Here is a 72,089-nt window from a genome sequence, read left to right on the forward strand (position 1 = left end):
ATTTTGTAATACTTTCAATTTTTACCTGCATCGCCAAAGATGAAAGCAGGTCTGGTAACCGCTCTACTCCATCCAGCCGTCTGTTTAATAGTTCAAAGGAAAATGTTCATCAATCTTTTCTTGGCTGGTAACTGAAAGGAATAATTCTTTGTTTTGATTTTGTTCAGTCAGTAATTAATTATGCAGCCACTTGCTGTTTGCCCATATTTACACTCATTAATTTGTATAAGGAAAATTTTCATTTTTTTTATGTCTTTAATGAAAGGGAATGATCTGTTATATGCTTCAGTATACATGTTACCGCAATCAATTGCTGGAGCGACACAGGTCCAGACCCAGTATTGGTCTTGTTCTAGAAAAGGAAGGAGGAAGATACAAAAGGGATATTCAAACTCCTAAGTCAATGAAAAACTGACTATTCCAAGACCTAAAAAGAATAACGACCAAAAGACAAACAACAATATACAAAATACATCATAGAAAACTAAAGACGGTGCAACACCAACTCAACCAAAAACCTGAGGAGTGATCTCAGGTACTCTGGAAGGGTTTTAAATTTTTTGTTATCTTTCATTAATCTTCAAATGCTTAGCTAGGCCATACTGGTCAGTCTGTTTCTATAACATTTGCTAAATTACTTTAAAACTAGTGTCTGTGTCAATCATCTGCATCTTCAACAATGGATACTTTTTTAGTAAAAATCATCATTAAAGGGGAATAACTCAAATAAGAGTGAACTGACAATTTAAGTCATGCTCACAAATTTGTAGATCTTATCCTGCTGATAATTTTTATGGCCCTGCAATAAAGTTGTCAGTGCCATATAGTTTTACCCTTGTCTGTCATTCCGTCATTCCGCAACAAACCATTATATGCAATTTTTTTCTAAAGGCCTATCACGTTTATGAGTAACAGATTAAGTTTAAGTTTAGTTCCGCTCTGCTAATTTTTGCAGAAATTAAGGACTTTGGACTTTGATAAATTGTTGAAAATCAGTTATACAGACTTTTTTTCTATACGCCTTCAGATATTGGGCTGATTTTAGGTATGTGAGTAAACTATGATGAGTAACATATCAATTTAAAGTTTCGTTCCGCTCTGCTAATTTTTGCCGAAATTACGGACTATGGACTTTGAAAATTGTTGAAAATCACAGTTATACAGACTTTTTTCTATACGCCTTCAGATTTTGCGAGTCTACCATGATGAGTTACAGATCAAGTTTATGTTTCATTCTGCTATGCTGATTTTCATGTCGTTTCAACACATCTTGTTAGATCTGCAGTACATCCACTTCTTGTTTGCTGATAGTTTGAAATTTAACTTCTCATTGATCAAGGAAATTTTTCATCAAACTAGTATTGGTCTTGAGAGCTCAGATACTACCCATGCATGTTTGTGTCCACATGTGTTGTTGAAATTGCAGATTTTTCAACTTTTTGAGACTGGGCCATTTGTGTTGTTCCGACATATCTAGTTTTTTTTTTCTATTTGTCTATTATAGTTTTTTTAAGATAATTGGCAAAAAATGCCAAAAAATGTTAAAAATGATCATTAAAGAGCAATAACTCCAATAACGAGTCGACTGAAGATTTCGGCAATAATGGCTTATTTGTAGATCTTGTCTTGCTGATCATTTTTTAACAGTTTTGACGTTAATGGACAATATGTAGAGCTCAACATTTTTTAAGATAAGATTTTTGTAAAAGTTAACAGACGATGACAACAGACGCCAAGTAATATGAGAGCTCACTCAGCCTTTAAGCCAGGTGAGCTAAAAACTTTTCTATCAATTTCAAATTCATCTAGTTCAGAAGTTCCAAAACATTTTTTGCACATGTCAGATTTTCTCTATTTGTAGAGGTTTTCAAAATAATAGGCAAAACTTGCATTGTTCTAGCTATAGCCATGTCGGCCATCTTAGTTGGCAGGCGATCATTGGACACATTCTAAAACTAGATACCCCAATGATGATTGTGGCCAAGTTTGGTAAAATTTTAATAGCCATGTAATTTGAGAGATTTTTGTAAAAGTTAACGGACAACGACAACCGATAACCGACAACAGATGCCAAGTGATGAGAAAAGCTCACTTAGCCTTTTGGCCAGGTGAGCTAAAAACTTAACTATCGTATTCAAATTCATCTAGTTCAGCAGTTCCAAAAAAGTAGAGTAACAACAGCCTTTTTGTGAGGAAAATGGGATTTATAGTAATTCTTGGTACAACAACTATCAAGTGTGTGTTAATTTTTGAAGTTTTTGATGAAGCTTGAGCTAAGTGACGGCAATAATCAAAGTTCTGGTGATAATAAAATTATTTAAGGGTTTGTCAGCTAAAATAGCAACATTAGACATTAAGCAATGTCGGATCATCATATATCATAATTGTGCAAATTAGCAGTTGTGTCTTTGTATGTATAGCCATGTGTTTTGTCTTAGCCTGGATTTTGATGAAGATGTCTAAGGTTGCTGTCTTATTGAAACTCCACACCTACATTTATTCAGATGCATCATGTGTGCACTATAAAAGAGTTAAAACATGCAATACATGTAAATTAGAAATTGGGAAATTCAAAATAAGAACCAATTGTTTTTTTTACCAATTCATAAATTCTAGAATACTTTTGGCAGAGATGGTAAGATTTGTGAAATAAGTTATATTCTGGGTTTCTATAAATTTGCAAATACAATGTACACATATATATAAAAAATCAAGTTTATTTCTAATATTCCATAATACATTTTAAATTAAGACAATGAAAATTCACAATGATTAAATAAATATTTTAACAAATGAACAACACAAAATACATGCATAAATATTGACCGTCAACTAATGGTTGGAAATTGAAAAATGATATGAAAAGTATGTCTTCTTACTAAAATATAAATAAACAAAAGATTATATGAACAACATAAAAAAGATAAATAATACATAGTCATATAATTTAATTTTGGATGTAACGCGTCTTCTGATTGGCTGACGTTGTTTTGTTTATCAGCTCATAGACATAATTTTGTCATGTGACCGTGACGTCATCAACGTTTTTTCATGGTTTACTCCGGTTTAAAATGGAATTTAGAATTAAATTATAAGAAATGACTGTAATATTTTTTCTGTCTATTCGAAATAACATAAAAAATGTGGTGCACACTTTAAAATAACCCGCTACGCGAGTTATTCAGTGTGCACCACATTTTTTATGTTATTTCGAATAGACTTATAGAATAACTAATCGAAGAATTCAAATAGAGAAAAATATTCAACGAGTGACCGAACAACACATTAATTCACGAATGCGCGTAGCGCATGAGTTAATTATCAGTGTTGTTCGGTCACGAGTTGAATATTTTTCTATATTTGAATTCTTTGATTAGTTATTCTTTTTATTACATTGGCAAATGTTTTTTTTTAATGAAATTAATGAAGAAAATGTAAGGAACTATATCTTTTTTCTACGCATTCACAATTTGTTTTGATCCGACGTTATCGACGTCTTGACAACGCCTATTGTTGTATGACGTCAGAGAGTGAAATAACCACGTTTATTTCACATGTGAAATTATCGGTTTTTATTTGACTGGGAAATCAATGTAATTCATTGCTACCAATGTAATAAAGAAAAAATATTACAGTCATTCCTTAAGTAAACAAAAAATACAAACAAGAGGAAAAAAGCAAATTCTTGGATCTCTTCACTAAAATATATTGTATATCAAGTTACATTGTACACGTTACTATCCCCATCAGCTTTGTGCACAGTTTGACTGTTGAGTCCTCAGATGGACCAGTTCAGTATTTCACCGTGTTCATTATTCCCATTCCAATGCCTTGTATAATTCATTGAAATGATTAGTAAATTTTGTGGTGAAATGCCTACTGTGAAAATTTGATGATACATGTAGTACTATATGGTATATGAGGCCTAGGGTAACTATTTAAAAGAGATACAGTTAATATCAATAAAATATAAAAAATAAATACAATAAAACAACCAAAAAAAAAAACAATACTATTTGCTTAACAGTGTTTAAGACTTTTCATATATTCATAACTTTCACTCAAACCAGTTTTATGTCTAATGGAAACCTTAATGCCCCTTATGATGAAAGATTATTTTCATTATGTTTGCCAGTGATAAATGTAAACATGCGATACTATTGCCTCCCCTGCGATATATATTGGAACTTCTAAAGATAGTTCTTGAAAATAATGAATTTATAACTTTACCTTCCATCGTTTGTCATGCTGTGTACAAATAGGAGGAAATACCTCATTTGAAATGAAATATATTTTAAATTATCTTTCCCCTGGCGAACTACACAGGAGATCAATTATATGATTTATTTTTATTCTTGGGGTATTTATGGCAAGCCGTTTTACTACTTATTCTAACTTCAAGATATCTAATATAATCAAGTTTTTATAAGATATCTTATAAACTTTATAAGATATCTTATAAATATTTTTTATATAAGATATCTCATATATTTTATAAGATATCTTATATATTTTATAAGATATCTCATATATTTTATAAGATATCTCATATAGTTTATAAGATATATTATATAATTTATAAGATATCTTATAAAGATAACAATATGAGATATCTTATAAAGTTTATTAGATATCTTGAAGTTACAATAAGTAGCCGTTTTACTATTTTTGATTTTGTGGGTCAAAGTTAACCAGAAATTAAGTGTTCAACTAAGTAAAAATTTCCTAAACATTTTTACACAAAAATTTTCAAAATCATGAATTAAGGAGGTACATAACACTATAGGGAGATAACTCTGTAAAAATCAGCTGAACGTTTTAATCATGTTCTATTGTTAAGGAAATATTAAGCTTCTCAATGATCAAAATAAGTGTTTGTCAAACTGCTATATATCCAATGAAATTTATCCGATAAAGTGTGTGGTTCAAGTTTTTTAAAATTTTTATTTTTTTGTCAAAGAGTCAAAGTAAATATTTTGTCAAAATTTTATGAAAATTAAACGAGCAAAATCAATTTTAGTCAAGGTGTTTGGTACCACCTCAAGTATTCACAAACTACAATTTTTCCTTAATCCACGAAAGCAGGTACCCAAAATATAAGAAATCCACACTTTACTTTGACCATGGATATTTTCAACTCGTGCTAGCCACAATCTCATGCACCACTCCTGAATTGTGAAATCACTCCATTTAGTATTTAGGGGGTTAGCATCTTTTGGTCCTCTCATATTTTGGAGAATTCAAGCTGCTGGTATAGGTAGAGATGTTAATATTTACATAAAAGAAATTAATGCGCTATACATCTGTCAGATAAAAAAATGTATTGGGCAAAAAAATCTACTCTATGATTAAAAATGAAAAAAAAAAATTAATTTTGTTTTTAATTCTAATGTTACCTTCTTCTTTTGCTTTGGCAACAAAGCCATGTTCTAATTTGAATAGAACATGGGCTGCATGTGATTGATATCACAATTGAAATTGCAACATCAGTTGTTTTTTTAACAATGCTGGAGATCAAAATTGTGTTGGTGTTGCTCTATAGGAAATCAAATAAAATCGTTCTAAAAGTAAGTTTACTCGATCTGTTCATTTTTTATTCTGAAACAGTTGATTTTACATATCGTTTCAGCTTCATCAAATCAAAATGGCTTCCTTTTGAATGTGTAAATAAGTCCACTTGGAAGTACAAAGGTTCTAAATTTTCCTATTTGAATCAAGATAATTCTATCATGCCATGCTATATGCTCATTTTAACATGGGTAGGCATTATATTTACACCTCGCTAATGCTCAATATAAAGATATTAACAAATATAATGCATAACGATGTTAAAATGGGCATAGAGCATGGCATGAAAGAATTATTTCTTAATTGAAAAACATTAATTTTGTTAGCATATCATGTGCTATATGTTATGTCTGGTTGACCACAATGACCCTAATGCCAGTAGCAAAGGGCAGACAATTTATTAATTTTTTTCAAATTCGGATGAAAATCAGATGCAATATTTATTAAAAATTTTTTTATTCAAGGTTGGGGTAGGAAATGCCAAAAACAATAACCACCATGGAATTGATTTGAATGTAAGAAAAAAAAAAAAAAAATAAAACTAATATGAAGAAGTCAGAGGATACCCAAGGGGCAGTCAACACTGCAAAAAAAATACATACAATACTGTGGTAAAAAATGAAAAGACTAGATATGTTCGGACTACATCTCAACATGAATGGCCCCATCTACAAAATGACAGAAAGGTGAAGTAATTTTGTGAAAATAAGACAGGACAAAATAAAAGACAAAAAAAATAATAATCTGGTGTACAGTAAAGGTATACAATTAAACAGACAATAAAAACAACAGAACCAGAAATGAAATTCAGAGAGCACTTTTCATTTAACCAAATCATCCATAAAATTAAACAACCTTTTTAACTTTATCATCACAACTGGTTAATTATTACCTGGCAAATTTCAAATAAAGTGCCATGATTTTAAACAACCATATAATTTCCAAATGTTTTGGATTTGTTTGGGTATTATTACAAAAAAATATATACATAGTATATAAATATATAAATAAATGTTAATCAAAATACATTTAAACACAAGAGATTCTGAAGATTTAAAAACTAAAATATTTAGAAAAAAGATTCCATTGTCTATCACTAACATTTTATAGTATTTGCAAGCATGAATTTGAAATGTTCTTCAAATATCTATAATGTGTTTTTAGGATAATTGTTTCACAACAAATACTGAAAGAGCATGTATTTTCCCAGGATCCAACTTTTAAGGTGTTGTCTAATAATGAACAAATATGTGATAATTACTATAATAATTGCACTTTCAAGAATTGTTGCTTCCAAATAATGCCATCAAAATTTAAGTTTGAAACCTATACTGTTGCAATTTTCAAAATTATTAAAGACATCGGAAAATTTCTGCATTTACAGTACAATGTATATATAAGACCATACAAAATAGTTCTTTAGCTTCAATTCTCTAAGCAATTAAAAAAAAATCCAAAAGGAAATGCATTATTTTTAAGATATTTTGAGATCACAAGAAAACACATTCAATGTTCTCAGTTTGTAAATAATTTACCACAGACATCAATTGATAAATAAGAGTATAATCTTTGGTGGTCTTGAGTAAAGTCATTTAGAGCCATTCTTGTATTGCACTCAGGTTTTATATGTTCCATATATATGTAGTACAAATGCAATTTTGTGAAAACAGATCTGCAAAAAAAAATAATAAATAATGAATAAGATAGTATACAATACTTAAAAAAATACCAAGGATTGGTGTAAAGATATAATGACAAATTTATAACCTACATAATAAAAATAAATGGGGAATGTGTCCATGGGACACAGATGATGCCCCTGCTTGCATATCATATAAAGTTATAAAGGGACATAACTGAAGAACAGTAAAAGTGACACTACCCAAATTTGTACTTGATCTCAGTTTGTGGTAATAAGTATTGTGTATAAGTTTCATAACATTTGGTTGAGGCAAACATAAGTCAGAGAACGGAAATGAAAAATTCAGCAATTTTTCCATTTGTAAAGGGGCATAACTCTAGAACGGTTAAAGTGACGCAACCAAAATTCAAACTTGATCTGTTTTTTGTGGTAATAAGCATTGTGTATAAGTTTCATAACATTTGGTTGAGGCAAACTAAAGTTAGAGAAAGGAAACCAACTTTGGGACGTACGGACATAGGGACAGACAAGGGTAAAACTTAATGCCCCCTCCGCTACGGCGGGGGCTTAAAAAAAGAGCAAAGAGCATAACATGAAATAAGTATTTCTTAAATAGGGCTTGATATAACATCTGTGAAAATAAACTTGTTGAATCATCCCATAAAATTGATATACAGTTGAACCTCATTGTGTCGAAGTCGAAGGGACCAGACCAAAGTATTCGACTTATTCGAGGTTCGACTCATCCGAGGTTGAGTGTGCCCCCATAAATTTGGAATGCATGATTTATGGTATGAGACTTGTGTAAACTAGATACTTTGAACAGTGTGCCTTTTTTCGATATGACACTTTATGATTGTGTAGTCAATCTCCATTTCTGGTCCTTCATAATAACTAAACACACAAGTACAGATACAAATCATGCACAAACAAAATCAATAGTCTACATAAATATTTATAAAGATCAGTCACTATAAATCATGAAATCACTCGTGGAACGAAATATGTTCTGAACAGTCTCTGATGAGGTTGTCTGCTTTACATTAAATTATCATGAATTTATCATAATTGTCTTAATCCTTTTATTTATTGTAATTAATAAATATAAAGTTTTACGAATCATTTAATTAATCTCGGCTTGGGTCATTTAAATTCGTTTTGTTTTTATCGTGTTTGTTTAACACATTAACGTTCCGCTTGAAGGATCAACAAAGGTGTTAATTACCGGTCACCACAAACATATAATTTTAACTGTTATACAAACAAGTATGTTTACTCATCTTTAATCTCTATTGAAAATTATTAGGTTACATAAAAAATACATCCGATTTGAATTTTTATCATTAGGTCTGCTGCATCTTTCGAAAATTCTTACTTTCCAACTTCGAGACACGGGGGTCAATTTACATTAATATTACATCGACAGGACTATAACATTTACTGGACTTAACTGAGTATTCAAATCAACCGAATTTCGATTCATCAGAGGTAATTATGCATTGATCAAACAGAAATTTTTCCTGGGACTGAGAAATTACATCGACTCATCCGAGTTTTTCGACACAACCGAGTTCGACACAACAAGGTTCGACTGTATACTCCATGTACTCTGATGCCATAAATATGGATTTTTTTTTTTTTGCTTATCTATATAAAAAGAATTGATTGTTGAACTATGGAAAAAATGATTTATTATTTGGATTTCAAGAAATGCTGCATACAAGTAATGCTGTCAACATTTATTGCGAACCAAATGAAAGTCTTCCACAGAGTCGTCTGCCTCTTGACCAGGGTATTTAAACTTTTGTCTATTCTCTTGTCCTATTGAATAAATACAATACTTATTGTTCTCTGTGTAGTTTTTCACTGGGACCTTTAAATTTCTTCTAGGAGAAATCTATCACTCATTGATTAATTTACCTGACCAAAAAATTATCTTCTTTTTTGGGGGAAATAGTTGTATAAACTCGCATAAACTGCATGCAATATTGTATTTAATCAATATCAATAATATATTTTCAATCTGTTCAATATAAACACTGATTCAACAAGAAATGATTGTAACAGGATGCTGTTACGAAGTCTCCCAAACGAAGCTCCCATAATTCGTAATTCCCAGTGTCGCCTGACATTGGACAAAGACCAGTGAAAATTGGTTTGGTCCAGTAAAGTATATGCATTAGTGATGCCTGGGGACTAACCCTGTATATCATTTAAATCATCTTGGCATGACAAACCAGAATATATATGGTTTAGGGGTGGGGATCTCGACCATTTACAAGATACAAGAACATTGGGGGTGGGGGGAACCCCTGGGGACTGACCCTATACATCATTCAAATGCTAGAGACACAACGAACAGGAATATATATGGTTAAGGGGTGGGGATCTCAACCATTTACAAGATATTAGAACATTGAGGGTGGGGGGAACCCCTGGGGACTGACCGTATACGTCATTCAAATGTTCGAGACATGATGAACAGGAATATATATGGTTTAGGGGTGGGGATCTCGACCATTTACAAGATATTAGAACTTTCTCAAATGGCAGGGGATTGGGGTGACCCCTGGGGACTAACCCTGTATATCATTCACACCATCTTGGTATGACAAACCAGAATATATATGGTTAAGGGTTGGGGATCTTGGCCACTTACAAATTATTAGAACTTTCTTAAATAGCAGGGCGTGGGGGTGACCCCTGGGGACTAACCCTGTATATCATTCAAACCATCTTCGCATGACAAACCAGAATATATATGGTTTAGGGGTGGGGATCTTGACCACTTACAAGATATTAGAACTTTCTTAAATGGCAGGGGGTGGGTGTGACTCCTGGGGACTAAACCTGTATTTCATTTGATGTGCTTTATCATGACAAACCAGAATATATATGGTTTAGGGGTGGGGATCTTGACCATTTACAAGATATTAGAACTTTCTCAAATGGCAGGGGGTGGGGAGGCCCCCTGGGGACTAACCCTGTATATCATTCAAACCATCTTAGCATGACAAACCAAAATATATATGGTTTAGGGGTGGGGATCTCGACCATTTACAAGATATTAGAACTTTCTCAAATGGCAGAGGGTCGGGATGACCCCTGGGGACTAACCCTGTATATCATTCAAACCATCTTAGCTTGACAAACCAGAATATATATGGTTTAGGGGTGGGGATCTCGACCATTTAAAAGATATTAGAACTTTCTTAAATGGCAGGGGGTGGGGGTGACCCCTGGGGACTAACCCTGTATTTCATTTAATGTGCTTTATCATTTAGAACATTTTCAATTAAAAAGATTGTGTCTATCACAAACGGTTTTCAATTTATAATCATTTGAAAATTTAAAAAAATAAAATCCCATAGGGTTCTATAGTAAAACCCTCCTTTCTTTTTGCCCCTCAAAGTACCCATTTATAAACCCCAATGCACAAACAAAACCCTGATTGCACCACTAGACATGTTAGTCTAGCATATTGTGAAACCCTAAGTTAATCTGACAAGCGGTTTTGGAGAACGGGTGCGGACAAGTTCAAATTTAAAAGCGGCAGAAGAAGAAGAAGAAGAATAATAATAATAAGAACTGAGCAAAACCAATAAGTCTTCCCAAACTTCGTTTGGGAGACTTAATTATAAAAAGTTTATTTCTGACAAAATTTTTAGTATTGTTCCAATGAATTTGCATGTTTTTGTTGTTGTTCAGTTATAGAATACATTTATCAAGACCTTAATTTAAACACAATAATTTTCAAGTTTTTATTTGTCAAACACACAAAAAAAGCAAATTTTAATAGGGAAAATATAAAAAAAAATTTCAGAAATCAACTTTTAATTTTTGAATCAGTGTTTATATTGAAACTATTAAAAATGAATTATTGATATTGAATTAATACAACACCACATGCAGTTTTTTTTGAAGTATTTGTACATGTATTTTCATTTTTGACAGTTCAATTTTTGTTCAGGTAAATTAATCAGTGAGTGATAGATTTCTCTTGGAAGAAATTTAAAGGTCCCATCAAATAAACTACACAGAGAACAACAGCTATTGTATTTATTAGATGGGACAAAAGAACTTACAAAAGTTTAAATCGACAGGTAACTTGCAGGTGAATCTGTGGAAAAGTATCATTGGGTTCGCAATAAAACGTGATTTTTTTTGGTGCAAAACCCTATCTCATTTTAAATTTTTGAAATAATAAAAAATACACAAAATATTTGTATCTTACAATAATGAACTCTCAGTGGTATTTTTAAACTCTGAGTTTATTGGAACATTCTTTTGCCAAAAAGTTGTCTTTTAGTAAATGGTATTTATTTACCTATATTTAGTGGCAAAAAATTGACTCAAATAAAATAAGAATGTGTCTGAGGACACGAATCATCATCTGCGTCCCCTACTCAAGCTTTCTTATAATATTTGAAAGTACTTTTGGGACGGAAGGTAGGAGGGATGGATGGAAGGACAGACAGACAGAAAGACGGACGGACGGTCAAGGGTAACACTTAATGCCCCCTTTGCCTTGCAGCTGGGGAATAAAAACTGCAAAAACATACTAAAGCAAGCTTGTTCTGACGTTTTCTTTATAATTTTAACGGACAAACATTAATTTAGCTTAATAATATATATTATCTTAAAATAAACATACCATGTCTAATATTTTCTAAACGCATTTCATCCATGCCATTCTGAGTTTATTGCATCCCAAGCACACCTTATCTCCTCAACATTATTTTGATCCTACAACATAAAATGAACAGATGGTAACTTTGATTTGAAAATATTGTATGTTTATAGAAGTTTTGTCATTAGTTAAAAAATAATTGAACTTCAAGTTTATAGCTCCTAATATAACATTTCAAATAGATGTTAGTACATGTATATATACCATTTGAGTGTAATTATGATGAGTGAAAAAAGAAGGTATATGGTGTATCATCTCATATATATATGGAGGACTGTGAGATGCGATGGAGACGCTGGAGTTCGATGTCACGCTGAAGTGAGATGGTCTGCGCCAAAGTGCAATGAACTGTTTGCTGATGTGCAATGGTCTATATGACGTGTGTTGGCTAGTTAAAATCTGCCAATGGGCAATTTTTATGAGAAGATTTTTTGAATAGTTAGTATATAAATTTGCATTTGTTATTGTCTACGTATGTCATTAGTTACAGTTGCTAAGGGATCATAGATTTATTCTTGCGAGGAAGCTCCAAGCATGCTTGGAGGATGCTTGGAGCTTTTAAAGTAGGTTCTTCTCAGAAGTTTATGTGACAATAATTATCATGATCCATTAAGATGTCAATCTAATCTTTAGCTCTTATATTAAAAGGAAAGTAAATCATTATAGAGGAAGCTCAATTAACACCTGTGCAAACATCTGGTCTATTCAAATACATCTTGCATGAAATTTGACAAAAACTATAAAATAGATAAGAAATTCTTCAATAGTACTGTGTAATGCTTGGAAAGAAAGTAAAACTTGACCATCCATGTTGTGAACGTAGTAGACCCGTCAAAAGGAAAAACGAGGATATCTTCTTCATCCTTTGGCAGGCAATCTCGCTTTTGATATCCATAAAGACGAATATTTTATTCAATCTATAAACAAGAACATTCCAAATTGTTTGTGGATATTTGTTACTTTTCAATTCACGTCTTTCTCGTTTGGACGGGTCCATTGTCCGTTTCATCTGCATGATCTAAGTGATGGAAAATCTTACGAAATTATGAAAAAAAAAGGAAAACTAACTTATGGTAATTGGCTTTTAACATAGGTTTCGCTTCGCAAAATTATTTGCGTAAACAACATTTCAAGGTCAGTTTTGACTGTCTATTCTAAGGGCACACAAACATAACGGATTATTTCTACGGTCTTAATAATTTTTTAGATGTTTAAACATGTTAATATAATGCATTTAATATCAGGACAAAATTTTATCCCAATACACTGTAATTAATAAAACAGATTTTCATAAGAAATCAATTACTCTGGTGCACTGTGATGGGTTAAATTATAACAGGCTATTATTTGAACTTGGAATTATTTTTAATTATGGAATTTGCATAATTTCATGTGTTTGAAATTTTTGATAAATTCCATGTTTATTAAGTATTATTATGTTTTGAGTGGTGCATAACACTTTCCACACAATGTATTTTGTATAGATAGTGTTGTGCGCGGCACAGTATATTCTATTGAAAATATGCTATCTTCTTTGTAATAGAAAGTGTTGTGCGCAGCACAGAACATTATAATACAGAATAAACATGGAATTCATTAAAAATTTCAAGCACAAGAAATAATGCAAATTCCATAATTAAAAATAATTCCAAGTTCAAATAATAGCCTGTTTTATGCTCTTTCCATATTATATAAGCTTTGTAAACATTCTTTCAGTCCATTAATCAATCCTTTTCAAAAATTGCTGCAAATTATCAAGCTTTTCTATCAAATTTATACACAACTGAATTATGAAAAAACAACTTATTTGTTCAATAATACAAAATCCCCCTTTTTTTATTTGCCTGGGAGTTTCTGTTATTACCTTTGTAAATAAAAAAGGACAACTGGTTAAAAAAGTTACTGTCAGCAGCGTTGTGTGATTTAGAAAATCATTAGAAGATTTAATTGAAAATATCAAATCCTGGAAACTCTGGATGATTTAGCGTTGACACATATATATTTTTTTACATGAAGATAATCCTTACAAGAAACTCCATATCATCTTCAGTCATAGTCCAATCAAAAACCTGCATATTTTCTTTGATTCTGTTAGGCTTGGAAGACTTTGGAATGGTAATATATCCATGCTGAACACTCCATCGTATTAAAATCTGTGCAGGTGTTTTATTGTATCTATAAAGAATTTATGTATTAATCAAAGGTTGACAAAAATTATCATGATTATAATATTCAATTTAGTATTAAAATCTGTGCAGGTGTTTTATTGTATCTACAAAGAATTTATGTATTAATCAAAGGTTGACAAAAATTATCATGATTATTATATTCAATTTAAAAATTAATTGTATCATTGATAGAAAATAAAATAAGTTCTTTATTGTTTTGAAAGTATTTCATCATTAGTGTAAAAGTACCAATGCCATACACTATATTTGCTGTTTTATCGCTATTTTCTAAAATTTACCTTTGAATTTCCTGTATCAATATTTTACTCGAATGATATAGGAGTTTCTCAGTGGAGGAAAAATTAATGTATGACGTAATTTCTCAGATAATAAAAAGGCTGTATGACTATATCTTTTATGGTTCATACATTAATGGCCATGATCAACATGCTTTTAACATGTTTAAGCAAATTGTGAAGTCAAAACTAATGTTTATATTGACTTGAAAATTTTTGAAAATTCATATTCAAATTACCGGTAAAGAACCTTTGTCATGTTTGTGAGCACGCTCACATACCCCACCCCCCATTGTCACTGGCCATGGGCAAACAAAATCTCACCCTATTCCTAAGATCAAAGATTCATAACTCAATAAATGTGGATAGTCTCCACATGTGGACACAGATGATGCCCCCGCTTGCATATCATATAGTTATAAAGGGACATAACTGAAGAACGGTTAAAGTGACGCTACCCAAATTCAACTTGATCTGTGTATTATCAGTGGAAGTCAAAATTAAACATTGCATTGCATAAAGCATTGATTGTAGTTGATTCAACTATAATCATGGACAAAGGAAGATAACTCCAATTTTAAAAATTACTTGATATTTAGAAGAAAATAATAATTTTGCAATTTTTCCATTTCTAAAGGGGCATAACTCTAGAACAGTTGAAGTGACGCCACCAAAATTCAACCTTGATCTGTGTTTTGTGGTAATAAGCATTGTATATAAGTTTCATAACATTTGTTTGAGGCAAACTAAAGTTAGAGAACGGAAACGAAAAATTCAGCAATTTTTCCATTTGTAAAGGGGCATAACTCTAGAACGGTTAAAGTGACGCCACCAAAATTCAAACTTGATCTGTGTTTTGTGGTAATAAGCATTGTGTATAAGTTTCATAACATTTGGTTGAGGCAAACTAAAGTTAGAGAACGGAAACGATAAATTCAGCATCCATTTGTAAAGGGGCATAACTCTAGAACAGTACAAGTGACACCACCAAAATTCAATCTTGATCTGTGTTTTGTGGTAATAAGCATTGTGTATAAGTTTCATAACATTTGGTTGAGGCAAACTAAAGTTAGAGAACGGAAACCAATTTTGGGACGTATGTACCTATAGACGGACAAGGGTAAAACTTAATGCCCCCTCCGCTACGGCAGGGGCATAATAAAGAAAAAATACACTTTAATTAAAGGGAACTATATTCGTGGACAACGAAAAGCCGGATAATTAATTGTGGTCTGGAGCCATTGATTGTAGTTGATTCAACGATAATCATGGTCAAAGGAAGATAACTCCAATTTTAAAAATTACTTGATATTTAGAAGAAAATAAAAATTTTGCAATTTTTCCATTTTTAAAGGTGCATAACTCTAGACGCCACCAAAATTCAAATTTGATCTGTGTTTTGTGGTAATAAGCATTGTGTAGAAGTTTCATAACATTTGGTTGAGGCAAACTAAAGTTAGAGAACGGAAACGAAAAATTCAGCAAATTTTTCCATTTGAAAAGGAGCATAACTCTAGAACGGTAAAAGTGACGCCACCAAAATTCAAACTTGATCTGTGTTTTGTGGTAATAAGCATTGTGTATAAGTTTCATAACATTTGGTTGAGGCAAACTAAAATTAGAGAACGGAAACCAATTTTGGGACGTACGTATGTATGTACGCACAGATGGACAAGGGTAAAACTTAATGCCCCCTCCGCTACGGCGTGGGCATAAAAACAAAATTTGGGTTCTGAGTGGAAAATAGTAATAAAAAAAAAAATTATGTACAGTGTTACGAATTTATCAGGTTTTGAGTGAAAAATAAAAGTTATTAATAATATATGGTGTTTAAATGAACTATTTCTTCTGAATAAAAAAAAAATAAAGTTAGAGAACGGAAACGAAAAAATTCAGCAATTTTTCCATTTGTAAAGGGGCATAACTCTAGAACGGTAAAAGTGACGCCACCAAAATTTAAACTTGATCTGTGTTTTGTGATAATAAGCGTTGTGTATAAGTTTCATAATATTTGGTTGAGGCAAACTAAAGTTAGAGAACGGAATCGATAAATTCAGCAATTTTCCATTTGTAAAGGGGCATAACTCTAGAACAGTACAAGTGACGCCACCAAAATTTAAACTTGATCTGTGTTTTGTGGTAATAAGCATTGTGTATAAGTTTCATAACATTTGGTTGAGGCAAACTTAAGTTAGAGAATGGAAACCAATTTTGGGACGTACGTACATATACATATGTCCGTACGTACGTATGTACGTACAGACGGACAAGGGTAAAACTTAATGCCCCCTGCACTACGGCGGGGGCATAAAAAAAAAAACTGATAAAAATTTCTTGCTGATATGCACATCAACATATTATGTCCTCATTAACTCCAAAGTTTCATGAAATTCTGTTGTGTGGTTTCATAACATAATTTTGAATTTAACTGTAAAACTTTTTTTTAAATTGTAAGAACTGATTTGAAATTTACTAGGAAGTAAACAAAATTTGTAAGGGTTCCGCGGAACCTAGTGTCTCGCCTACTTTTGCTGTTAATCGCAGGCTCAACAAAAATGAGATGAGGAAAAAATTTAATAAAAATATTCCTCTCGATACAATTTTTTTATTGTAAGAAGCTTCTGTCCAAGTTTGGTAAAAATCCAGGATAGTTTATGAATCTAATAAATGTTTTAAAAAATGTAACTGCAGACTGTATCTAATGTTAACTGGAAGAAAAACTAAGTCCATTTATAAGTAAAATATGAATAAACAAGTGCAAAATTTTAATAAAAATTTCCTTCTAGGTACTAGCTTTTGATCATAAACAAACTTCTGTCCAAGTTTGGTAGAAATCCAGGATAGTTTAAGAAAGTTATTAAAATTTCAAAAACTTTAACCACAGAGTGAATATTTGTGGACGCCGCAGACGACGACGGAATGTAGGATCGCTATGTCTCGCTTTTTCGAAGCCTCAACAAAAAAGGGGAATTATTGAAAATTGAAAAAATTTTGTTAACATATCATATATTGACAGCTTAAAGAAATTCAATACAAATAATATAGATGCTGAATAACTTACTTTTTGGCAAGATCACAGATTTGTTGGTTCTTCAACATTTTGCTTTTCACTAAAGGGGAATAACCCATTATAGTTATGTTATGTTTTTTACAATAATCAATTATCTCCCTTGGCTGTAGCCATGGATGCAGTTCAATCTGATTAACTGATGGGGTTGGTAACCCTGCATTTCTTAGACCTTCTAAGTGATGAATATTGAAATTGGAAACCCCAACTGACCTACAAAATAGAAATACTATAATTATATGTTAATTCATTGGTGTTTATGGCAGACCTTTTGATAGTCTCTTTTGAATTTTATTCTGACATTGACGACTCCAACAGGATGATTCAGTGGTTGGCATTGTCTATTGTTGAAAATGTTAATGTTGTCCTCTAGATATCTATTCATTGTTTGTGTAGTTGGGTTGATGTTTCATTGATTAATACCGCACATAACGTTTTGCTCTCAAATACTGTTTGATCAGCATCTGACACAAACTACTGTGGATTCATTATAATTCGTGGGGTAACAATTTTCACTAATTTTGTGGGTATAGGGAAACCACAAATTTAAATGGACAATGAAGTTTATATTGTATAAAGCCTTGTATACAAACTATTGCAAAACCATGAAATCAAATATCACGAAAATATAATTTTTTCTCAATCCATGAAATTAAATGAATCCATAGTATGGTGTGATACTCTCTCTTTATTGTACTTTTTTCATTAGAGAAGTCTGTGAATTTCTATGACTTAAGGATGAACTTAGGTGAAATTAAAAAAATCTAGAATTTAAAATTGATACTATAAGTCGGAAGAGCATTAGTTAAGGAACAAAATAAGCTAAAAATATTGATAGGTTATCAGTCAGGGATATAACTCTATAGGGTTATTACAGAAAAATAACATACATTTGTTATTGTGGACTGAAAAATCAAAGAACTGTGATAACATATATGTATGTTACATGTTTCAAAGGGACAATATACATCATTAGTTTAGTTAAAATGTATGCAAGTTCTATTGATATTACTATTGTCTTTATGTATACTTAACTATAGAAAGATATAACAGTTCATAGTTTGACAATTTTGCATAGTATACCTATGTTATTACAGAAAAAATATGCCTGTAATAACTAAAGGGTGTTATCACAGCTTCTCTATATCACTCCAAAGCATTTGCTGAGACATACATCATGCTTAATTACAATATATTTTAATTTATTGTAAGAAATAATGACCAGAGCATGTAATGAGGTTCTGCGCAAGCTTCCCAGTAATTCCCAAGTGTCTCATATAATAAGTTACATTCCTTTAATAACTAAGCCTTGTTATTACAGCTAAGTTTATCCCTTAAAAGCCTTGTCTCATTGATTTACCATGGTTAATCAAAAATATATTAATATAATTTAAAAATTAGTTATCAAGGCTATGCATTTAGTTTCAGTGCAAAGTCTGAAGAGTTCCCTAGAGTCCACTATAAATTAAAATATTTTTGATTTATTTTACAAATAACAAACATATGTTATTACAGATTTAGAAAATTTTAGGAATAAAGAGTAGATAACTCATGAAAGTATCTGTAATAACACACACAAGTTATTTTCTGTAATACCCCTATAGAGTTATATCTCTGACTGGTTATGGAGATCCTTTTCGAGATATTTAATTTTTTTTCAAAATGGCAGGAAAAGGCTGACTCAGACTTTTACCTTGTATTTGCATTGGTATTATTTGGGTCTCAAATCGAAATAAAGGAAATCTAGAATCTGCTTAAATTTTGGTAAATTACCTTTTATGAGATATTGAAGTCTTATATGAAAAGAAAAATGGGTGTTATGGGGCAAAATATTTTACCCTGTATCGTAGGAAAAAAACCAAGGAGTCCGAACATTTGGCAAAAATTCCTAAACCTCAACTAAGTACATCCTTAATGTTAAATGCTCTGACTTATTTAAAGAACATAAATACCAGTCAGGATGGTAGTTACCAAAATCTAACATGAAGTTCAGTTTTTTTTATCTTATTACAAAGTTTTTTACCATGACACTCAACATCACCTTCATCTTGACCTTTAATATCTTTATTGGAAATTCAATAACTGTTATATTTACTACAAAGTTGTGGTCACACGAAGTTGAAACTTAGTAAACATTTTCATCACTATGTGAACTTTTTTTTAAGTATATGCCAAATTAGGTTTTCACAGAAATGTGATTGCGTGAGCACAAATCTTTGTTTACTTATACCAATCTTTAAACATGATGTTTTAGTTTTAAAATTTATTAATGGGCCAAGTATTGTAATTTTATATTTACCTTGGAAAGGGGATATAACCCCTTATAGAGATTGTTACTAAGGACCTCAGATATAAAAAGATATATTAACCAAATTCTAGATATCCAATGTAAGAATTTCTGACATTTTGAATTTTCAAAGTGACAAATACACTGGCTCTGGTCAGTCTCTACCTAAAATCAGAAGTATTTCAAACAACAGATCACCTGACCAAACCTTGTTTCTTCAGTTCCAACATTGCTTTGTAAGTCTCTACATTCCTTCCCTCTCTTGGTCCATGAATCAGAAACAGGTCTATATAATCCATATCTAATCTGAAATTACAAATCCCAAATGTATTAAACATCACAAATAAAACTCTGAAAACACTGGTTACAATAAACTTGATGAGAATAAAATTGAGAATGGTAACGGGGATTGTGTCAAAGAGATAACAACCCAACCAGCTCAGAAAACAGTCCAAGGCCACCAATGAGTCTTCAATACAGCGAGAAGTTCTCATTTTGGGTGAAAAATGTTGCAAGTAGGTGGATTTTATTTCAATTTTAACTGCTTATTGACTCACTTGGCATTTGACTTATATGTCGATAAGACAAGTATCCAACAGAGTCTGAATGAAGGAAAAATAAGTCACTTTATGTCACTGTATCATGTGTACTGCCTTAAACAATGAGCAAAACTAATACCATATAGTCAACTATAAAAGGCCCAAACATGACAAAATGTGAAACAATTCAAACAAAACACCAAGGGACTGATTTATGACAAAACAAAAAAACAAATATGACAGCAACCAACAACAAGCACTGAATTACATGCTCCTGACGTCACTTGGGACATTCACATATAGAATATAGTCAGTTAAACATGTTTGTGAGCATTCAACCCTCCTCCTAACCTGGGACAGTGTTGTAAGAGCACAACATAAGATCAAGGTCATTTCGCAAAACACTTGGTGAATTTTCAGAGAATGCTAGTGATTTCAGGCATTTCATTACAAACATCTCAATATAAAAATATGAAGATGTGGTATGATTGCCTATGGGACGACTCTCCAACAGAGACCAAATGACAGAATTTAACAACTATAGGTCACTGTACTGCCTTCAATAATGAGCAAAACCTTTTCTGCATAGTAAGCTATAAAAGGCCCTGAAATGACAAAATTTAATGTAAAACAAATCAAACAAGAAAACTAATGGCATGATTAATGTACAAAACAAGGAATGAAAAACAATTATGATATACAGCAACAACGACAACCACTGAATTACAGGCTCCTGACTTGGGACAGGCACAAACAGAATATGGCTTTTAAAACATGTTTGCTGTGTATACTCGATAAGTATACTGGTATTTCAGAAATGTTTGTGATTATTGCTTTAAAAGCACTGGGATAAGTTTCAGGAAAAATACAAACTTCAAACATTTTGTGTTTACAGCATTTCCTGAATTGCAATAAAAAATCTCACATTTTTTACCATTGTTTCTAAAATGGCATAAATAAATGGAGGCAAACTTTCGTCATTAACAGAATATCACAGTTATTCATTCAACAATGGCAAGATAAATGTTTAATTCTGTTTCCTTGCATGTACTGTAACTTTATTTTTTTTGCAAGTTTTACTTAGATACAAACAAAAGAAGCTAAAACCCTTCCATGACGTATTATTTCACATATGAATCCTCTCTGAAGGTCAAGTCTACAAGTGTTGCATAGTTCCAATAAAGGACTATAACTCTGTCTATTCAACATTTTTTTCCCTCTATAATCAAGTATACAAATGAATATAAACAAAGGAATATAATTAATAAATCATTATAACTCTCACTTTTTATATGTTTTACCTAACTAAACTTCTCTGTAAACCCTGAATACAGGCATCATGTCCATTCTGCCATTGCTTGGTTACTATAAATAGATCTTTCCTATCTTTACCGCTCATAGCTATGCCTTTACCAACATCTTCCTCGTTTCTGCAATACATAAGTATTTTCCTTTATTTCAAACTTAATGAATGAATATAATTTGGAAATATTAACACTATAATGAGCAGACAACATCTTGGAAGACTATTACTGTTATTCAAAGGGTATTAGGGTACATGTATTTACAAACAAGAAGTTGCCCTCCATGTCATGCAAAGAATAAAAATTTTCAACCAGTAAATGACTACCCGGCAAATAGAAAAATCACAACACAGTACAAATCAACATTATAAAATTCCAGACCAAATTTAAATATTCAATAATTTCTTAATACAGAAGCCAGTAATATGTAATAAAATTTACAGAAAGCCAATTGCAGTGTACCACCAATTACGCTCGTGAACGTATAATATTCTATTTATTGCTAGTATTTGAATTTAAGGATGTACTTAGGTGATGTTTTGGAATTTGTATCAGATTTTCGGACTCCTTGGTTTTTTTCCATATGATACAATGTAAAATATTTTGCCCTATAACACCCATTTATCTTTTCATACAATACTTAATAGCCCATAAAAGGTCATTTGCCAAAATTTAAGCAGATTCTTGATTTTTATTCTTTTGATTTGAGACCCTAATAACACCAATACAAATATAAGGTAAAAGTCCGAGTCAGCCTTTTCCCGCCATATTTTAAAAATAAAATATCTCGAAAAGGAGCTCCATGACCTATCAATATTTTTAGCTTATTTTGTTCCTTAACTAATGCTCTTCCAACTTAAAGTATCAATTTTAAATTCTTGATTCTTTGAATTTCACCTAAGTACATCCTTAAGTCTGAAATTATCATCTTATTCTTGATGCAATCTGAAATATCTGATCATAACAAATTTGATGATTTTTTAAGATTTTAAGTGAATTATTTTTGAGATATTTTCCTGGCCATGAATTCAGTATTGTTCTGATACTCTGCAAATGACCAATCCAGTACTGTTCAGTTACTTTTTAGACAATTTTATTGATCTCTGTAGATATTAAAATACTACAAAAAAGTAGTATCTGACTTGTACTCAATTTGCTATAACGAAAATATGCCAGAAAATGGACTGAAAAAATCAACTAATCTTTTGTTCAGTTTTGTTATGATCAGTTCAAAGTAAATTGGCGATTCTAGTTCAAAATCTTGTTAAAAGTGAGTACTTAGTGAGACCATTTCTTTTTAAGTTAAATAAAAAACATCAAAATTAATAATGCTACCAAAAATGTATATGATCTTGAATCTTCATATATTTTATCAGATGATTTTTTTAAAGTTATTTTTTCTGCCAGGTAAGCTCAAATATCTTTATTGCAATACATAAACTGTTTTAACCCAAATTTTCTGAAAAAAATCCTTTCGGTTTGGAAAAGTTCAGCAAATAAAGTTGCCTCTTTCATCTGAATAATAATAAAAACAGGTAACAGCCGACCAATGCACAACATTTTTCCAGGGCATATCTCAAGATTTATTTTGTCTTTTTTAAAATAAACATCAATTTTTTTATGTTTTACCCATATCTCTGAGCAGTATCAATCATTCTGTATCCCTGTTCAATGGCATAAGAAACTGCTTGTGAACACTCATTTGTCCATGCTGTTCCCAGACCAAACAGTGGCATTGCAATTCCATCATTTAAATTGATTACAGAGTCAATACTGGTTGCCATGGTCATCATTGCTTCCAAGCTGAATGTGTAAAATGAAAAAAAGAAAAATTATAGGGGAAATAATTATGTAAGAATGTTTCATGTTCTATGTAACTGAATAAATACCTTTTGCTTACTTTTAATGCCCTGCCGTAGCGGAGGGGGCATTAAGTTTTACCCTTGTCCATCTGTACATCTGTCTGTTCATACATCTGTACGTCCCAATATTGGTTTCTGTTCTCTAACTTTAGTTTGCCTCAACCAAATGTTATGATTTGATTTGATTTGATTTTTGGTGTTTTAATGCCACTTTTAAGCACCGTTTATGGGCTATTTCGTGGCGGCCAGTTTTTATTGGTGGAGGAAGCCGGAGTGCCTAGAGAAAACCACAGACCTTCGATAGGAAAACTGACAATCCTAGTCAATTAAGATTGGAGTCGAGTGCACCCGCACGAGCGGGGTTCGAACTCACAACCTCAGTGTTGACTGGCTAGTGATTACAGTAGTAACTGCTTAGACCACTCGGCCGCCGAGGCCACTCCAAATGTTATGAAAGGTATACACAATGCTTATTACCACAAAACACTGATCAGGTTTGAATTCGGGTGGCATCACTGCTACCTGTCTTAAGAGTTATGGCCCTTTACAAATGGAAAAATTGCTGAATTTTTCGTTTCCGTTCTCTAACTTTTGTTTGCCTTAATCATGTCAATGCTTATTACCACAAAACACAGATCAAATTTGAATTTTGGTGGTGTCACTTTTATTGTTCTTGAGTTATGTCCCTTTATAACGCTATATGCAAGCTGGGGCATCATCTGTGTCCCGTGGACACTTTCCCCATTTATTAAGTCTTTCCACTTTTCTGTGGAAAGACCTATTGTATTTGTTCTGATTATTATTTTTTTCTTCTGCCAAATTTTGTTCTCGCGTAAAATTTTTGTTTCGCAATATGTCGCTAAGATATTTCTTATATAGTATCATACAGTTTATGCGCTTTTTATTTTCACCCATTTTAAGCAGAACAATTTTCTTTGTAAGAGTTATCTCCCTATTCACTGTTTATCAAGTGTATGCATCTCCTTCTAAACAAAAAAAGATATCGACAAAATTCTTTTTCTAAATTGTTCGTTACATCCTCAGGAATTTTTGGCTAATTTGGATCGAAGCAATTCGATGAAATTTTAAAGGAGTTATCTACCTTTACCAAATAAATTTGTCGGTATGTTTTTTTAACTCATAAACCGTTAAACGTATAACCCTGAAATCTTTTTATTTGAGGTCCCTGGGTCCTAACTTAGAAAATGAGGTCAAGGTCAAGTTCTCAATTTTGACTTTTCCTTGTTTTTGCATTTTCTCATTCACTTTTAAAGATATACATGATATATATGAAACAACAAGTGCAAAATGTTTGCTTTATTGTAATGAAGATATGTTACATTTGGTCTGAAACAATCTAATGGCATCTTATAGGAGTTAGTGCCCCTGAAATGTTCAATTATAAGGTTAATTGATTATTACTTCAACTTGGTTCATTATAAAGCCATATGACCTTTTACAAACGGTTGGATGACATTATACCTTGAAAAATGACAACCGGAAGTGACCTTGAGAAAACCGGAAGTAGCCATTTTTGCACTTTCTTCATGGAAAAGTACTCGGAATCCATATATTTTGTAATTGTAATACATTAACTTATCACTGAAGACTAGAAATGACTTTCGATAAACCGGAAGTGGCCAATTATCTTCTGGTTTACAAGCAAAAGTATATAGAAACTATATATTTTTGGAATCAGTGTGAAAGAAGCTATTATATGAGACCGGAAGTGACATTTACTTCACCGGAAGTAGCTAATTATCTCCCTTATTTCACTCAGAAGTATATAGAAACCACTTATTTATCGCATCAGTATGAAGAAACTGATGATAAGATGCCAATTTTAACTTTGAGTAAACACGAACTAGCTTCTTTTCAATAAATTTAAAAATTGCTGTGGAAAGACCTTCAATTGTTCTCTGAACAATTGGTTTTTAATTTTTAATGTAATGCTTTAACTTTTTGCCTTTTTGTTTGTCACCTTTTTTATGAATAACGAATATTATTCTATTATTCTTTTATTCAATTTGGTTAAAAAACATGACAGTCAGTATAATAACAAGAATAATGGTGACTATTTCTTCAACCCTTGCAACTTCTTCTGCATAGACAATACTAAACACAACATTATCCTATAATTTATGGCCTTCCTTGACTAAATTATTGTGAAATTTCTATAATGAAATATGCACGATAGCTGTCATTATAGAATTAAAAAACTTTTTTTCAGAAAACAGACTGTTATATTCAATTTATATATTCCCATGCAGAATGTTGGGAAACATAAGATTTCCTGGTAATTCTCAAGTACAAATGTTATATTTGGATTTTGTCACTACACATTGTCTTGTATTTGAGCATGTTAACTACACATGTAGGAATAAAGTCAATTATAACATGTATAATCCTGAAAACATTTGTATATTAAAGCAATGAACAGGTTTTCTAATTGATTTTCATCCACTGCTCTAATTAAAGTTACTGCAGTAAACCATTAATACTATAAAAGAGGGGGAGTAACTCATACCAAATTATGATTTTTCTTTTACATATTTGTGTCAAATAACTCTTTGTGAGGACTTTTGGGAACAGCCTATTCAGATTCTTCTATGAAGTTTGCATGAATATGTAAATCAATGATAGCATATTAATTCTTATACATTCTATTTTTTGCTTTTACTTTAAAATTGCTTGTGTCAAATCAGGAGTATGACTGGTCATTTTCTATCTATCTTAACTTTCAAAGTTGACAATTTAAGTACTGTCGTGTTGGTTTTGTTACTTGTACATGTTTTATATATGCATAACGCTTTGTTTAGCTGTTAGTATACATTTTATATTTGTTAAAAGCTCACCAGAGCTTATGTTTATGTGTTTTATAATATGCCAAATTAAAATAAATTTCTCTACATAAATGAAATTAGACAAGAATCTTGAATAGGTGTTACTTTGATGCTGTCTTAATGATGTATTCCTCACTTCTCCCTTTATTCACATTAGAAGTTAACCATGTCATAAAATTGAGAATGGAAATGGGGAATGTGTCAAAGAGACAATAACCTGACCAAAGAGCAGAAAACAGCCGAAGGCCACCAATGGGTCTTCAACACAACGAGAAAATCAAGCACTCGGAGCTGGCTTCAGCTAGCCATGCATGTTAAAACATCAATAAGAAAATTTAAACACATACTTCATTGTACTTCAGAGTACTTACTTCTGTGTGTTGTTTCTCTGTACTACATGTACTATTCAGCTAATATACATTTATCAACCTTTATTGATGCCATCAACTTTCCAAGTGCCTTTTCCATTTCTGCAGGAACAAAATTAAGATAAATTAAACATCTTTGTATTTTAACCAAAATGTTAAATATTATTCCTGCATTTTTAATAAGAAAAAAGGGATCAGAAGATTTAGGTTTGCCACTGTCATGACTGTCATGACTGTATTTGCATCAGTTTCTCTTCTTTTAATTAAAAGGACAGAAGCTGGTGCAAATACAGTGGCAAATCTTTGTAAGGTCATCAAGAACCTTTTAATTCTTTGGTTATATATATGCATGGCCTAAAAAACATGAAAAATAAATGAACCCTATTACCATGATTACATGATCTTGGATAATATCCAACAAAAATGTCTTACTACAACATGCACAATAAAAGGATCTAACATCAAGTCATCATCTAAGCAAACTGCAATTCTGTCTATTCACAATGAATAAAAGCTTCAATGACATTAAAGGAACATACATGTGTATTAGCCAATTTCTCAGGAAAGTGTGTGGTTAAAACTGAGAGTTATAGTTAAGTTCTATAGAATGATCTCACATTTGTGTATTTACTCTTTAATCTAATTTTGTTACAATAAACAGCTGCGCCATGAGCGCATGATACGCCCGTCGCTTTTTCAAAGAATAAAGTTCAATAACTTCTCAATGTTATATCAGAAATTTATGAAAAACTAAAGGGAGGTTATCTTAACAGATATAAACCAGTCACCAAAGTTTCATGAAAACTGCTCAAAGCACTTTGAAGATATTGTCTGAAAACTGGAAAATCCCCCATTTTTGATGAATAAAATCCCATAACTCGGAAATGTAAAATCTAAAATTTATAAAAATTGAAAGGGAAATTGCGTCAATAGATATAAACAATTCACCAAAGCTTCATGAAAACTGCTCAAAGCATTTTTGAGTTATTGTGTGAAAACTGGAAAATCCCCCTTTTTTTAATGAATAAAACCCCATAACCCGGAAACGTAAAATCTGAAATTTATAAAAATCGAACAGGAGCTCACATCAACAGATATAAACAATTCACCAAAGTTTCTTGCAAATTGGTGAAAGTGTTTTCAAGTTATTGTCCGAAAACTGGAAAATCACCCTTTTTTAATGAATAAAACCCCATAACTCGGAAACGTAAAATCATGAAAATCTAAAATTCCTTTTTTAGCTTGTAATATGTACGTAATTTGCTTTGGTCTTCACCTGATAAACATGAAAAAAATATTTTTTATCATGTTTTTTTCACTGCCATGACCATGATGACTGCAGATACATTGTATGAGTTTTCCTTCTGACAGTGTTTCTTTATTATTCCAGACATGGTCAAAACCAATGAATTTTAGAAACTGAAAAATGTGTTTGTTAAAGGTACATGGAAAGGTACAATCAACATCTTTGATGGACTTATATGCTAATTTTGAAAAATTCAAAAGAGGGCCTTTCATGTCTTTATAGAAATATACATGCAGCCAGTATTTAAGAGACAGTGCAAAATAACAAATATAGAAATTGGGTAACGACCAAGTTCTGCCATACTGGCAATGTTAGAAGAATATTTAGTGGCACCAAGTACAAATTTACAATAGTATAATAGTCCCAGATCAAACAGATAAAAAGTTTGGGCTGTTGGGCGATATTTTTCAAGTTACAGATGTGTCTTTGGGAAATTTTCACATACCATACAAGTGATTGCATTGTTAGGCTTTTCTTTCATGGAAATATAATCCAACGGACAGAATAATAAGTTCGTATCATTAAAACACTTGGCAAAGTACAAATCACGATAAACTTTTGAGTCCACAAGCCTGAAGCTCAGTTTTTTGAAAATTTTAGTTGGATTCTGTTGGCTTGTAGAGAAGAATTTTACAAGCCTGAAAGCAATTTTACAAGCCAATGCCGTAGGACTTGTGGTTAAGCGTGAAGACTGAGTATAATAGTATAAATTATAGTCCCAGATCAAACAGATAAAACGTTTGGGCTGTTTGGCGATATTTTTCAAATTACAGATGTGTCTTTGGGAAATTTTCACATACCATACAAGTGATTGCATGGTTAGGCTTTTCTTTCATGGACATCAAATCCAACGGACAGAATAATAAGTTCGTATCATTAAAATACTTGGCAAAGTACAATTTTTCAAGAGTCAGCGTGAGTAATGGGGAGAGGAACTAAGATAAAATGTTTATTTTTCTCCCATATGTATTTCCTTTTTCATTTATGGATCACCACCGATAGCGACAAAAGCCAGTAAACTTTCCAACATTATTTGGTGGATGAGCTCACATGAGAATCTGTGTACTTTAAACTTTGCTGTCTAATAGTATAAATAATTATTTTATTGAATAATGTTTTTCACATGGGGTTTTTTTTCGAGCTCATTATGTTTTCTGTATACTAATAGGAAGATCTCGTCTATAAATAAATCTGTTGAACTTTGAACTCGAATTTGTTAAAATAACAGTATTTTTGTATCCATCAATCAATCCGTTAGTTTTATAGTTTGAATTGTTTTACATTTTGCCATGTCGGGCTTAGGCGTAGCATGCCCAAAAATAATGGAACGGATTCGGCAAATTAGACAAAAGGGCACGAAGTGTCCCTCCAGCCTCGCCAAGCGAGGCTGCATTACGGCTGGGGGTATGGGAAGCTCTGGGGTTAATAGAGTTAAAATCCTACATTCTAGGTGTTTCCTGGCACTAAAAGTTGTTTTTGAAAAGCAGCATTTTTTACTCGACAACTTGAAAAAAATCAAATATGAATGTCTGTGTTCCAATCACTTGCGGGTGTTGTAGTTTGTTTTCCATTTTTGTGTAATTTACATAACAAGATCGGTGAATGAGAACACTGACATATTATACCTCGCTACTTCACCACAAATTATTGCGCAAAGTTCATGCTTTAAGAGATTTCTGTCAGTTAATTTGTTATAAAATCATAGTATTTTTAAAAAATTAAAACAATAGTGCGGCAAACAACTATTGAGCTATAGCGAATAGAAAAGTGAATGGAAATGGGGAATGTGTCAAAACAATACGGGAATCCTCACACACTGGGGTAGGCTGCAGCCGACCCAGAAACAACGATGTAGATGGTTCAGAGGAATGCACTGCATTCTAGACTCCATAACACACAAAAGAACTAAAATTAAAAACAATCATGACAAGAAAAATAAAGGCCAGAGGTTCCTAACTTGGGACAGGCGCAAAATTGCGGCGGGGTTAACATGTTTTAATGTGAACTTTCAAGACAACCACTTAAGTCGACACTGGGGGGGGGGGGGGGGGGGGGGGGGGGGGGTCGTCTTGACCTTGTAGGATATGATTTTTTGAAAAATCATGCAGTGACTGTCAAGATGAAGGAACTGAAATAAAGCACTGTGTTTCTTGATAATTTGTATCTTGTCTATTTGTATAGTGTACGATTTTGGCATATGCACATTAACTCGAGTGCTTGTCGCAATTACTTACCGTGATTTTTTGGACAGCGGGTGTCTTGCAAGAAGGACCGGCTTACCCATCCGGAGCACCTGAGGTCGACCCACTTTTTTCGGGGTCCGTGTTTCTTATTTGTTTTTAGTTTTTAATGTTGAATGGTGTTGTTTGTCTGTGTGTGTCTTATTTGTTCCCTGGTTTTTCTTTTGTCCATTGATCGCGATTCTTTTTTGGATAGCGCCTCGGTTGTCGACTCTTCATTTTACTCCATTACACCTTTTTAACAGTTTGGTGGCTTTTTATTTTCCTGATTGAAAACTTTATTACATAAGAAATCAGATTTCAGATTTCAAAGGACTAATCATTTTTACCGGTAGTGGTTGGGGGAGCTCCCAATCTCTGATTTTACTTCGATGAAAAATGTCGAAATCACCCTTGCAAAAAAGGAAAACTTTTCTTCATGTTAGAATAATAAGGAATGTTATTCCTCTTTTCTATTTTTATTATAAGTTTACCCCCAGGGTTTTTTCCGTATTCAAAACAAACCTTGATACCCCCAAGAAATTGGATCCCGAATTCATCAAAAGAAAAAATGCTGGCTTCTTCGACCGTGAAAATGTTTCCGAGCTGAAGCGTTAAACTTAAAGAACTAGCAACATTTGTGGGGATTTACCCAATTAACTGGCGATTGTTGTTGGCTATTGCATTCTTCAGATTATCCATCATGGCATTTCAGTTTATTCAGTCTGTGTCAGATTAGAGCATGAACCAACAGCAACATTATTCGCAACAGCATCCAAAACGATTCCGATTAATTAATAATTAATTGCTAATCAATAAACCGATTACGGTACTACTGTAACGTACGTTGACGTTGCTCTGTGCATTTAACGTTGAGAGACGTTTTTTCTTTAATGAAAACAAGCAGGGGTAAATGTAAAACGTTTATTGTATGGAAGTTTGCATAATATTCTTACATATTTTTTTCTATATTTTGTTTTTTTTTTGGTACGGTTTTCCGTACCTGCAGTTAAAATTGGTACGGTCGGAACCGTACCAACCGTACCGTGTGCTACGGCAGTGTCGGGGCTTATTCGTGATAGCTTATTCAGAAACGGTATGAATTTTGCTCATTGTTGAAGCCGTTGCTTACATCTAAATCGTTAAGTCTCTGGTGAATGGTTATTTCATTCAATAAATACCACATCTTTTTATTCTATATTTATTCACGAAGTTTGTCTTTGTGTAGCAGAGTGATTTTACGATCATTTTATATATTGTATAAATCATCTATTTAATTACTATATTTATGATAAAAGCTTACATATTTCGAATATTGAATCTGAGTTTAAATTATAATTTGTAAACCTTAATTTTATCTTTAGTAATATTCACTTTATTTTTCTATGAATATTCATTGGGAGTTTGTATATAGCGCACTAGCCATCCTACTATGTAGGAGTGCGCCGATCTAGAACGGCGATTCATACCTGTAGAAAGAAAGAAAGAAAGTTACTTGAATCATTGTATCTGATTGGTTGTTAATATTTCGCGGTCAAGTTTAATTTCCTTTGTTTTGTACCTAGTACATTTCCACGGGACGATAACCATGAGTCGATTGTATTTATGTCCCGATTATATTGACCACATAGTTACCTGTATACCTAATTATTTTGGACACAACATATACACTTCTTTATTAACATGATTATTTTTATTTTTCACTTAAATAATATTCTAGTAAAGTTACTATTATCTTGAACTACAAACAACAAACGCCAAATTTATTTTACTCCCGTAGTGGTATTAACCATATGTGGATTCTTAAATATTCTAAAGAACTTCTGGACAATTTTAAATCTCGGTCTATTTCTGAAATTAATTCTAACATAACTTTTGATTTTTTAACCCTGTATACCAACATTCCACATGTGAAATTATAAAATTGTTGTGAATAAACATTGAATGACAAAATTTCTTCTTATGTGACGTTTACATTTTCTGACGTCAGACACGCGAAGCAATGCATGTGGTTTTTAATTTGATAGATGCTTTTGTTCTTTTTTGTAAATAATTGTTTGTTTTGATATTGTAACACAGTGATGACTGCTGTACCCATATTTTGACTATTTTATTTATAATGTCTGTTTTGTTCACGCATCGTTGTAAATATATCGGAATTTGATAAGACTGTCGTACAAGTGAGAGGTTTAGCGCTATAAAACCAGGTTCAATCCACCATTTTCTACATTTGAAAATGCCTGTACCAAGTCAGGAATATGACAGTTGTTGTCAATTCGTTTGATGTGTTTTGTCATTTGATTTTGCCATGTGATTAGGGACTTTCCGATTGAATTTTCCTCGGAGTTCAGTATTTTTGTGATTTTACTTTTTTGTATCGTTCTCCTCATATCGCATGCATGTTACACTAGTAAGAAAGATGCACATGAGAGTATTTTTATTAAGTTACGAGAACATGATTTTATGATCTACGGTTTATTTGCCACGGTAGAATTATATTGTTAATTTGCGTACATATTTGATTATTGTCACGAATAGTCTATATTTTATAAATGGCGGCTTGTTAAACAAAAGACGGAAAAGTGTTTCCATTTATATAAAGTAATAGTTTTGTATTGAATAGTTTTTATAAAGTACAAATATGAATGAGTAAAAAATATTTGTCACATTGGATATTTTTATAATTTTGAGTCCGAGTATTTATGTTCATATTTTGGTTTCAGGACTCCAATTGATTTACTTGTATAGATACCATAATTGTATGATGTACTGTTACACAATATCACACACCTATATCCCCCTCCAAAAAAAAAAAAATTGACCCCCAAAAAATTACCCTCATTTCAAGTAAAAGAGCCCTAAATTTTCATAAAAAAAAAAGCAAAAAAAAACGCAAAAACACCAAAATTTTCTTACTCCCAAAAAAATTTTTTTTTTACTTTGGAAAAAACGTTATTAAAAACACCCAAAAAACAACAAAAAAATTCCAAAAAAAAAATAAATAAAAAAACCGGGAGAACAGGCGAAGAAAGAATTCTGTGGGATTTAAGAGAAAAAAAAAAAATCAATTTTTACTTTAAAAAATGAAACAACCTACAGCTCCTGATTTATATCCAGAATTACCTATAGAAGATGGACAAAATTATAGACTACAAAAAATAACAGAAATAGAAAAAACATTAATAAATGAGAGAGATAAACGTAAATCACTATACAAAAAATATAAACGCGGAGTTAATGTTACTGATGGTGTTGATACAAGTTTAATTTCGACATCTGTTGTTTTAGCTGGTATAGGAATAGCTTTTCCTATCTTACTTCCCATACAAATTGCAGCTGTTGTATGTGGAAGTTTAGGAGGTCTAGTTAAATTAATTAGAAGAAAGTTGACAACAAAATCAAAAAAACATTATGAAATTAAAACAATGGCAGAATGCAAGTTAAACAGCATAAAAGATTTAATATCAAAATCTTTAACTGACGGACAGATAAGTGCAGATGAATTTAAACTTATTTTAGATGAATTAGAAAAATACAACAAAATGAAAGAAAATATACGAACAAAACAAACACAAACAGTAATGAATGATAATGAAAGAAAAAAACTAATTGAGGAAACAGAAAATAGAGTAAAAAACGAATTAAAAAAAAAAATGGAAAATCTTTGATTTTCTTTAATAAAATAATTTTAGTTGATAACGGAAATCCACCAAACTATGAATCAATTTTTAATTAAATAAATGGATGAAGAAACAAAAGAAAAATTAGTAAAAAATGTAAAAATAATGTTAAATAAAAAATTTAATTATTTTTATCTTAAGTTGTTTTTAACAGGTTCTTTTTATTGTTTATTATCTAATATTTTAGATGAATAAAATGGCTGAAGGAGGTTATGAGTTTGATAATCCTGTGTTTAAAAATAATGATTATGATGATGATTATGAAGAAGAAGAAACGTCTTTTCAAGATGATGAAGAGTTTCAAAATAATATAAATAAGGAATTTGAAATATCAAGAGATTTATCAGAAAATGATGTTAAAATTCGTAAAAAAGAAATTACAAAAAAAATGATTAAACAATTTTATAAAAAAAATGGTGAAACTATACGTAATGAAGAGGTTTTTTTTGTTGGGGAAAATCATAAGGGAAGACAAATCTTATATGTAAAAGATGAAAAAGGTAATGATATTGCATTAACATATTACCAAAAAGGAGTATTAAAGTTTTATAAATTTAGCACTCTTCAAAGAGAATACGGTGTTAATTTTGTCAGGGATGTTTTAGGTGTAGATGATTATAAAATATCTGATAATTTAAGAGAAGGTAGAGCAGGGTTTCAGAGAATGTTAAATGAACTCGATAATATAGAAATTCCATTACAAGAAATATCTACACAAGAAGAAGGACAAGAATTATTAGAAACAGCAAGTAATGCAGAAACATATGTGAAAGAAATAGAAACTTCATTTATTGAACAAGGAACATCTTTAATAAATGAAGAAACACAAACAAAAATGACAAAAAGAGAGATGGATGGTATAATAAAAGCATTTACAACAGCGGAAGATGAGATTGCAAATAATTTAGCAAAACTGAATGAAACAAATAAAGACTTAGCAAAAGAAAATGCCAAATTAGAACAAGCTAAAGAAGACAATAATAAATTTCAAATAGATAGAATAAGTAGTCGAATAAGAGAGTTGGAATCTGAGAGAAGTGCAAGACTAGAAGTAATTAATATTAATAAAGAAAAACTACGTAGTCAAGTAAACAGATTTAAACAAACAATACATAAAATGTTAAACGAAGACAAAACATTAGGTGAAAGAATAAGAACATTATTCAGAGAACAAGGAATAACAATAGTTAGTGTTTTAACTGCTTTTGGAATGATTATTGGTGTTATTGTTGAAGCATTTACTGGTGGAACTACTTCTCCTTCTCCTTCTCCTTCTCCTCCATCAAAAGGTGGTGGTGTACAAGACTGGATAAAAAAACAATTAAAAAATCTTGGAAAATTATTATCTTTTCTTGCAGGAAAATTAGCAGCTGCATTACCAGGTATTATAGGTTCTATTGTTTCTTGGTTATTGTCTGCAACAAAAGACGTAGTAAATTGGTTTGCAAACAACTTATGGGCATTGCTTATTTTAGTTGTTAGTTTATTGTTTACTGCTGCTAGAGATTATTTGAAAAAATAAAGTGCTGTAAATCCTATTACAATACTTACAAATATTATTGCTTGTTTATTATCTTCATGATCTTCATGTTCAATTTTTTTTATTGGATCTATTTTTGGTTCTTTAGGCTTTTCAGGTTTTATAGGTTCTTGTGGTTTTACAGGTTCTTTTGGTTTAAAATCAACATGATCAAAATTTTTATTATTTAAATCATCATTTAACCCAAGTGTTTGATTTTCTGTTGCAATTATAATTTTATTATTATAACCAACAATACTTCCAATTTGTAAAACCATATCACTGGGAGACATATATAAACCAAGTCCATAAGCATAATCAACTTTACTTCTTGCATATTTTAAAACATTTTCATAATTCGATATCTGGGTGGGTAAATCGATAGGACTATTTATTACATCTTGTACATTTGCTAAGAATTGTTTTTGTGCATCAAATCCTGTTCCTACTTTTAAAATTTTTGTTTTTGTTTGAGATTGTGCACCTAACAAAGCCCATACATAAATTTTAATACTTTCATTAATACGTTCAATACCTGCTTGTGTAAACCCATTAGAGTTATCTAAAATAAATGTTGTCCAAGCCATACTTATATCTTTTTCATGCTTAATAGTATCATGAGTACTAAAGAAAGGTCCTTTAATTTTATTTCTTTGTCTATATTCTCCACTTGGTTTATAATATTGCTCAAAACTTCCTAATCCTTGACATGATGATTCTAGTTTTTGTCTCCAATTTGTATTTGGAGAAATATTAAATTCATCACATAATTTCTGATATGCAGCTTTGTCATATGGGTTCTTGTAATAACAGAAAGAAGAATCTGTTGGTAAAGGTGATTTAAGTTCTTTTAAAATTCTGGCAATACAATAATATAAATGAAACATATAAAAAGACTTTGTAAGATTTGAAGTATTTTGTATATGATCATTATAAGAAACACCACATCCTGTACTTGCACACCAAACTGCAAAATTTAACTGACATTGCCACCAATCAAATGAAGAATGAATCCAGGCATTCCATGGTTCGTTAGTGTGTATTGATGGGTTTTGATAGTTTTGAAATAAATCAGGAAAAGCTGTTTTAAAGTTCTCTTTTTGATTTACAAATATCGTTTGATTTACAAGATTTGTTTTTAATTGATGATCTTTTTCAGAATATTTAATACCTGGATTATATGAAACATTAGGATTATATTTAAATTCTTTTGTTATCATTTTTTTATATTAAAAATGTTTCATACTATTTCAAATATTGATAATACAATAAACTTAGAACAATACATAAATAACAGAAATGGAAATAAACGTATTGGTTTGAAATTTATAAGATACAGCATAGGTTGGTATAATGTTTATCATGGGTTTATAACAAAAACCGGAGAGGAACAGCAAAGGATTATGAATGGTTATTATAGTTTTCAACAAATAGTGGATGAATTTCAAAAAGAAAATATTGTATTATCCGTAAATGAAGCAAATGGTATCGCTTCATTAAACACTACTACTGAGTTAAGGATAAGTAAGGGTTTGGGAAATATGTTAGGGTTTAATAATAAACGTAAATTCGAACCTAATGAATTACATTATGGAAACAAATTTGTGGATTTTGCTATCCATAAATCATTATATATCCATTTGGAACAAGTTAGCACTTCTCATAATTATCTTGATGGTAAGCCAAGTAAATTATTAGCTGTTATTCCAGTTGAAAATAAAGAGTTTGGTGAAGTTATAACAGCGAGATTTGAGCATCCGGAATATAAGTGTTTAGTAAATGATGTTATAACAGAATTGAAATTAGAAATAAGAGATGAAAATAATAACAAGATAATTAATCATTTACCAATTAATTGTGTTTTAGAAGTTATATAATTTATTTAATAAAATGAGCATACTTGGTGTCAAAAAAAAAAACGTAGAAAAAGAAATATTAAATATGAAGAGTGAGCTTCAAACAATGGATACTAAGGATAAAAATTTACATCGGAGTGTCGCTGCCCTAAGCATCAGAGTTTTAAATGTTGAAAATATAGTTGATAATATTAAAAATAAACCAGACAGAAAAATAATAAGTATATATGCTGGAATTGATGGTCCAATAAATAGAAATAAAAAGTTTAATTTTGGTGTTGGTGGTGGTTATTATGTAATGAACTTTCCAGGACAAATATTGGGTATTAGTTTAGTAAGTTTAAGAACAAGCACAGATATTATAGCCATTAAGATGATTGTTAATGATAAGTCAACTATTTACAAAATGAGTTTGGATAATGGTGTCACACACGGTTTTAATAACTTTTATACACCTTTTGAAGTTAAGGCTGGAGATTTAATAAGTTTTATTAGTATGACTAATAATTATACATGTATCAATACTCTAGTATCAGTGATAATTGAATTATTTTTATAACAAATTTAATCCTTAAAAATGTCGGCATACGGAAACAAATTAAATCCTTACAGAAAAATAAGAGAACCCCGTGGTGTGAAAGGTATTCGTCAAAGTGTATCAATAACAAATAATCCTTCAACTATTGATCAAAATCAACAGCTATTAGTGAGATTCCCCAATCTAAGCAATAATGATGTTATTGTTCCTGGAACAACCAGATTGGCATTTGAAATAGAACTCACATCTACAGACGACAATGCAACTATATATCAAAACATAGGAAGAACAATAGTTAAAAAAACAACAATTCGTATAAGTGGAAATGAAATTATGTCAATTGATGATAGTGATATTTATCATTGTTATGTTGATTTATGGAAATCTACATCTGAACGTTTAAATATGGCATACCAAGGAATTGGTGAAACAAACATGTTAAAACACAGAGTTGGTGCAGATAATAAAGCATCAGACATAGGTGATGAAGCAATTGCAACTGCATATGGTGCAAGATTTTGTATCCCACTTGATTTTGAACTATTAGAAACTCATATGCCTTTTTATCAAGCAGGTCTTGGTGATAGACTTGAATATGAACTTACATTTAATAATTATAGCAATGTTATTAAATCAACAGATACATCTGCAAGTTATACAATCAAAAACATTTGTTTAGAATTTGATATGGTTACTGATGCAGAATTAGCAAGACAGATAAGACAACAAGTTAATGGTAAGATGGTTATTTTGTACGATAGAATACTAAGACATAGAAAAATAACCAAAAACAAATCTGATACATTGTGGAATATAAATTTAAATGTTCCAGCTAGAAGTATGAAAGGAATTCTAATGTTGTTCGAAGATCCTGAAAGAACAAGTACCGAAACTTATTATAATCCTAACATAACAAAAGTAGAAATGACAATAGAAGGTGTTCCAAATCAACTATACAGTCAAGGAATGAAAGCATATCAACAATGGGATGAAATAAATAAATTCTTTGCTTTAAATTCAAAAAGAAATAAAACAACAGAAGAAGTTTTAAAGGATTTAAATTTATCCTATACAACATTAGAAAAATATCTTACAACTAATTATGCATTATGGTTAGATTTACGTTCAACAGATGACAACTCATTACACGGTTCAGGTAGAAGAATTGAAAATGCTTCTGAAGGTATTACTATCCAAATAACTAAAACAGCAGGAGCAAATAAATTAATAAATGTTTATCTGTTTGTTATACAAGATGCACAAATTAATTTTGAAGATGGAAGATTTAAAGAAGTTAATTACTAGCGGTTCCCCTTAAAAAATGGAAACAAACGAGCGGAGCGAGATACACTCCGATTCCCTTTATGAATTACCAAAATATCCCCATTGTGCTATTATATGTGGACAAACAGGATGTGGAAAAACAGAGTTTGTTCTTGATTTATTAGAAGGAGAATATAGTGGAGTTTTCAAATATATAGTCATACTTTGTCCAACCATCCAATGGAACAAAGCATACAAAAATCGTGAATGGATTGGTGATGTTAGAAAACCAAAAACAAAAAATCTAATAATTGTTAATCCTATTGTTGAAGTGAGAGAAGCGAACGGTTCCCTTTATGAAGAAGAGAAGCTACAAGAACTACTAAGAATGTTCTTTAAAAAATATGCTGGTCATCCAACATTATATATCATTGATGACTGCAGTGCAACAAAAGAACTAACAAAGAAAAAAGATATGCTGTCCGAGCTTGCATTTTCAGGAAGACATGCGGAACAATCAGTGTGGGTCATTTCACAGAGATACAACTCTGTTTTAAAAGATTTAAGAGAACAAACAAAATGGTTATGCATGTTCTACACAAAAGATAGAGATAGTTTTGATAATTGCCTAAGAGAAAATGATGTTATTCCTACTTTGGAAGAAAGACAAAGAATAAAGGAAGAACTTAAAAAAAAGAAACATCGTAAATTAATATTAAAGACAGATCAACCTACTGATTATTGGTTACTTAATTGATTTTTTTAGCAATTCTCAAGTAATGCTTAAGTAATGCTTAAGTAATGCTTAAGTAATGCTTAAGTAATTCTTAAGTAATTTAACCAAAATAAGTAATTCTTAAGTAATTTAACCAAAATAAGCAAAATAATGCTTAAGTAATGCTTAAGTAATTCTTAAGTAATTTAACCAAAATAAGTAATTCTTAAGTAATTTAACCAAAATAAGCAATAAAAAAAAGCAATGCTGTTGGAAATACTAACAATTGCAACAAACACTGCAGTCTTATCATTGGTTGGATATGTTGTATTTAATTTTTTTAAAGTTAAAAATAAATTATATCCGTTTTTTGAAACGTATAAAATGAATGCTGAAGAATTATTAAGCGAGCAAATTGTGGAAAACATAAATATTGATGATGAAGCGAGCGAAGTGAACGGTTCCCTTCAAGAAAAAAAACGCGAAAGATTATCATCCGTTGTTGCTGGTGGGAGTAGTAAACAATATCTGGGTAAAGAATTACAACTGTCAGATATTGATAAAATGACAACAGAACAAATAAACAAACTATACTGTAAATATGAAGCAAGATTGGGAGCTAGTATGACCAAGACATTAGGAAACTCTTTTATAAATTTATATGTCATGGGTGTATCAAAGTTTTTCAAAGTTGTTAATCCACCAATTTTAATACAAGACTTAGAGGAAGATCCTTTTATCAATAATGCTTTAACTAATACATGTTGTGAACTGTACTATAGATATGGAATGTATCTTGCTCCTTTTACTGCAATATTAACAACAGCAAGACATATTGAACCACTCGCTTCGCTCGATTTCCGAAAAAAAGATGAAAATAATGACATAAAAAATGATGAATGAAAATCCTGAACAAAAAGAAGTATTTAAAAAACCCAAACCAAAAGACCCAAAAAGAGTAGCTGCTGGTAAGAAAGGTGCAGAAGTAAGAATAAGAAATGCAGAATTGAGAAAAAAAGAAGTGGAAAAATTAAAAAAAGAAAATTCAAAAATCAAACAAATAACAAAAGATTCTGATACAGAAACAGATTATGAATCAAACGAACATATCCCTTCTGTCAAAAAACACTCCAGTTCCCTAGTTGATTACAAATTTGTACTTTTTCCTATAAGTATTGTTGGATTGGGATTGTTTTTTTACAACCAAAGTAAGAAACCAGAAAGAATGATTAAAGAAATAACAAAACCAGAAAAACAAAAGAAAGAAATTGATCCTTTTGAATTTAATTAAATTTAGTACATTAAAATGACAACTCAAAAAGACGGAAAACAAATAGCAAATATGTTATATCATGCTGGAGTGGAAACATTGTTAACAGTTGGATATGCAGAAATAGGTAAAAAGGTATTAAGGAGGCCAGCACCAAAAGTGGATTTTAATATGAATGATGTTGTAATGTTATCCATTGATATATTACTTGCGATAGCAACAAAAGATATGTTGATTAAGCAAGGTATTATACCTGCTGATATTATGAAGTAATTTTTGTTTTTATAAAATGGCAAGTGCTTTAACAATGATGCTTGGTGGGGCAATAACAAATGCTTTTGCATTTTCAGGGAGTAATTATTTATTTTCACATATGGGTAGTAATGCAAATGAAGAGAAAATAAGACATGATAAAGCTATAGAAAAATTAGAAAAAGCACAATCAGAATGGAATAAAAAAAGAATACAAAGATTAGATTTTATAAATGAACAATTACAAAAGGAACATCATGCGGTTCAGACTTTTGATGATGTTGACCAAGCAATGAAACTATACTATCGTGTCACGAATAAAAAATTAACTTCATTATCACCTAAACCTACATTAAGTGATTTTTATACTCCATCAGAATACCAGAAAAATAGAGAGATTGCATTTGTTGTTGGTGGTATGGTATTAACTGGTTTTATTGTTTGGAAATTAAAATAAAAAATAAATACAATTTACGTTTGTATGAAAAATTGGAAAAATAAGAAAAAATTGATAAAAATTAGAGTCCCTAATTCCTGTACTTTTTTTGTTTTAAGGGGTATAGAGAAATAATAAAATAAAATAAAAAATTAAATTTCAGGACATGGTTTTTCAAAAACATATTCATAAACTTTATCTGGTCTAATAAAAGCATCCCAACCAGGAGGAAACTTAGATAACTTTTTACCTTCATACTTATCCATTACTTCCATTTGTTTTGAAGTTAAAGGACATTCTCCATCATCTCTTAAACAACATATCTGATAATTTGATAATTTTATTTTACCTAATATAACTTTAGCATGTGGATCATCTTTCTCAGTATAAGCTTCAATCATTTTTTAGTCTTCTATTTTTTAAAATAAAAATTTAAATTATATATTTTTTAATACCCATAAGGAAAACTTCTAATTAGATTTTCATTTTCATAACATACCATTCTTTTATCAAACATATAATCATAAGCTTTAACTTGTTTAACTGTTTTAAGTTGATGATCTTTTCCTATTTTTATGTTGTCATATTTTACAGTTTCATATTTTTCATTTTCATCAGTAACTATTTTTATTTTTTTATCTAATGTAATCTTTTTTTCTACTTCAGCATTTAATCTAAAACCTTTACAACAGCTAACTAGTTTTTCTGTATCTAGTTTCATAGAATAATCTTTTGGACCAGCAGATATAAATTGTTTTATATGATTAGCGTTATGTTTTGAAACAATTTCATCTGTTAAATCTCCTAATTTATTTCCCATCATACTTTCTATTTTTTTACAAGCTTCAGAACCATCATCATTATAAATACAAGAATCTGTATCCATGTATAAAACTCTTTCTTGAAGAATATCCAATAGTTCGTATAATTTTAATCTAGCATGTGCTGTTGTAAACAAAGCTATATAAACATTTACACTTGGATTAGGTTTAGAGTATTCTTCTTTATTTTTATATTCTGTTAAAACAATATCTTCATCTAATATCATAGTACTTATATCTTTATATTTTTCATTAAATACTATTTTAGTTATATGTTCTAAAGTAAAACAATATTCTTTTTGTGTAAAATTATCTCTCATACCAAAATGTCCCCATAAATTATTTAAACATATTTTAGCTATAAATCTTAATCCTGAATTGTACTTAACTTTGTCAATATCTAGATCATAAGCAGTATTATCTATAATGTATTGTATTTTTGTTTTACATTCTTTATCGTTTTTACAATCATTTTTACAATATTTAGGATCACATTTACATCCTGAAGCTTCTTGTTTATATTTCATAAACGTATCTACATAAAGTTTAAATATATCTGTAGATGTTTTTTCAAAATGTTCTAGTTCATATATTTTTTGTAATTCATAACCTTTTTCTATTGCTTTATCTATTTCTATTGTAGACCATGTACCTACTATAACTCTTTCCTCATCAGAATGTATACATTTTTCATTTTTAATATTTTTACATTCTTTACATCTTTTTATTTCATGTATTTTATCATGTTTATTTAAAGTAGGATCATCTATGTGTTTACATTTAAAAGATATTTTATTCATACATGTTCTACATAATCCAAAAAGTAATTTATGTGTATTATCACTAGTTAATTGTTTATAAGGTAAAACAGGGTGATACAATCCTTTAGGTGGTAATATTTTACATTTCATTATTCCGAAATAATTATTTTTTATATAATCATCTACAGATATTTCTGTAGATGTAATAGGATGTCCTATAGGATATTTACAATATTTATTTACTGATGGATACAGAGAACAAAAATCTACATATCTACCTTTTAAATCAGAAAGATTATTGTATAATTGAATAGTTTCTGTTCTTCCTCCATAAAATGCATCTCTTTTATCAATAGGTTTTAAATGTGGATCAACTTCAGGATATTTTTGTTGATCAAACTCACACTCCCATATTGTATGAATTTTTACATTTGGTTTTAGATAATCTTCAATAGTTTTAAGTCTTTCTTTAGTTTGGTCATATAACTCTTTCATAGTTTTTTTATTTCTATCTTTTTTACATATTTCTTCAGGACTATAACATTTTGTACATCCATGCCAATAACATCCAAAAAATTCATAAACATTACGCATTTTATTTTCTCTATCATAATAATAACCATCGACTTTATAACATTTATTATTAATGAATAATTTCTTTTCACCTCCCCTTTTAGCATGTTGAATCATTATATTATATTCTAAAGAAATATACTCTAACCATTGTATTGATTTTTGTGAATGTACTTCTTTAATTGTCATCTTTTTGTGAATTCCAATTGTTTCATTTGTCAACATTAATGTTTTAAATATTTTTGTACAACATTGAGCAATTGTAATATATTGAAATGGATCGATACAATTATTGGTTATATTTAAAAATAATTTTCTATATAAGGTACAACCTTTGGCAAGAATTAAAACATCCAATAGACAATAATAAAATATTTCTTTATAGAATTTAAATTCTTTTTCTTTAACTTTATTATACCATTCATCAAATAATTCTTTATTTTTAATTGTCATAGTATTATAACCAAAATATTCTTTATCAGGATAAATTCCCTTATATTTTTGGTTTTCTGTTGTATTAAAATAATGTGGAAAATAACCTTTGTTACCCACAAATCCAAATGTTTTTGGGAAAGCAGCTAATCCACATAATGTAAAATTTATAGAATCTATGAATCTTAAATTTATTCCTTTAATAAATATAGCTGTTAATTTTAGTCCAGAAGAAATTATGTTATGTTCAATTTTATTTTTTACAATGTATCCTAAAATCGGTTGCATATCATAACCTTTTCCATAATGTGAAATAAAAGTGTAGTCTTTAAATTTATCTCTTATGAAATATTTACAAAAGTTGTCTATTACAGAATTTGTTTCATATTTAATTTTTTCTACATCACTAAAACAATCATCTATGTCTAATTCTAACAAGTTTAAATTATCAATATTGAAATCACATTTAAATACTTTTACATAGTTATTTTTAAAACAATAAATATTTTCTAAATCGTAAGCTATACAAAAATTCATTATATGTATTCCTGTTTCTTGATTTGCTTCAAAATCAAAATATATATATTTATTATTTTTTACTTGTTTTGGTACTGATGGTTTCATATAACATAAGTGTTCTTCATTACTTTCCGTGTATTTTTCATAACATATTAAACATATTTTTTCACCACATTTGTGATTTTTACCTGTATATGTTTTGTTACATTTATCACAAATATGTTGTTTTCTGATAGTTGTTACTGTATTATCTTTGCATGTATGTTGTTCAGTATAACCAATTAAACATACTTTACAAAACCTACGTTTAGCTAAAAATCCTGTTATATTTGTTATAGTGTCAAAGTGTTCATAATGATAATATAAATATATTTGTTTATTATATTCTTCATTGCCACTATATAAAATATATTCTGCACTATTTGATGTAAAAACAATTATCCTAATATTAAGATAATTTTCAAAAACTTTTAAATCTTCAAAATCATTTCCTTCTTCTTTTATTTCTACTCCTGATTGTTCATGCAAATCTTCAGCTAATCTTTTTTGTAATGGTCTACCCTCTTTAATGTGTTTTAATTGAGAATCTGTAAAATCTTTTAATAACTTATTTGAAGCCAAAAAAGTTACAATTGCCCTTGATAAACATATTGTATCATCATTTTTTATTTTGATAATACTTCTTTTATTTATGACATCTAATATTTTTAAAGCTTTACCTTTTCCTCTTTTATTGGGTATAATAGTAACTTCAAAAATAACTTCTTCTAAATTTAATTCTTCAGCACTATTTAATAATCTTTCCATTTGATCCATGAATAACTTTTTAACTGTATTATATGTTCTTATAGGCCAGCTTTTATGTTTAGTAATTATGATTTCATGAATAGGTACTATTTTAATTCTTCCATTAGGGTAATCTTTTATGGAATAGTCTACCATGTGGTCAAAAGCATTTGTAAATGTTTCTTGTTTTTCATCCTTTAGACTAATTTTATAATTAAATACATAAATACTTGCTTTATGTTTATATTCTTTTGTCAAAACAAGTTTATATGAATCTTCTCGCTTGGATAAAATTTTATCCTTTTTTGCCTCCATTTTTTAAGAAAACATTTTAGTTACTTAAAAATGTCTAAAACAAATCTAACAAATAAATTAGCAGATGAATTACATCATAGAGTTATAAAATCTTTTCCTAAAAGACGTGTTTATGTTAATTCAATAGATCAAACATGGGCAGTTGATTTGATAGATATACAACAATATTCAAAACAAAATAAACACTATAAATATTTATTAGCAGTTATAGATGTTTTTAGTAAATATGGTTGGTTGATTCCATTGAAAAATAAAACAGGAGTAGCAGTGAGTGAAGCATTTAAAACATTATTTAAAGAAAGAAAACCAATATATATTTGGTCAGATAAAGGATCCGAATTTTATAATCGACAAGTAAAAGAATTGTTAAAAGATAATAACATAAAGTTATATTCAACTGAGAATGAAGAAAAATCCAGTGTAGTGGAACGATGGATAGGAACAATGAAACAACATATGTATAAATACTTTACTGCTAATGAAACTTTAAAATATTATGATATATTAGATAAATTAGTTAAAAATTATAATAATACAGTACATTCTTCAATTAAAATGACACCTGTTGAAGCAAGTAAATTAAAAAATGAATTAACAGTGTATAAAAATTTATATCCAGAAAAAGAAGAGAAAATTAAAAAACCTAAATTCGAAGTAGGTACTAGAGTAAGAATAACAAAAAAAAAGGGTAAATTTGAAAAGGGTTATACTACTCGTTGGACTAAAGAAATATTTGTAATTGAAAAAGTTTTAAATACAATTCCTTTTACTTATAAAATAATTGATTTAAAAGGCGAAGAAATAACAGGTGCTTTCTATGAACAAGAATTACAAATGACTAAGTTTTAAATCTTTATTATAACATTCATTTGTAAAAGTATTTGCAAAATTACACATTATCATCCATGTACATATAACAGTCACTCAGGTATGTAGAAATACAGAATCCATTATCAGTTAATAGTCAACACAAAATCCTTAGCAACGGCGCTACTGTAGTGTCACCGTTACCATGTTATGAATTACGGTAGTAAAGTGGGATTGTACATGACAAACAAGAACAAATATTGTACTATACATAATTTAAATGGCGTATCCTCTTACAGCGTCGGCAGTCATGACTTCTTGAGATGATTCCATTTCTCGTGTGGAATATATATAAGGATTTTCTTGCCAAAATGTGTTCATTTCTGGGCTGCTGTTAAACAAAGCTACAAGTTCTTTCTTAAGCTTGAAGATCTCGGTGAAAGAAAGTCCAACTTTATAAAGTTTATAGTATCCTCCCAACGATTTTGCACATTCCCGCAACCTTCGAGCATAGGAAGGATGAATCCCAATGTTTTCAAGAAGCCACTTACCCCATGTAATAGTGATAATCCCTTGAATACGTAGTTCGAAAAATTTCTTGTAAACACCATTGAGCAACATTCCATATTGAATAAAAAAGAAGAGAGTCTGAGCATTTTGACGTTTAAGATGCTTAAACCCGTCTTTTAATTTTTCAAGCGCTTGTTCTTCAGTGGTAATGTCCTCAAGTTTAAACAGAAACACATCTCTGTCTATCGTCTTCTTTGTTTCTATAAAGTTTTCAACTAAATATGCATGAAGTTGTTCATGACTTCGTTTTTGTACTCCTTTTGCTTTCTTTGTCATGATTACTTGCTTTAAATTACTCTTTGGTTTCCTCGGAAACGTCTTGGTTGGTCCTTCTATCACAACATTATTTAAAAAATTAGTCATATTCATATGAAAAGCCTGATGTTCTAAAATAGTTGCTTTTTGTTCATCCGTCCATGTGTAATTTTGTGTAGCAATCATTTTTTGAGTATATGATCAAATTGACGAAATTCCAATAAAATGTTACAACGGAATCTATTCACAACACAAAATAATAGAATGAATAAACACCTACAGATGATTTTCTTGTGAAATACTCCAATCTCTCCACTGTCAATAAACGTCTGCTATATGTTTACATCACCCAGGCAACATGTAAACACACTCTTGACAACCATGTAAATATTTCCAATGATCGATTTAGTCTATAACACTTCACAAATGTAAAAAGCAATTGAAGTTGTAGTCGTATTGATCCGTTTTATTACTAGACTATATTGATAAAATTAATTAAAAATCAAGGTTGGGGCGCACTGGGAAAATTATTTTTTCTCTTAAATCCCACAGAATTCTTTCTTCGCCTGTTCTCCCGGTTTTTTTATTTATTTTTTTTTTGGAATTTTTTTGTTGTTTTTTGGGTGTTTTTAATAACGTTTTTTCCAAAGTAAAAAAAAAATTTTTTTGGGAGTAAGAAAATTTTGGTGTTTTTGCGTTTTTTTTTGCTTTTTTTTTTATGAAAATTTAGGGCTCTTTTACTTGAAATGAGGGTAATTTTTTGGGGGTCAATTTTTTTTTTTTTGGAGGGGGATATAGGTGTGTGATATTGTGTACTGTTAACCTTACCAGTTAAACTCGCTCCACAAGTGGTAAGAGCATATTTAATTATAGTGTGGCATTTTTTATAGCCGATCAACAACATTGTATTGTAAACATGAGTTACCTCCCGTAGATTTGGAGCTTTTAACGAATCAATAATATTGACATCATTAGTCTTTATGATTACGATATTTGCAACTTTATGATTGTTGTATGATATTATGTAGTTAATTATTATACGTATTGTATATTTTAATGAAGTTAATAATAATAAATGCAAATATAGTATTTTTTACATACCGTATGTAAAGTAAATCAGTAGTAAATACATATACACAGATACACATACACATTATAGATTACATTCCAATTTAGCGTGTAATTTTATAAAGATAACAAAAATAAATAAAGATAAAATATTTTTTTTTAAGACAAACCAATTGTAAAAGTACACAAGACATCGATGTCAATTTCACTGATAGTAAACATTGAACACATTCTACTTATATTACATTATAATTGCTACTTAATTAATAACAGTTAAATGTATTATCTATTATTATATTTCTGAATTATATAGTCTGTGATATTTCGTGAAAGTATATATATTTATGTTATATGAAATAGCTTGTTATTTATATATGTTGTATTGCTATTTCAGACTTGTTTATTCTACTGGTAATAAACATCAGAACCCTACATCCTCGTTAGTTGTTATTCCATAGCATAGGAAATCATCTACTACAAATGGCGCCCACGTTTTCTTGGGTTGATGACACAAACCAGTATTTTTGGAGATTCAGATGTGATGTCAGTGACCACTATTAGATGTCTCGAGTCCATATATGCAGTAATCATATGTGTTTGTTTACTTCCGTTATGGTACCATGTGATGAACTTTACCACGTGCTTATGTTTACCAACATGCCTACCCATGTGATCAGCGTCCACGTGCGTTTGTTTACTTCTATTTCTTCTACCGGTTAGTGACCACCGTCATCATGTTGACTATTCTGTCACTTTTGGGTGTGCGCAAATATAATTTTGATTAAAGTAACAAATAAAAAAAGGTGCTATACATATATTTAACAGTGGGGATTAAAACAAGGGCTTTTGATTTATTTGTTTGTCAGAGCCTCTTGAACGATTCAAGGCTGCTGACAGATGTAACTGAGGAGGGTAAGGCATTCCAATTCCTGATGGTCCTCGGGTAGAACGACTCTTTCCTTGTTGTCGTGTTACATTGTGGGATCTGAAAAGAGTTTGTGCCCATTTTAATTTCTTGAGATCCTGTCCGGTGGAACGAGTTTGTGGCTTGCTGCAATGTTGACCTCCTGATTGTTGATCTTATACAGATTGATAGTCGTGCGCTTCTTCTTCTATCTTCAAGTGGTGTCCACTTTAGTTGTTCCAACATATCAGTAACGGATGATCTGTTACTGTACCGGTTTGTTACATATCTGGCCGATCTCCTTTGTACCATTTCTAACTTGTGTTTATCTTTTTGGAGGTATGGGTCCCATAGAGAGCTGGCATACTCGACTGTTGGCATAACGAGGGAGATGTAGGCCTTTTCTTTGATATCGCTGTTAGAGATACTGAGGTTTCTTTTGAGAAATCCGATGGTTTTATTTGCCTTTGCACAGATGTTTCCGATATGTTTTTCCCATTTAAAGTCTGATGTTATAGTTACTCCTAAGTATTTTGCAGATGTTACGTGCTCCAAAGTGTGGCTATGTAAACGGCAATCCTTTATAATAGGTGTTCTGTTCTTTGTTACTGATAGTACCTGACATTTATCTGGATGGAATTGCATCATCCATTTTTTACAGTTTATCAGATGACATTATAGTACTGGATGTTACTTATAGTAACTTGACTTTTTGTTTTCCACTTTTGGAAAATCGAACTTGTGTTATTCTGCATTGTGAAATATTGTGATTTATTTATACTTTTGTGGAACAGTATAATTATTGGAATATTTTCTAGTTTAAGGTAGGACTTATTTACTTACATTATTTACTGTATAACACTTTGATACATTGAAACATAGAATACACTTGAAACATTTACACACTTAGAATTTTTTTTTGAAATTTTGCATCCACCTTTTGGACTTTAAATTTTTTGGTTTTTTATGGCGTTCTACATTTTGACCTTTTCATACTTAAACATTTATACACATTAAAAATTTTTTTTTTTAATTTTTTTCTAAGGCTTACTTGGTTACAGACATAGTCTGTCAGTGGACATGTATACTTAGTTATATAGGCATTTATTTATGGTGTACATGTATGACTGATAGTTATAAACATACTTTGCAGATTACAGTGGCATAGCTACATAGTATATAGCATACACTTTTACATTTTAAATTGATTTTTGGTATACAGTTGTAGTGTATTGTACTTACATTGAACTATGACCCACATGGTATAGGTCAATGCTCAGTTGAACTTAGCAATTACTACTCACATTATCTATGTCATATGTGTAGTATTGCTAGTTTGTTTTAGATACATAGTATATTTATCTTTTTATAATTGTACTTTGTATATTTGACTTGGTATTTAAGTTGATATGAATTAGAATTATTGTCATATACCATTTATATATTAGACATTCACTGATTTAGCTAGTACATAGATTGTCAGTTTGAAGATATTTTTGATTATTTTCAGTATTGATTAAAATTTTTCATTTGATCATTTAGTGTATAACAGTGGTGGTGTTTACGTCTAGTAGATTTTGTATTCTTATTGAATTTAAATTAGTGTGTATGATTTGAAAATTAGGTACACTACACAGTAGCCATGCATGACCAACCAGATGGGCCATGTTACAACACAACGTATGATCAACATTACTTTACCTACGACACCTATGACCCGGAGTACCATACTCCACGCAGAAAACGTCGTCGTCACCGAAGACGCAACAGACAACGTCCACACTGGGACCAGATAGAAGCTGAATACCAACCTGCTCCTACTCCAACTCGTGTATCTCAACCATTCGAAACACCTGTTATATGCTTTAGATGTGAACAACCAGGTCACTATGCCTTTGCCTGCAGAGTTAGACTCGACCACTCCAGAAAAGCCTGCAATTTTCAGCAGATTAACACTGAAGCCAAGATGTACCAACAACGACAGTCATCAGGTGATACAGAAGGATTACTTGGCAGCCCTAATGAAGTTATCATAGTCATCAATGGACTTCAAGCATCAGCACTACTAGATACTGGTTCTACAGTTAGTACAGTTAGTCAGTCCTTCCATCGACAGTAACTTACTGACAGTCCTATCCAGGCACTCAACCAGATACTTAACATCGAGTGTGCAGATGGCCAGAACATGTCCTACCTTGGTTACATCTCTGCAAATCTACAGTTACCAGGTACATCTACAACAGCAAAACCTCAGCAATGCTTACTGTTAGTCGTTCCAGACAGTAATTACAACCAGGTAATATCACTTCTTCTGGGAACTAACGTTTTGACAGCAGCCATGACTGATGTAAAGCAACGATATGGGTCACGTTTTCTACAAACAGCAGATCTACATACACCTTGATATATCACTTTTAGATGTCTCCTACTTAGAGATAGAGAACTGCAGAAAAGATGCAACAGACTTGCTATCGTCAAGAGTGCTGAAGAAAAGACAATCCGCATACCACCTAACAAAGATGTCGTTCTTCAGGGATACATGGACCATGAACTACCATACCATCCAGTTTGTGGACTTCTACAGTCAACTGATAGGGCAGCAATACCATCAGACTTAGATATAGCTCCATCATTAGTATCGTATCAGTATAGAAACAACAGCATCATACCAGTACACATCAGCAATGTAACTACCAGAATAGTGACAGTTTCGCCAAACGCCCTCTTTTGCAAACTTCAGCCTGTTTCAGTCACCGACATTGATGTACCAGACAATTTTGAACAAGATGCATGGAATGAGTCTTCATTCCCAGACACACTTACTGATGATCAACTACGTAAACCCAGAGAACTTCTTCATCAATTCAGAGATGTATTCAGCACTTCAGATACTGATATAGGCCACATCACCGCCGTTCAGCATAGAATAAAACTGATAGATGAAACACCATTCAAACAACGACACCGGCGTATTCCACCTGCTTTGTTTGGCGAAGTTAGAACTCATCTTCAACAACTTCTAACTGCTGGGATCATTCGTCGTTCCCATTCGCCTTGGTCATCGAATGTTGTATTGGTCAGAAAGAAAGATAACAAGCTCAGAATGTGTGTTGATTACAGACAATTAAACCAGCTAACTATAAAAGACTCATATGCTCTTCCTAGAAGCGAAGAAATACTTGACGCTTTGGGAGGAAAAAACTACTATACAGTCATGGACATGAAGAGTGGTTATCACCAAGTAGAAGTTGAAGAGACACACAAAGCTAGAACAGCGTTTACAGTCGGGCCACTTGGTTTGTACGAGTTCAATAGACTTCCTTTTGGCCTCGTAAACAGTCCAGCAACTTACCAACGTCTCATGGAGCAGATATTGGGAGATCTTAACCTAGATATATGCTTTATATACCTTGACGATTTGATCATCTTTTCAGAGACGTATGAAGAACATCTTGAAAGACTACAGATGGTACTACGACTCCGAGAACACAACTTGAAACTTTCGCCCAAGAAATGTGCATTCTTCAAGGACAAAGTTAAGTACATCGGTCATATAGTCTCAAAAGATGGTATTTCACCCGATCCAGATAAATTAGAAAAAGTCATCAACTGGCCTCGACCCACAACGCCAGAAGAAGTTCGTCGATTCCTTGTTTTCGTTGGTTATTACCGCAAGTTTGTCAAAGACTTCTCAAAGATAGCCAGACCGCTCACAGACTTGATGCCTGCCAATAAGAAGTCCAGCAAACGAAAACTTATGAAACCAACAGTAACATCATGGGTTTGGGACAAACCACAAGATGTCTTCCAGAAGCTCAAAAGTCAACTTGCGATGCCACCTGTTCTTGGTTATCCACGCTACAAGGAACCTTTTGAACTACATACAGACGCATCTATGCTTGGTCTTGGAGCAATACTGTACCAACAACAAGAAGGAAAGAAGAGAGCCATTGCCTATGCCAGCAGAGGACTTAGCAAGACAGAGAAGAACTATCCAGTCCATAAGTTAGAATTCCTTGATCTTAAATGGTCAGTTACAGAGAAATTCCATGATTACCTTTATGGCAACACATTTACCGTGGTTACAGACAACAACCCACTTACCTACGTCTTAACAACAGCGAAGCTTGACGCCACTGGACATCGTTGGATAGCAAGTTTGTCATCATACAACTTTAACATCGTCTGTCGACCAGGTGCCAACAACGCTGATGCAGATGCACTTTCCAGACTTCCAGAACTACTTGGTCGTACCAACACCTCCAACATTAGTACAGATTCTGTGAAAGCCATTTGCCAGGTACATCACGCACAACCGTACGTTCAGACGTTATCAATGACAACACCTAAAGCCACAGATGATCCATACTTATCATCACAACATCTAGTCAACATCAAGATGGAACAAAAACAAGATACTAGTACTTACCTTAAATATTGGATTTACTGGGTTGATGAACATCGCAAGCCACGAAAATAACAGCTAGAAAGTTCACCATGGAACACTTGGTTTTTGAACAACTACGACAAGTTGAAAATGATCGATGGTGTACTCTACCGTATCATCCACGACAATGGGGAACAACATAAACAACTGGTGTTACCTAAAGTATGCATTGCCAAGGTATTAACAGCTTTACACGATGAGATGGGACACCAGGGCAGAGACAAAACAGTTTCATTGGTTAGAGACCGTTTTGTTTGGTTTGGTATGAATCGAGATGTTGACAACTGGATCTCGCACTGCGACAGATGTATACGTAGAAAGCAACCTGCAAGTCACAGAGCACCACTCATTAACATCGAGACGACACAAACCCTTGAGTTTGTATGTATGGACTATCTGACACTTGAAAGATCTAAAGGCGGATTTGAGAATATATTAGTAATAACAGACCACTTCACACGATACGCCTTGGCAATACCAACAAGAAACCAGACAGCAAAAACAACTGCAGACGCATTCTTTAACAACTTTGTCGTCCTTAATGGTTTGCCAGAAAGAATCCATTCCGACCAAGGTGCCAACTTTTGATCTAAAATCATCAAGGAGTTATGTAACATCAACGTAACTAACAGTGATGTACCAGATGTGGACCTACAAGAAAAAAGAACTCTTGGTTTCACTGGTGACGACCATGATGGAGCTGAGAGTAGGGATCAGCAGGGAACTGGTTTAGGAGGGGACGCTCTTCCTGTGGACATAATAAACGCTGCAGAACCAACCCCTTTGAGTGATGAGGAAACTGAAGAAGCGACTGCTCAGACTACTGAAGAACACACTTCTATTGATCCTGATGAGAGTGCGCCAACAGACCTTTCACTAGAAGAGGCAGATGAACCCACCATAGCTCCAGAACAACGAAGAAGAAGAATATTACCAACACCACCACGAGATCCATCAGTGTCAACAAGACAACAGAGGAACAGAAAACCACCGAAGTATCTCGAGGACTATGTTGTATCCAAGCAGGCTACGATCCAACAGCCAAATTGGTTAGTCAAGATATACTGGTTTGAGTCTGAAGCTAAGAAAGGAAGATTTAAAGGTTTGGAGATGGAGTTGTCTAGAACCATCCTTGACATGCGATGCAACTACTAGTGGTTAATGGCTTGCCGAGGACGTCAACTTTCAGTTATGGGGGAAAGTAGACTGGAATCAGCGGGGAGAATGTAGCAGAGTGATTTTTATGATCATTTCATATATTGTAAAAATCATCTATTTAATTACTATATTTATGATAAAAGGTTACATATTTCGAATATTGAATCTGAGTTTAAATTATAATTTGTAAACCTTAATTTTATATTTAGTTATATTCACTTTATTTTTCTATGAATATTCATTGGGAGTTACTTGAATCATTGTATCTGATTGGTTGTTAATATTTCGCGGTCAAGTTTAATTTCCTTTGTTTTGTACCTAGTACATTTCCACGGGACGATAGCCTTGACAGTCGATTGTATTTATGTCCCGATTATATTGACCACATAGTTACCTGCAGACCTAATTATTTTGGACACAACATATTTATTGAATACTGTAAGTTTACTTCTTTATTAACACGATTATTTATATTTTTCACTTAAATAATATTCTAGTAAAGTTACTATTATTTTGTATCGTTCTCCTCATACCGCATGCATGTTACACTAGTAAGAAAGATGTACATGAGAGTATTTTTATGAAGTTACGAGTACATGATTTTATGATCTACGGTTTATTTGCCACGGTAGAATTATATTGTTAATTTGCGTACATAACTATTTGATTATTGTCACGAATAGTCTATATTTTATAAATGGCGGCTTGTTAAACAACAGACGGAAAAGTGTTTCCATTTATATAAAGTAATAGTTTTGTATTGAATAGTTTTTATAAAGTACAAATATGAATGAATAAAAAATATTTGTCACATTGTATATTTTTATAATTTTGAGTCCGAGTATTTATGTTCATATTTTGGTTTCAGGACTCCAATTGATTTACTTGTATAGAAACCATAATTGTATGATGTACTGTTAACCTTACCAGTTAAACTCACTCCACAAGTGGTAAGAGCATATTTAATTATAGTTTGGCATTTTTTATAGCCGATCAACAATATTGTATTGTAAACATGAGTTACCTCCCGTAGATTTGGAGCTTTTAACGAATCAATGATATTGACATCATTAGTCTTTATGATTACGATATTTGCAACTTTATGATTGTTGTATGATATTATGTAGTTAATTATTATACGTATTTAATATGTTCATGTTAATGAAGTTAATATTAATAAATGCAAATATAGTATTTATTATATACCGTATGTAAAGTAAATCAGTAGTAAATACATACACACAGATACACATAATGATTATGGATCAATTGTAAAAGTACACAAGACACCGATGTCAATTTCACTGATAGTAAACATTGAACACATTCTACTTATAATACATTATAATTGCTACTTAATTAATAACAGTTAAATGTATTATTTATTAAAATGTATTATTTATTATTATATTTCTGAATTATATAGTCTGTGATATTTCGTAAAAGTATATATATATTTATGTTATATGAAATAGCTTGTTATTTATATATGTTGTATTGCTATTTCAGGCTTGTTTATTCTACTGGTAATAAACATCAGAACCCTACATCCTCGTTAGTTGTTATTTCATAGCATAGGAAATCATCTACTACATTTGAATATTTGCTTTTATCGATCTATAGGTTACAGAGCACTGTCTTCTTAGACCATTATACTTCGGAAATACTTAATTTTTGCAGCGTGGACGGTAAGAAGTTAAAGTTTTGAACTGATAAGAAAAAGATAACAGCAATAGATTGAGAGAAAGACAGAGAAAAAAAGATTTCCTAATTACGTTTAGGTTCTTCAGATTAGACAAATCCTGCTACCGTCGAGACCCCTTGGCATACACCCAACCGACACAGCTCTAATCCTAATTAGATCTTACATACAATTTGGCCCCTAACAAGTTAAAAAGTACATGATATCAGTACCTTCTTGAAAGGAACCAAGTCACGGGGTGGACCTTAGATCCTATGGAGGCTTCTCAGATTCCGGAAATGATACCGAATTTTATTTTCGTATTAGAATTAATGTTATTCAAAGCGGGAAATTTGACACGCCATTTTGAATATCAACGTATACAAGATGACAGAAATTTCAGTTAAAACGTTCTCTGAAATACAACTGTCTATTAGAGAAAATGAAATTGATACAATTCAAAGTTTAGAGTGGTAAAAAAGGACAAATATTTTGGATTAGAGGGAACAGGTAATGATACAGATACAGATACAGTCATAACTGGTACATGTCTCATATGTTTCAGGAATCAAAAGAAAACATATGAAAAGATTGATAAAAGTCAGAAATATATAATAAAAGTACATAGTTAAAAGTTGGGCAGACTTTATAAAATTATACAACTTGTCAACAAAAAATCATGTCGGAGCTGAAATCATACCAGTCAGAATCTTTATGAGGATATTGTAAAAGCTACCTCAACTGCATGACCAACTCAGTGGCGGATCCAGAATTTTTTATAAAATGTTTCTACTTTATGCATGTAAGGTTGAAAAGGGGGATATTTATGATATTTTGATATGTTTTGTCTGAGTCCTCTCACTGTGTGTAATATTCAATAAAAAAAGAAAATGATTTTTTCCAATCCTCTATGGCACCACTGCAGTTTCAAGATTAAAAATTCTCGTTATTAGCTTAAATTTTATGAATCAGTTACACCAATAAAACGTTAAGAAATTTATTGAGGGAAAGTAAATCAATTGTGGTATTACTATTAATGTAATGTTCAGAAGTTTAAAAAGGGGCTGAGACCCAGCAGGCACAACAACGTTGATTAAACATTGAATAAACGTCAGATTTCAACGTTGAATCAATGTTGAAAAGTAGTGTTGGATTGAAAATTGAAATGACGTTGAAAACATAACTTTGATTCAACGTTAACTTTCAACTTTGAAAAAGGTTGAATTTTGGTCTAAATGTGGTCAGTACTAGTGTATGTTGAAAATAGGTCAAATGCTGGTTGAACTGTGGTCAATGCAAGATAAAAACAAGTCGAATGCTGGTTGAAGTGTGGTTAGTGTATGCTGAAATCAGGTCGAATGCTGGTTGAACTGTGGTTAGTGTATGTTGAAATCTGGTCGAATGCTGATTGAACCGTGGTAATAGTATGTTGAAAACCTGTTGAATGTTGGTTGAACTGTGGTCAGTGAATGTTGAAAATAGGTGGATTTTGGTCCAGGTAAAATGTTTTAGGGTTAATGTAAGTTGAATAGGATTTGAATTTGTTGAACATTTGTTAAATTGAGGTCTGTCAACAGCTGAAATCATTACCCCTTATTATATCCATCAATGCCATTTTATGTGCAATAAAACTTTCGCAAAACTATATGTACTTAGTGGGAGTAGTCATGTGTCGGTGGTTGATGTACATGTAGTCTGTTGCATAGTTCACTATTTTGGAGATTTCTGCCTGTTCGAATATTTCCCTTTTTATATTTTTCTACATTTTATAATTTAGTGGAAAATAAGTCATTTCCTTTGTTTTGGTAATACTGGTAAGGAGACCACTCACTTCTGAATCTGGTGATTATAATAACTAATTGACAAGATGAACTTGTTTTTACGTTAATCAACGCTACAACCAAATTTCAACAATTTTTTTGCCTAAAAAATCAGTAAAAGATTAACAGGAGGGTAAAATAAGTATTACAAACTGTTTAAACACAAATTTTCTATCAAGACAGTAGAAGTAGTAGGAGTAGTATTAAGATAATAATATGGTATTCATTAATAATAAACTTTTCAACTGGAATATTCAAATAAGTATCAATGACTTATTTTTAACTGTTTGCAAGAAATTTTTACCGATTTTACTGTTTGCCGGTAATTTTTACCGAACTTGATTTTAATTGTTTGCCGGAAATTTTACCGAATTCAAGTTGATTTATACTAAACTGAAAATATCTGAATTTCGTGAAACGTTATGGACCGAAATGACTGACCGGAATCTGAAAAATCCCGTTCCTCTACAGAATGTTTTCATTTTATTCAAAATCAGAAGTAAGTACAACATAATCTTCTGTACAGAAGAGTTATACGAGAAAAATAAATATAAAATACATAACGGAACTTATTCCGGAATCTGAGGAGCCTCCATAGGATCTAAGGTCCACCAAGACCCGATACCGCCTCCGCTATTAATCTTGTAACTGGTTCCAAGTTCTGATAGTTCTGGGAAAAAACTGTATTTCAGTACATCTGTTCTGGTGTGGTATACTAATCATTGCATCTTCTTCGAGTGGTTAGATCTTGTTCTAGTAACTGACGGAGTGAAATATTAAAGTGGAGGATGGGATATCAACTAGGTCATTTATCAGCTTAAAGAGCATGGTTAGCTGAATTTCTGTCTTTCTTTCCTCAAGTGTCTTCAATTGTAGGGATTATAGCATATCAGTAACGCTACTGTTGTTAGTGTATCTATGTGTTGCATATCTTTTAATCTAGCCGATCGACGTTGGACCATTTCTATCTGTGTGTAGGTTGTTTATTATGCGGATTCCATATAGATGCACAGTATTCCATGTTTTAAAGGACTAGTGTGAAGTATGCTGCAGCTTTGGGCTATTGGTAGTTTATCCTGAGATTTATTTTCAGAAAACAAAAGCATACTATTTGCTTTCTAAACAGTACGGTATATGTGGTGGTTCTATGACAGATTACGACTCCTATAGGTATTAGTTTTTTCTTGTATTTCCAGTTGGTGACCTTTCGGGTGGTATTTGTAAATGATTGGTTTCTTAGATCTTTCTACTCACAGTACACTGAGTACATCTGGGGACGACCTTTTGACTTTCTTAAGGGAGTGGCAGGAGGATTTTGAAAACAAATAATTTGGCCTGGTAAGAACTTAAAATAAATGACTTTGCACAATACAGGATGAAAATGAAAACACAAGTGAGAGGTTAAGCTAGCTTTAAGGCCAGGTTTAATCCACCTTTTTCTACATAAGGAAATGTCTGTACCAAGTCAGGAATATGACAGTTGTTTTCCATTCATGTGTTTGAGCTTTTGATTTTGCCAATTGTTAAGGGACTTTCCGTTTGTAATTTTCATTGGAGATCGGTATTTTTGTTGTTTTACTTTTTTCTGCAACATTAAACGCAGGAAAATTGAGGGTACAGATGTGTACATAAATGAAACCAAATTTTGGCGCGGTGAACCCGCTGTAAAAAAAAAAAAAACCAAGAGTTGAAAATGAATTATCAATCCTGAAAAAATCCTGCTGGCCCCTTCTAGAAAATCAAATGATCGTCCCCTTACATTTATGTGGTTGGAATGATATACTCCATTTATCTTCTCAGTTGGAGAGCTCAATTAGGTCTTTTTGTAGTTCATCACAGTCATTTTGTTTTTTATGTGTCTACAGACAATAGTGTCATCAGCAAAATGTTGAGTCATGGATGTAACAGACTCTGGCAAGTCGTTTATGAATAGCAGGAATATGGTGCTCTGTCAGAGGATGCTACACCCACAATGACTTGCTGAGATCAGTCTGTGAGAAAGGCTTTGATCCACTGGAGTATTTGCCCTCTTATGCCCTAGAAATCTAGTTTCGATAAAGTCGTTGGTGCGGAACTTTATCGAAATCTCTCCTTTATTTACAACAAAAAATACATTTGGATGATGATTACTTTCTGGCACATGCCTTGTATCACAGTAATGTTAATAATTACAAATTTAATTTTTTTATTTCCATATTAATTTTTCAATTTCTTATATTTGCGTTAACCAGTATATGTAAGCACAACTTTTCATATCAATCACTTTTTATTTGTATCAGATAAAAACAAGTTATGGATTCTGCATGTAGGTATTTAGTGTTATAATAGGGATAAGCAGCCACCTGGTGCTTGGTTCCCGTGTAGAGACGAAAAATGGCTGGTGCCTTGGCTATATTGGTATTTGACTAAGGTCAGTTAGTTCAACACCAATAACAACAACAACAATAATACTTTTCCCTGAAGCTCTTATCACAGAAAAGTGTAAACAACAAAATGTTGAAAAACAAAATTGCAAACATATACATGGCATATATTAGCAGTTATGTATAATGATAATGCTCATTACAACTGCATAAAATGTTATGAGAAAATAAGCTTGGTGAAATAATAATTAATATTTTTGTTTAAATTGGTTGGTTCCAATAAATGATCTGTTATTTTGTATTTGAAAGAATTAACATCTGTGATATTTCGTAGAGATAAAGGGAAATTGTTCCACAAGGATGGGCCAGAATACATAAAAGATTTCTTGAGCAATTCGATTTTTTTTTCGGGAGTATGAGGTTTCCTTGAACAGCATTTCTCAAGGGGTATGGATTTTTGTCTGAAACATAACTAAACTTGCTAAAAAGATATGATGGGGAATCAATTTTTATGCACTTAAATGCCATCACAAATTTGTGATATGTTATTTTCTGTTCAACTGTCATCCAGTTTAAGTGTTTGAATAAGGGCTCAGAAGGAGGGAAAGCTCTGTTTCTAGTATTATTCTATCAGCTCTCTTTTGTAGATTTAAGATTCTATTTAAATCCTCACTGCTACAACTACTCCACACAATACAACAATACTCAAGTAGTGGTAAGAGTTAACCATTTTAAAATAATTTTCTGCAGTCTAAATTTAGAAATTTCTTAATCTTTAATAGAAGATAGAGATGTAGATATGATGAAATTTTTTAGCAGATCAAATAAATCTTGTTTGTCCAGGTGAGGGAAGAATCAATTTTAATGACTAAGAGACGTTTGTGGAAGTTTGTATGTATCATTTGATTGTTAATAAACACCGTAATATAGCATTGCTTTTTTACTTTGTTTCAATAATCATATATTAAAAGAGACAGAAGGTTGGTTGGTGACACTGAAATACATGACATTCATCCATAGAGAAGCCATTTTTTTGTTAATACGCTGTTTCACGCACATTTAATCAACATCACAGTGTTTTCCATAAAAGGAAAACTAGATTTAACATAATTATGTAAAAATTGTTTTACGTTTTCAGCCCCACCTGGTTGGTGCTGAAATTCACCGAGTGCTTGTACAAATACAAAATGGCTGGTGCCTTGGCTATATTAGTATTTGACGAAGGTCAGTTAGTACGAGAGAGGGTTGTTTATTGACAAGTGTATGCATGAAATTCTTCACAACATAGAGAAGCTACTTTACTTTTTTTATACGTTGTGTCACGCACATTTATTCCACATCTCAGTATTGTTCATTAAAGTTCTCCACATAACTTCTCTTTATTATTAAAGTAGTACTATATACCAAGCTGCTAGACGTTCTCTATATGAGATCTTATGTTTTTGCTGCAAAGTTGGATCGTTGTCTCATGGACAATCATTCCACATATATTCTCTTTAATATGAAAGGATTATTATATACATCAAACTGCTAGGCGTTCTATTTATGAGTTTTTGTATATTTTGTTGTTTTGTTGGATCGTTGTTTCATGGACGATTATTCAACATCTCAGTATTTTCCATATAAAGAAAGCTAGAAATAACATAAATAAACTTTATTTTACATTTTCAGCACCATCAATGTCAGTAAATCAACCAGTTATAATAAAATATATAAAACAGATAACAGAATACTACATAAAAAGTTCCCCCTAAACAATGAAACACCAATTTTTTTTATTGTGAATGACCAGTCCCTTAGTTTTTTTTGTATACTAATATGAAGAACCCGTCTATAAATAAATCTTTTGAACTTTGAACTTGTTAACACTATTTTTTTATACATAAATCAGTCCGTTAGTTTTATCGTTTGAATTGTTTTATATTTTGCCATGGCGGTGCTTATACATGTTATAAGTGATAGCTTACTCTGAAAATGTATGAATTTTGCTCATTGTTGAAGCCGTTTCTTACATCTACATCGTTTAGTTTCTGGTGGATGGTTGTTTCATTCAATAGTACCACATCTTCTTATTCTATATTTATTTGCGAGGGTTGTCTTTGAATATTTCTTTTTATCGATATCAACATTGAAATAATACTGAAAACATCTACAGGTTACAAAATACTGTCTTCTTAAAACATTATGCTTCGAAAATACTTAATTTTGGGCAGCGTGGATGTAAGAAGATTAAGTTTTGAACTAATAAGAATAAGATAACAGAAATAGACTGAAAGAAAGACAGATAGAAAAAAAATATTTCCTAATTGCGTTTCGGTTCTTAAGATTAGACCAATCCTGCTACCGTAGCGGCCCCTGAGCATACACCCAACCGACACAGATCTAATCGTCATTAGATCTTACTTATAATTCGGCCCCTAACAAATTAAAAAGGACATGATGTCAGTCCTTGCGTGAAATGTACTAAGTCAGGGGCATCAACTACTGGTGCTTATAACTGGTTCGAAGTTCTTATAGTTCTGGGAAAGAAACTGTATCTCAGTACATCTGTTCTGGTGTGGTGTTAAACATTGCATCTTCTTTGAGTGGTTAGATCTTGTTATAGTAACTGACGTAGTGAAAAAGTAAAGTAGAGGATGACATATCAACTAGGTCAGCTATAATCTTAAGGAGCATGGTTATCTGAATGTGTGTCCCTCTTTCTCCAAGTGTCTTCCAATGTATAGTTTCTAGCAAATCAGTAACGCTACTAGTGTTAGTATATCTATTTGTCACTAATCCTATAACATGTATAATCCAGCCGATCGGCGTTGGACCGTTTCTAGTTTGTCTGTAGGTTGTTTAATATGCGGATTCCATATATATGCACAGTATTCCAAGTTTGAACTGACGAGTGTAAAGTATGCTGCAGCTTTGGTCTCTTGATTGTTTATCCTGAGATTTCTTTTCAGAAACCCAAACATACTATTTGCTTTCTTAACAGTACGGTCTATGTGGAAGTAGTGGTTCAGTGACAGAGTATGACCTCCTAGGTATTTGGTGGTTTCTTCTGTTTCCATTTGGTTACCTTTCAGGTGGTATTTTTAAAGATTTGGTTTCTTAGATCTTTCTACTTGTAGTACATTTGGGGACGAACATCTGATTTTCTTTAGTGGGGAGGGGGTTGGGTGGGGAGAGAAGAGGAATTTGAAAATGAATAACTTGGCCCTGGTATTAACTTAAGATAAATGGCTATCCACAAGACAGGATAAAAATTAAAATTTGGAACATTAAACGCAGGAAAGTAAAGAATATATATGTGTACAAAAGTGAAACTAAATTCACGAAAAAATCATCCTGTCTACCATCCCCCCACCCCCTTTCCCATCTACAGAAAATCAAATGGTCGTCCCTTTACATTCATCTGGGAGGAATGATATACTCTATTTATCTTCTCAAGTGGCGAGCTCAATAAGGGTTTTTTGTAGTTCCTTACAGTCATTTTGTTTTCTTATCTGTCTACAGACAATGACGTCATCAGCAAAAAGTCGAGTTTTGGATGTAATGGACTCTGGCAAGTCGTTTATGAATAGCAAGACTATGGTACTCTGTCAGAGGTTGCTCCATCTACAATGACTTGCTGAGATCTGTCTGTGAGCAGGTGAGAAAGGCTTCGATTCACCGAAGTGTTTGTCCTCTAATGCTGTAGAAATCTAGTTTCGATAAAGAGCGGAACTTTACCTAATACCTTGGAGAAATCTCTCCCTTATTTACAAAAAAACCCATCTTAATCTGGATGATGATTACTTCTGGCGCATGCCTGGTTTCACAGTATATTTAATAATTACAAATTTAATTTTTTGATTTTCATATAAATTTATCAATTTTTTATATTTGTGTTAACCAGTATATGTAAGTACAATTTTTCATATCTATTTTTCATTTAATTTTTTTATTTGTATAAGATAAATACAAGTTATGGATTATGCATGTAGGTGTTTGGTGTTATGAGAGGGATAAGCAGCCACCTGGTGCCTGGTGCCCGAGCTCGTGTAGAGATGAAAAATGACTGGTGCCTTGGCTATATTAGTATTTGACCAAGGTCAATTAGTACAACAACAACAACGATACTTTATTTTCAGAGGTTACACAGTTAGTTATATCACTAATCTTCCCTGAGGCCCTCATCATAGAAAAACATCAGCAAAAAAAAAAAATGTTGCAAAACAAAATTGCAAACATATACATTGCATATATTAGTATAAAAGTTAAGTATAATGATAATATTCATTACAACTGCATAAAATGTTATGACAAAATAAAGATAATGAAATAATTAATAATCACTATTTTTTTCAAAAGCTAGGTTGATTTCAATAAATGATCTGTTATTTTGTATTTGAACGAATTAACATTTGTGATATTTTGTATCGATGAAGGCAAATTGTTCCACAAGGATGGTCCAAAATACATAAAAGATATCTTGAACAATATTTGTCTCGCCTGCGACGAAAGTCGCGGAAAGCGAGACATAGGGATTGCTTTTCCGGCGACGTCGATGGCTGCGGCGACGGCGTCAACAATTGTTAAGTTTTCTGCTTAAGTTAGTTTGATAGGAACTACTTGTGATAGATCATTGATATTTTATATGAAGATATATTACTATCAGTACATATCAGTTTGACGACTATTGTGAGGCCCTGCCCCCTAGGCCATTGTCCAGTGACTTTGAATTAATTAGCAATTTTCAATGTTAAGTTATCTGCTTAAGTTATTTTGATAGGAACTTCTTGTGATAGATCAATGATATTTTGTATGAAGTTGCAATACTGTCAGTACATATCAGTTTGACGACTATTTTGAGGCCCTGTCCACTAGGCCATTGTCCAGTGACTTTGAATTAATTAGCAATGCTCAATGTTAACTTTTCTGCTTAAGTTAGTTTGATAGGAACTACTTTCAATAGACAATATTTTCTATAAAGTCACATTGCTGTCTGTACATCTCAGTTTGTCAACCATTTCGACGCCCTACCCACTAGTTGGTCCAGCGACTTTGAATCAATTAGCAACGTTGCTGTCCATCAGATTGTTTTTTTTTTCTGAATTTTAGTCCGACAGGCGAGATATATCTCTGTGTCAACAATTTATTAGTTTCGGGAGTATGAGGTTTCCCTGAACAGCTTTTCTCAAGGAGTATGGGTTTCTGTCTGATACATAATGAAACTTGCTAGCCAAGATATAATGGCGCATCAATTTTGATGCACTTAAATGTCATCACAAATTTGTGATATTTTATTCTCTGTTCAGCTGTCATCCAGTTTGTTTAAGTGTTTGAATAAGGGACCAGAAGGAGCGAAAGGGTCTGTTTCTAGTATTATACTATCAGCTCTTTTTTTGTAATTTTAAGATTCTATTTAAACCCTCATCGCTACAACTACTCCATACAACAATAATCAATAAGTGGTAAGATATAACCATTATAAAATAATCTTTATGAAATTCATCACTAGAGAAGCTCCTTTACTTGTTGATACGTTTTCTCACGCACAATTACTCCCCATCTCAGTATAATACATTATAATCCTCCACATAACTTCTCTTTATTATATAAAGTATTACTATATACCAAGCTACTAGGCGATCCCTATATGGGATTTTGTAATTTGCTGCTTTATTGGATCGTTGTCTCATGGACAATATGGACAGTTATTACACATATATTCTCTTTAAAATCAAAGCGTTATTATATATATCATACTGCTAGGCGTTCTCTTTATGAGAATCTGTGTATTTTGTTGCTTATTAGTTTCGGGTGTATGAGGTTTCCCTGAACAGCTTTTCTCAAGGGATATGGGTTTCTGTCTGATACACAATGAAACTTGCTAGCATGATATAATGGCGCATCAAGTTTGATGCACTTAAATATCATCACAAATTTGTGATATTTTATTCTCTGTTCAGCTGTCATCCAGTTTGTTTAAGTGTTTGAAGAAGGGCTCAGAAGGAGAGAAAGGGTCTGTTTCTAGTATTCTTCAATCAGCTCTGATTTGTAATTTTAAGATTCTATTTAAACACTCATCGCTACAACTACTCCATACAACAATAATCAATAAGTGGTAAGATATAACCATTATAAAATAATTTTTATGCAGTCTAGATTTAGAAATTTCTTAATCTTTGATAGAAGATATGGCTAAGATAAAAATGTTGAGCAGATCAAATAAATTGATTGTCCAGGTGAGGGAAGGGTCAATTTTTATGCCTTAGAGACGTTCACATGTGGAAGGTAATATCATTTGATTGTAAATAGTTGATTGTTTACAGTTAAACAACTTTCACTGTAATATGGCATTGCTTATTGCTTTGTTCCAATAATCATATATTAAAAGTGAGAGAAGGTTGGTTGGTGACACGGAAATTCATGAAATTCATCACTAGAGAAGCTACTTTACTTGTTGATACGTTGTCTCACGCACAATTACTCCCCATCTCAGTATAATACATTATAATCCTCCACATAACTTCTCTTTATTATTAAAGTATTACTATATACCAAGCTACTAGGCGATCTCTATATGGGATTTTGTAATTTGCTGCTTTATTGGACCGTTTTCTCATGGACAATATGGACAGTTATTCCACATATATTCTCTTTAAAATCAAAGGATTATTATTTATATCATACTGCTAGGCGTTCTCTTTATGAGAATCTGCATATTTTGTTGTTTTGTTGGATCGTTGTCTCGTGGTCAGTTATTCCACATCTCAGTATTTTCCATATAAAGAAAACTAGAAAAAACATATATAAACTTTATTTTACATTTTCAGCAGCACCATGTCAGTAAAGCAACAGAGAACCAACCAGTGATAATGAAATATAAAACAGATATAAGACTACTACAAAAAGTCCCCCTAAACAATGAAACACCAAATATTTTTGTTGTATATGATGACAGTACAAAATTCTCTCAAAACTTATATCTTGAGTTGAACACAGTATTGAATTTTTGAGCACAATCAAAGCACAAAATTTAAAAATTATAAAATTTAGTTATAATTTAATAATAATAAAATAAGCCACTTTATTCTAAAAACTTACTTTTACATCAAATACATATATATTTCTCCTGAGAACCATAACAGTATAAAAGTTGGCAAATGTAAATTAATTTAATTAAATGCTGGAATGTTGAAGAAAGATTTGATTGCATTTCTGAATAGAAAAAAAACAAATCACATCCACAAATATGCCTTTGAGTATCACATCCAATTATTAACAAAAATGAATATAAACATCTAACAAATTATTAACACTATACATTAAAGTGCACTACCATAAAACATATTTCTTCTGTATAGAATATCAAAATACTGACACAGTAAAACAGCACCCGAATACTAAGAAATAATTCTTAAAAAGTATCACAACCTAGTAAACCTAAGTGTATGGCACCATTAAAATTATAAGATTGAGTGAATTTCTCAACATGAATGCAGATGTATTGTAAAAATCAAAATGGATGTTATTAAACTATAAATTCCTAGAGCACCTGAGATAGAGTGTTGTTCATACAAGCAAATTTAACAAGAAGAATAAATTCTTAATAGATACATTTACAACAACAACAAAAAACAATTTCAGAATAAGTTATTTTATCAACCATCAAAATATGTTACCAGTTAATCTCGTAAAAAGTGAATAAAAATGTGAATATAAAGGTTTGTTTATATTTCAATTGATAATAAGAGGGAAATCCTCTTGAAGAGTTTTTTTAAAACATATAAAAGTACTACATGTTTGTCTATAAATCTTTAGATTAACACCTCAATGTATGCACACCATACATTATGAAGATTTTATAATCACTTAAAAATTCATTCAATGAATCATTACAGATGTTTACATTGAACTCATCCTAAAAGGACAAGACATCTGCATCATAGCACGATTCTAACTTCATTAACTTCAACTAGCATCCAAAATATGCAAGAGCATCATTCATTGTTACTACTTCTAATAACAATAACATAAAAGAGAAAAACTATATACATTTTCTACTTAAGTACCTGTCTTTGTAAGAATCATGCAAAGGGCGATTCATGACATGTCCAAAAAATCATTTTTTTGGTCCTTTACAATGAGAACACGGGTAGTTGATTAAAATGCTTTTTTAATTTCCATGTATAATGTGCGTTGCCATGGTAACAGTCCAAACAACGTTTTGCCTAGTTACGTGCAAAAAGTAGCCTTTGAAAATTGAAAATAAAGGAAATTTAAAGTACCATGGAAATAAAGTTAATCAATAAAAACAATAAGTATTTTTACAATGTTGACAAACAAAACACCATACTTTTCAGAAATGTTACAATGTTACATTTACGTTATAGTTTGTTTCCATAGCAACCATTTAAAAATAAGTAAAAAATTTATAATAAAAAATTTCCATAATCGCCAAATTTTATTTCTGTTTAACTCACAAGACCAACAATACCTTAACTTGTCACTGACAAATTTTGAAAGACAACCTATGAGATATTTATAAAATAAAGAGAAAGTCTTGTGGTTTTTTTTTTCTTAAAAAATTTTTCATTTTCACAAAAATCCACATTATATAGATATAAGAAGATGTGGTATGAGTGCCAATGAGACAACTCTCCATCCAAGTCAAAATTTATAAAAATAAACCATTATAGGTCACAGTACGGTCTTCAACACGGAGCCTTGGCTCACACCGAACAGTAAGCTTTAAAGGGCCCCAAAAAAAATTACTAGTGTAAAACCATTCAAACGGGAAAACCAACGGTCTAATCTATATAAAAAACGAGAAACGAGAAATACTTATGAAACCACATCAACAAACGACAACTACTGAACATCAGATTCCTGAATTGGGACAGATGCAAACAAATGCAGCGGGTTTAAACGTTTTAATGGTACCAAACCTTCACCCTTTTTCTGATACAATAGTGTAACATCACAACATAGAAAGACACACTATAAAATATCAACTGAAATAGCTTAACTCAATCAAAGGACATATTAACACCATTGAACATACACTGAACAAATAAATTTGACCTATGACACAATGTAAATACAAAATAAATAAACTATGGGAAGAATAATAAAAGTAACATGTTATATCGGTAAGAAATGTTAAACAATTAAAGAAAAACAATATGCTCGAACAAAAATTTCAGCCATTTGCAATAACTTTAAACACAGGTAAATGAAAATAATTTTGTTGTTAGGTATACGTGTACAGTACCAATAGAGAAAGGAAATATTTTTACAAAATAAATAATTTTGATGTTCATAGTACGAAGTGAAAATTTATAGTTATACCAAACACTTATCAAAGCTGATGTATGGACGAGATATAACACTGAATAACATTGAATAACAAAAAAGCAATACAATTAGTATCAACAGGTCAAATAAACAAGAAAGTACGATTTGAGAGTACTCGCAGTTACTGACAGCTAGTTAAAAGCCAAAACAATTAATAATAAAAAATTATGCATCAGAGACTAAAATCAACAAAAAACACATCCCAGGGATTTAGTATTTTAACGTCATGGACAGTCAAAGAAGACATGACTAGTGCAATGCCAAAAATAAATGTATCGACAGACATTAGGATAGTTAGCAGTTTAACCTCTTTATAGATCTAAACGAACGTGGGTGCGTCTTTATACATCCCGCTTGAAGAAAATACAAATTTAGTTATGTTTTAATTTGCTGATGACAAAATCGATATTAGTGCCAATGTAAACTATATTCAAAGATCTAATTGCAACATTGGTAAGATAACCTTTACTAATAAGTTTGTTTAAAGGTTCGATGAGTTTACACGGATCACATAGTGATTTCCGCGCTTTAAGTACAATATTACCGTAAAATTTAGGATGTAAAATACCGTTTTTAATCAGTTTTCTACAAGTACAGCCAAATTAACTAATCAAATCTTTGTATCTATGAAAGAACTTAGCAAAAGTTTTACGTAATTTATTGTAACGAAATCCTTGATTTAAAATTTACCAGTGATGCATTGATTACGTTCGTTAAAATCTATGACATCACTACACACACGGGCATAACGAACGAGTTGGGATATATAAACACCGTATGATGGAGCCAAAGGAACATCGCCGTCTAAAAAAGGAAAATTAACAATAGGGAATGAAAAATCGTCTCTTTTGTCGTAAATTTTCGTATGGAGTTTTCCTTTAGAGATTGAAATGTCCAAATCCAGAAAGGGACAACTACTGCTGTTTATGTTAGATTTAGTTAAAGTAAGTTCTATTGGGTAAATTTCGGTAGTATATTTAGAAAACTCTGGATTATTTAACGAAAAAATATCATCAAGATAACGGAAGGTATTGTTGAATGTATCAACCAAATGTAACAATGACGTGTCTTTACTGAGTTTGGTCATAAACTGAGATTCATAGCAATACAGGAATAAATCTGCTATTAAAGAGGCGCAGTTAGTGCCCATAGGAATACCTACTACTTGTCGATACACTCTATCGCCGAAACGTTCATATATGTTGTCCAGGAGAAAATTTAAAGCTTCAATCATATCTTCACATTTCCAGTAAGTGTATCTAGCATACTTTCCTTTTTCGTTACAGAAAAAGGCTTTAAACGAGTTACAGCAAATAAATTTGTAATGAGATTTTTCAAAAGACCATTTAAATAAATATGAAAACTTTTTCTTGATAAGATTGTGTGGAAGTGTAGTATAGAGAGTAGAAAAATCATAACTGTCAACAGAATTAAAAGGACCATCAAAAGCATGTATTTTATCCAAAACCTCTAAAGAATTTTTAACACTCATAAGCTTTATTACAAAAGTTAATAACAAGTTCTTTGATAGTAGTAAGGGAGGTAGTTAGAAGCACTGATAGATTAGTAGTAGAACAGTTACTAGATGCGGAGATGAAACGGAATTTAAATGATTTTTTGTGCAATTTAGGTAACCAGTACATAGTAGGGACTTTCGAATGTTCGGAAGAGGCTTTAAGCTGGGTAGTGGCAGTAATATGCTTGTTTACAATTTGACTCTCTGTGGAGCGTACGGACCTAAATGTAGATGAACTTGTAATTTCGTTTTGGAGAACTTCCATGTAGTAT

The 72,089-nt window shown here is 31.5% G+C and overlaps 1 protein-coding gene across 2 annotated transcripts; it reads right to left on the minus strand.

Moving 5' to 3' along the window:
• Nucleotides 1-3,620: 3,620 nt before the first annotated feature.
• LOC127718182 (glyoxal reductase-like) lies at nt 3,621-28,861 on the minus strand. Of its 2 annotated transcripts, none has more exons than XM_052224146.1 (9): nt 28,741-28,861; nt 26,638-26,736; nt 23,191-23,364; nt 21,559-21,687; nt 19,917-20,024; nt 17,426-17,644; nt 13,928-14,075; nt 11,865-11,956; nt 3,621-7,240 (listed from the first exon to the last, which is right to left on the minus strand). In XM_052224146.1, the coding sequence occupies exons 3-8, from the start codon at nt 23,352-23,354 to the stop codon at nt 11,891-11,893; spliced, it is 834 nt and encodes a 277-aa protein (XP_052080106.1). In that variant the 5' UTR covers nt 23,355-23,364; nt 26,638-26,736; nt 28,741-28,861; the 3' UTR covers nt 3,621-7,240; nt 11,865-11,890. The 2 variants fall into 2 exon arrangements, with proteins under 2 accessions (XP_052080106.1, XP_052080107.1); XM_052224147.1 differs by lacking the exon at nt 28,741-28,861 and adding an exon at nt 28,386-28,448.
• Between the last annotated feature and the right edge of the window lie 43,228 nt (nt 28,862-72,089).

The sequence above is a fragment of the Mytilus californianus genome, unplaced genomic scaffold, assembly GCF_021869535.1.
Source record: "Mytilus californianus isolate M0D057914Y unplaced genomic scaffold, xbMytCali1.0.p SCAF_10, whole genome shotgun sequence".
Classification (NCBI taxonomy): domain Eukaryota; kingdom Metazoa; phylum Mollusca; class Bivalvia; order Mytilida; family Mytilidae; genus Mytilus; species Mytilus californianus.

Bases quoted from the DNA above. Each gene is read 5' to 3' on its own strand.
- LOC127718182 (XM_052224146.1), bottom strand. From the start codon at position 23,354: ATGATGACCATGGCAACCAGTATTGACTCTGTAATCAATTTAAATGAT. The intron at 17,645-19,916 runs GTGATCTGTTGT...TCTATTTTGTAG, and splicing joins AAGAAACAAGGTTTGGTCAG to GTCAGTTGGGGTTTCCAATT. The intron at 14,076-17,425 runs GTAAGTTATTCA...AATTCTTTATAG, and splicing joins ATCTGTGATCTTGCCAAAAA to ATACAATAAAACACCTGCAC.